Source organism: Peromyscus eremicus, chromosome 6 (genome assembly GCF_949786415.1).
Source record: "Peromyscus eremicus chromosome 6, PerEre_H2_v1, whole genome shotgun sequence".
NCBI classification, from domain to species: domain Eukaryota; kingdom Metazoa; phylum Chordata; class Mammalia; order Rodentia; family Cricetidae; genus Peromyscus; species Peromyscus eremicus.
In genome coordinates, this window is record NC_081421.1 from 87033920 (window position 1) to 87106008 (window position 72089).

At 36.7% G+C, this 72089-nt stretch overlaps 1 protein-coding gene across 3 annotated transcripts; it reads left to right on the forward strand.

Moving 5' to 3' along the window:
* The first annotated feature begins 11802 nt into the window (after window positions 1–11802).
* On the forward strand, window positions 11803–55887 carry Olfm3 (olfactomedin 3). Of its 3 annotated transcripts, XM_059264983.1 has the most exons (7): window positions 11803–11916; window positions 17972–18004; window positions 20508–20648; window positions 29276–29431; window positions 34122–34341; window positions 53898–54004; window positions 55210–55887. In XM_059264983.1, the coding sequence occupies exons 1-7, from the start codon at window positions 11803–11805 to the stop codon at window positions 55885–55887; spliced, it is 1449 nt and encodes a 482-aa protein (XP_059120966.1). The 3 variants fall into 3 exon arrangements, with proteins under 3 accessions (XP_059120966.1, XP_059120965.1, XP_059120967.1); XM_059264982.1 differs by lacking the exon at window positions 17972–18004 and having other exon boundaries at window positions 11803–11973; XM_059264984.1 differs by lacking the exon at window positions 17972–18004 and having other exon boundaries at window positions 11803–11931; window positions 20502–20648.
* The last annotated feature ends 16202 nt before the right edge of the window (window positions 55888–72089 follow it).

Sequence of the window (72089 nt, forward strand, 5' to 3'; positions counted from 1 at the left end):
TCTTCACAGAATCAGATACTTTTAACAATATTGATACCTAAATGAAGATTGTAGAACAGAGAGAAATATAACTCTTAGGTTGTCCACCAAAAAGTGGTTTAGGACAATGAATGGAGGATGAAATCCTCAAGGACACACTTAAGAGTGGAAATGTCCAATAGTCAAGCATTCAATTGCATAGCATTGAGTTTTGCTAACATAGAAAGTATTCAGGTTGAAAATTAATGTATCAGAGATGTCACAAAGAACATTCGGTATAAAATGAGATCTTTACTAAACAGCCTTTAAGCCACAGTCTGACAGAAATTTCTCCTTGTCATTTGGGAACAACAGCTGGTTCCTACAATGTTTCTCCATGCCCCTTTGGGTATAGTAGTGTCCTGAAATTGGGCTGCAATTGAAAACCAGGAGCTTGTGAAAGGCACAATTACATGTTGCACCACAAGCCTATTAACTAGATAACATTTCTGGTGAAATATGGCCAGGAAATCTTTATTATCAAAGGCAAAAGTGATTGAGGTATGGTCAAACCACTGTTCAAAGCGTGGGGCTCCTAAGGTCCATCCCTTTAATGGCCGGTTAGATATTAGAAACTGTGCTTTGAATTATGCAAAGATTGAGCAGTGGCCTTTATAAAACAATTTTATTATATTTTTTAAGTGAAAGAACAGCTAGATAATAAGAACAATAACAACACCTGCCTATGAGATAGGTACGGTGCCCAGCACATTGATACCTTCCCCCATTTAATTTGTACAACTAGCCTATGAGGTTAACCTCTACATACTGCTTTTGTTACTTTATCCGAGGAGGAAGAACCAAAGTACTTTGTTCTCTGAAATCACACACTATTAGAAACTTTGCCTTTTGAAACCAGATCAGTAAAAATGGAATAGCCCACTTTTGCCTGGAGGATTTTAGTCACTTTGACACCAAGAATCAGCCTCAATTTTCCACCCAGGTGCAAAGCTTTAGATAAGGGGTTTTCAGCCACAATATTCAACATTTATCTTAACTTTGTAGTTACCAAGGAAACAGAATCCAGTGTCCACTTTGCAACTCAGACCTGATGTTAAATGCTTCACATAGAGCGTTGCTCATTTTGAGCACTATCAAGCTTCTGTTTTAATCATTGTCTAAATGCATCTTCCTCACTGCCATGTTTTCAGTCTTGTTTCTTCTTTTGTTTGGGAGCAGACTTTCTGGTACCTCTGTTGTGCAATATTAGCTGATGCAATAAGTTCATAACACTTAACTTAGTTCACGTCTTACACATCATCTGTATTTCTCTTAATTCTGAGCCAAGCACTGACACAGCTCCCTAACTGCTTGCTCAGCTGTCATTCTTGCACTTCAGCTAGCCTTCAATATTTACTTTCTTCCTTCCAACTGACCTTTGTCTAGCAAATTTACCTGATATCCCTCTTTGAATTAGTTAGTTTTGTATTGGGGTGATATTTACAAGGCAATAACTTACAACTCATAGTTCCAGAGAATCCAGTCCAATGTGTGCACAACCTTGGAGCTCTAGTAATGATGTAAGACAGCAATGACTGGAAGCTCTTGATAGAACAGATTTATTCACATCGTGATTCAGGAAGCATTAAAGAGACAAGGTGGACCACGTCCTCCCAGGGTCCTCTTCCAGGATATGCTATGCAAGCCTATAGACCTGAGTTTTTATCACCAGAATCCATGTAAAGTATGGCAGAGGCAATAGTGCATCTCTGCAATTACAGCATTCCTACAGCAAGACAGAAGGACGAGAAGGAGAATCCTGGAAGATCATAGGCTAGCTAACTCTAAATGTAGGCAGTCGCAAACAAGACACATTGTCTCAACGAGGTGACAGGTAAAGATAGACACCTGAAGTTGTTCTCTGACCCCCTTCACTAGTGCTGTGGTAAATGCCTTCACCTATGCTCACACATACACACAAAGATAAAACAAAAGACAAATATATTGATATTATGATTTTCAGCATAATAAGTTGATGATCCAAAATATAGCTTAACATGTTTAATGCATTGGTGCCCTTAAAAGAAATTGAAACATAGTTTTACAAATGCTTTTCCGGCAATAGGAAATAATGACAATTAAGCTATAAAATTTGATTATTAAAGTAGTAAGAATAAGACATAAACAGTGAAAACAACTTTTATAAAGAGAGGCAATCTTTGACAAAACTTGCCCCTATTATTCATTGTTCAATTACTTCTCTATGTCACCATCATGCTGTTAGATGAGTATTCACAAAAGGGACTTGTTCTTAAGTCAGGTTACTTTGAAATCCAAGGAGAAACTCAAAGGCAAGCTCACACAGCTGTATCTGTATGGTGTTATGGTAGCTGCCTGGTCTTAACTAGTTTGATGAACTTTTGCGAAACTGTACACCTTGCATGATACTTCCAATGATAGCATGTTTGACTAACTCCAAGTTCAGGTTTTTAGAAGCTCATATTTTACCGTGTTTACCTAACCAGAGCTTTCAAAACACAAAGCAACCTTGACTACACATATTGTTGAGGGGACAATAATGATAAACACTGTAGCTGGAGCCAATACACAAAACCAACTCAGCTGAGCTCCTGCTATTTATGCAAATTTGATAAATGCAACTACGAATGTAATTCCTTTTCTCATTTTGATGTTTGGGGTTGTTTACTAACATCCAACTTTTCGTTCCTACTAAACACACATTTCAAGTATCCATGAGGGAGATAAGCTTTATGGAACAACTTGTAACAACTTTTCAAAAAATTGCACACTTGAAGATCCAATTTTGTTCTTTCACGCTTGCCCTGAAACAGTCCTCTTTCTGATCACCAGGCAATTTCCCAAACTGTTTGAGATTTTTATTCCTAAACAATTTTTTTCAGAGGCGCTTTTGGCAATAATTTAACACTCGAGTCTGCCCTGGTGAGTTGGGTGCATTAGAAAAATTTGAAATTAGAATCCAATGAAAATGAGGCAGAGATGAAACCCTTACCTGAGAGCCAGTGTCTCCCTAGTGAGAGCTTTGCTCTGTCATATTATTCAAACATAAACTAAGAGAAAAAATTGCTGCTTTTAATATACTCTGTGCTCAGCTGAGAGTACGGTGATAACTGAACTACAGTGCTTTACCCCAATGATTTTAATTATTTTCAAAAGGAAAAATTTAAATCTAGAATGGTTTATAATACTGTTATTAAGTTTGCTCATGTCAATAAGATACATTTCTATGAACATATTCTCTAGAATGCAACTACACGTCCTGATTCTGGCTTTGCATTTCCTCGCTGTGTGAACATAGTTAAGGTGATTGCCTCTTGGTGGTTTGTTTCTTATTGATAGCAATCACCATCAATAGGGGTTGCATGTGCAAAGTTCACAGAACAATGCCCAGCAGCATTACTTTGGGAGCCCCTAAAGGAAAGCTTTTTTAATGGGTGTGCTTCCTGTAGTTTCTGGAATAATATCATTAGACACAAACCATACTAAAAACATGAATACTTTGCATTTCCAAATTTAAAATTTCAAACATTTAAAAAAGGTAAATCTTTGTATTGGCCATTTTCTATAAGTAATGGCCTTTGATTCCTTGTCTCACATAAAACAAAATAAAAAAAGATACCTATGTCCTTTCTTCCTCCACAATGAGCTAAAGATGAAACTTAAGAGTTTTGCCTGGAATGCCTCTGAAAAAACTTGATTTATAGCTTATTACATTCTACGTCCTGTGGTAAGTACATTATATGCAGCAGTTTATTTTACCCTCACAAATATCAAAAGGGTTGGAGGCTCTTTGGTATCTCAAGCTGCACATGAGAAAACTGTGAAGAGGGTTAACAATGGGAGCACAAAGTGAAGAAGGTTTTGAATGTGCCACTCTGTTATGAAAGGGGCTTAATTCAGTTGAATGTCCTCATCTCCCAGATGAAGAACCTAAGACCCAGAACAAGGGTCTCTCTGTTATGCCATTCTGCTTTCCCTTTCTTTCTAGCTTAATCTTGGAGTTATATTTTCCCCATTTCTTCAATTCTGTGTACAAAGTCATATTTTTTTTAAAAAGACCAAAATGCATTCCTCCCTCACACACCCATTTTCTCCTCCTTTGAAGTAGCAACAGCAGCTGCCGGAGGAGGATCCCCTGGGCTTATAGAGCATCAGTCAACTCCACAGATGAAGGCAAAGACTCGAAATCAGAAATCCCTTCTCTAAAGAACCACACTAATGTTTCCCGTCTAAATTCCTTCTTTTCTTACTGAGTGGTTTAAAAGAATCCTGAAACTTCACGAAGGGTAATGGGCGACCTTCCAGATGCAAAGCATTTCCTCTGACTGGTTGTCAAGGCATCACTTTCCAGGGGCAAAGAGTGGCCTGCAGTTGATTGTTAAGGATGGCTTTTAGTAAGGAAGTGTGGCCTCCAGTTTTCAAGGACAAATGTGAATGAGACACTGATAATTAAACACATTTCCATTTCCAATTTATTATTCTGTTTTTTAAATATTTTAGCATGCATATTTAAAATACACGTGATGTTGTGACAGACATATAGATGATAAACTGTTTTTGTTTGTTTGTTTTTAGATAATTGACCATTTCTATGACATACAATTCCTTCCATATTCACTATTATAGAGGAAATTTGACAGGCCAAAGGCAAGAGTTAAGAGTAGATTGCTCTTACACTTAGTTATGACTCTGGGAAACGAGGCTTATCAACAGAAAATAGAACAAGAGTTGGAACTAGTACTTTTTGGATTGAAACATTCTAAATATATAAACTGGAAGAAAAAGAAAAAATAGCACTTATAATGGTTCTTTAACCATTATAAACCCACAATATGTACATCATCCATTCAAAAACACATGTAAAGTGCAACACTTAAATATTTTATATTGGTGTGGTTTTGTAATGATAGACTTTACTATCAATTAACTCTAAAAAAATGTTCTCATTTTAAAACAAAATGATAATGTATTAATTTATTTTCACAGCCAATAATATTTTATTCAGAATGAACTATATGCCTGACACTTTGCTGTACATTGAGAATTTCATAAGAATTGTACATTGAGAATTTCACAAGAATTGAAACAAATGTGATGGCATCTCTGTCCTCATGGAGCTTGATTTACAGAGGAGAAAACAGGCAATAAATCATCAGAAGAAATACATAGCACTTAACTAGCCCCTACAGAGAGAGAGGGAAAATTGCAAAGATTGAAGCAAGCAAGCAGGTGGAATAAGACACTATGGCCATAAAGATCTGACCTTTGAACAAAAACCAAAAAGCAAGTGGGACAGTAATATGAAGAATGCATCCCAGCAGAGAAAAAGAAGGGAAAAAACCTTGAGGTAGAAGATGACCTTATATCTCTGTGGACCAGCCAGGGAGCAACTGAAGGAAAGCTTGTAGGAAGCAAAACATCAGCTAATAGATGTAAGAGGTCTTTTTTTTTCATTTTTGGATTTTCGAGACAGGGTTTGTCTATGTAGCTTTGGAGCCTTTTCTGGAACTCACTCTGTAGCCTAGGCTGGCCTCAAACTCACAGAGATCCACCTGCCTCTGCCTCCCAAGTGCGAATACTGGGATTAAAGGTGAGCGCCACCACTGCCCAGCATAAGAGATCATTTTATATATAAAACTTTCCAGTTCAAGTATTTACTATGAGTCCAATGGAAATCTATTGAGTTTTTAAAAAAATAATACAGTCCAAATTATGACTTAATAAGATTATTTTGATTAAGAAGTTATAAGTGAACGAAGTGGTTTCCGGTCAAGGTTGATCTTATAATAACCTCAATGAGAGACCATGTGATTTTGTAAAAGTTTCAATTCTAGGTATGTTTGGAAAATGGAAATTAAGTTGCCAATAAAACTGTCAAGAAATATAGGGGGAAATAGTTACAGTTGAAAACAGAAAAAAAATAATGTCTTCTTAGGCAACTTTATGCATCTATCTATCATATTATGGTCACTCTCATCTCCTCATCCTCTCTTTTCAACATTCCACTTCACTAACCACCTTCCCTCCCCCACCAAATTTTCTTCCCATTTTCACATGTTGTTGCTTGGAGGCTCACTGGGTTTTACCAGGGCTGTGTGCATGGGCAGGATTGGGGAACTATCTACTGAAGCATGAGTAATTCATCACTGGTTACACAACTGTAGAAGATGAGTTCACAGATATGCCAGCTAACTGAAAAGTGAAAGGTTGCAGAAATGGGTGCATAAGTATGACATTGTTGTTTATTTGTGCAAGTTTTGTTTTGTTCTTTTAGTTTTGTTTGTTCAGGGTTGGGGAGCCATATGAAGGCTCATTCATAACATGCTCAATTAAAGATGCCTATTAAACATTGAAAGTGGAGATGTCAAGTAGATAATTGGAAATGCAAGTCTGAATTGATAGGAGAGGTCTTTGAGGAAGAAATGAATTTGGGAGTCATTAGCATATAGATGAGGAAGAATCAGCAAAGGCAATATAAAGAGAGGTCAGGAAGTTGGAGGAAAACTAGGTGAGTTGTATTCTGAAAGCCAAGTGAAGAAATCATTCCAAGTAGAAGAATGTAATACTGATGAAGGTCAAGGAAGTTGAAGTCTGAGAATTGACTGCTATACTTAGGAATGTGGAATCAGAGGCTTGAAATAAGTAGTATTGGTGCTATATTGCATTGGTGCAACAGGAAAAATTGTCAGCAATATGTCTGATTAGGAAGACGGAAATTGAAGCTGATGAATGGAATTAACTATCTCAAAAAGATACACTAGTAAAGATAAGCGAGAAAGGAATTACTGAAGAAAAACTAGGATCAAGAGTTTGTTAAAGTGTTCATGAAGTAGCTCAGTGATAGAGCATTTGTCTTGCTTAGTAGGCCCTAAATTTGATTCCCCTGCACTAAAAAAGTTTGTGTATAAATTAAAAGATGTGAAATCATCCTTGTCTGCCTCTAGAAAAGTCATTAAGGAAGAAAAGTTACTGATATTGGAAAAAGAGGAAAAAATTAAAATGGTTTTCTTTGAACAAAATGAAAGGAATGAGATTTGCAATAGTTACCCAAACAGTGGACCAAGACCAGACCATCAATATTGTACAGGAACTTGTGAGAAATAAAAATTATTTTGCTCTTGCTACAGCTAAGTCAGACTCTGTTGTTAGTACCTAGGAATCTGGACCTTAGCAAGTGGCTGAGAAATTATGACAATAAACTGAAAGGTATTGAACGACTTCACAAATAAGGAGAAGGTCAGTTTAATGTAGAAGCACAGAAATATATCTTTGACACAGGAGAATATGCAGATTGAGCATGTGGAGAAAAATGATGCAGGTGGGAGTTATGGTCCTGCCACTATACAAAGTTCTTTTGTAGCCGGGCAGTGGTGGTGAAAACCTTTAATCCTAGCACTTGGGAGGCAGAGGTAGGCAGATCTCGGGGCTGGAGATCAACCTGGTCTACAGAGTGAGTTCCAGGATGGCTAAGGCTGTTACAGAGAAACTCTGTCTTGAAAAACCAAAAATAATAATAATAATAATAATTCTTTTGTAACTGCTTCAAGTTCTCAGCATTGGAAGAATCACATCATTCAGACCTTCTCTTTAACTTGGTGTAGAGATATTAGGACTGTATCTACAGTGGAACTTGGTGACATGCAAGAAATTTGTATTGCTTTCTTCACCTGTAACAGTGACTGAAATGCATGACTGTGTGTCCTAAACACTCAATTCAGATAGTCTGCAAAGTTGTACAGTTTGGGGTCTTTAAACAGCATTGTCCATTCAGCTGCTCTTTTCAGCCACTCTTTTCAGTCAGCCTCAATTTCATATCCAGCATGAGCTACCATGTATTGCATGCATGACATGTTACAAACACTGCCAAAGGCATTCTTTATTCCAGTCCTTTGAATAGCCATTGCACACAGCCATTCTCCATTCGCAGATGAGAATATGTAGATTCAGAGAGAATAACTGTTAATGTCACCTCACTAGTAAGGGTGCAGTTCAGAGAAAGATCACCTGTGCCTCTCGGTGCTGCAGTAAAAGGAGGGCCGCTTCTAGGCAGATGCCTACAGCCCTTTGTCTTCTCTTTGACGCTATGTCTTTTCATATTCCATTTTATTTGGCTTATTCCTAGCCATTTCTCAAGTCCACTCTAGCTTAGCTGTTATTTTTTATCCAATCAACATGTACTTATAGTATGTGATTAGGCTATATTACCCAGAAACACACACACACACACACACACACACACACACACACACACACGTAAACACACACTCACAGGTACACAAATACACACAGTAGCACACAGTGGCCCCCAAATTAGGAAGCATATATTGAAAATTAAAGCAACACTAAACTTTTACACTACAAATCAAAGGGAAAACTTCCAGTGATAAAGCATGCCAGTGTTTTATGATATTGGCTATAAATCCTTTCACTTAATATACATTTCCTTATTAATTATTTAGTATATGGTTCTCTCATTAAACACTCTCTGAAATAACCAGACAGGCTACCATTAAAAAAAATAATGAATAAACATACTAGTCAATAGGTTTCAGCATTCCATGTGCCATAATTTATTATTCTAGATTTTATAGTTTTATTGATTTGCTATGAGAGTGTAAAAAGAAAGTAAATTTGTAGTCAGGTTGCATTTTCTGTGAGATTGTTGGGTTAGAAATTATACTTATTATTTTTCTTAAATAGAGGGTATTGTGTTTGTTAACTTTTAATAATGTGCATAGGTAATAAATCAAATGATTATCTTTAATTAAAGACAAAATAAACACCAAGTGGTTTTAGGACTGTCATTCATTAACTATTATTTTTTTTAAACTGTGCAGTCTTCACACAATATATAGGTTGCATGACCTTAATAATTAGCTGTTTTCCTGAACTTCCGATGTGGACACATCACCATCCTGTAACTCTTTGTAGCACAGTTGACTCACATTGGGTGTGGGACAAGGAATTCATTCTTATACCTAAAGCCATGATCCTGTCTCGCTCTACTTCTCATCCTGATGAATCGTGCCCATCCTCACATTCAAATCTAAGATTGCTGGTGGACACTGTTCTGTCCCTTCTCACATCTATTATACAGCAAGGGCTGCCACAACTCCATAAAAATCCTTACCAATGCCACCGAGAGTTTCTTCCTCTGGGATCTCACCATCTCTTTCCTAAACTATGGGAATATAACTCTAAGTGAATCTCCTTGTCTCCCATTATTATCGTTCTCTCTGCACTCCTGCATGTCTACCCTGAATCCTAAAAGTGCCAGTTGTATTTCACCACATGAAACTAATGGCATCACACCTTTGCCTTAAGCCATAGCACTGCATACCAGATAAAATTTAGCCATATTTGGGTGGCCCTGGAGCCTTGAATCTGGCCATCGTTCCTGTTTCTAGATGCAGTTTTGGCTATTTATTCTGCTACCACTCGCACTGCGCTGTGGAAATTCTAAAACCAGGGGATTTCTTGTCTTGAACACAAGTTGCTAACTTCTACACGGAAAAATCCAAGCCTCCATCTGGAAACTAAAACTAACTTTTAAAATGGAAATAACGTTAATACATTATGAAAGTACTGAAAACTGTTTAGGTCTTTGTAAATTGAAGTTATTTTTATTTCTTACATTTCAATTAATAATCATTATAATTCGAGCTTTTATACTTCAATGTGGCACTTAAACCTCTTGTAATAACAACACAATTCAGCTTTTATGCTGTTCATAAACATGACGGAATCATACTCTTGGACCATTGTTCTTTTTCAGTATGCAGGTTCACTTATTTGCATCTCTGGGAAATTGAATGCAGCATTCCAGTTGTGTTTCTTTTCATATTTTCCCCTTTCTTTGTAATTTTCAAATAAGAGCCCCATTCTTCTCTGACAGTCAATTCTATATTCTTCGAAAGATGCTATTATTTTGTTGACTGATAGTTCATTAATGAATACAATTACCATCTGCCACATTGCTTCTTAAATTATCCCATAATTGCATGTATATTAATTATCAATTGTGGATATTAAGCTTTGCTAAAGACACTCTCTCCTTTATTAAAACTGGTTGAATTCCAGGTGTATTTTCACAGCATTTAGATTTCTTGAGCTCCTTTGTATTCTTGCATTATAAGACTGTAACACTAATGTAAAATGCCACAGTGTGTCCCTTGACTGCTGTTTCTCGCTACTTTGTACATAGACTGATGTGTTTAATCCTCATTGATCTCTCAGATGGCCTAGTTTTTGAAGGACAAAGAGAAATAGTATCTGGTTTTCTGGGTATGATTTTTAAAACACAAAGACAAAAGGAAGTCATTTGGATGTATTTTAAAGAGAAGTGAATATGGCCTAGATTCCAAGCTAATGGATTCAAGGAACATTTGAAGGCTCTTAGCATCTACCACACTTTAAAGTTCCTTGAGGTTAAAGCATACACACACTATAAAGTAAGTATCTCTTTCAACTTTATTAAATATTTAAGTTGTCCTGTTAACACTGTTAAAATATGTGTACACATGTGTGTACGTGTGTGTGTGTGTGTGTGTATGTGTGTGTGACTAAAAATCTTATATACCATCAATAGAATTACCTAAGGAATAACAATAGTGTTTTTCTTTCCTATGACTCAATTCTTTCCAATTAATCTTAATTCACCCATATTTCCCTGATACATTTTTCTCCATTTTTACTTTAAAATGCATAAGTGGATAAAAAAAATGCTGTGGCCTTAATTTGTTCCATCCAGAATCTGAAATTTAGATGTAGCCTGTTTGTCGTATCTGCAGAAAGAATATAATGAAATCCCACATATTTGAATTTCAGAGCTGGAAAGGGCCTCAGCCGAAAACTTACCCCCCTGTGTTTTATAGGAAAACACTAAAACCAAGGAAGATTATGTCACCAGCCAGCCTGACTGTTGGCAAGTAGGGAACAGCAACCAGATCCTCACAGTTCTTGCACCCACTTTTAATAGATCACACACTCCCGCAAGTCACAGTCTTCAGTACTGCTCCTTGATACCTCACAAAGTGGAAATAGAGTTAACCAAGTCTGATGTAGGACTGAGAATCTCCAAAGGAGAAAGGAAAACCTGGGCTCCCCCAGGGAAAGCCAGAAACAAGGAATTCTCCAACACAAGTTTCTGTTAGGCTGTAAGGGTGTGAGGTGCCTAGACGCGACATTCACACAGGCAGTAGCTGTGAATCTTTGGCTGTGGTTTTAAAGTGATGACACTAATTTTAAGTTGCTGTGTGAACAAGCGATCTCCTGTTCGCACTGCATGATCATCTTGGAAATAACTCACAGACTGTTTTTATGCCCTTCCGAAGGCACTCTGGTCTTGCCCAGAGAAATCTGTATAAATTGAGTTTGGCGTTTGGAATGTGCACTTTGCCAGAACCCCATTTAGAGGCTTTTGACTTTGCTGTGAATGATAGAGAAACTGATTGTACACAAAACCCAGAGGAAACGACTCTGTTCACGGTGGTCACAGTACAGTGGGGCTGGAAAAGCTCCCCATCTCCTGTCCTCCAACCTCTCTCTGCTCTGAGCATTACGAACCAAGCCCTAGCAAGAATATTTTATTTGTCCAGCCAAGTGTCCTAGAAGGGAGGAGAAAGAAGGCAAAGCACTTGCCATGAGGGTGGGAGGAAGGAGCTTTCCAGATCTGCCTGGTGATTAGAGCTGGGCTGTTGATCTCTTTTCATGCTGTAGATGTGGCTGGCTGCAGTCACGCCTCCCGCTGCCAGCCGGGCTCGGGATCCTAATCAGTCACTATGAAAACTCATTAGCTCCACAGCAATGAGTGCTCCACTGCTGAAGCTTGGCGCTGTGCTCAGTACGATGGCAATGATCTCAAACTGGATGTCCCAAACTCTCCCATCCCTGGTAGGACTGAACACCACGAGGCTGTCGGCTCCAGATACCTTAGTAAGTCACTCTGTTGGGTTTGGCCATCTTGGAATGTTGAGAGTGTATTAAAATAGTGGGCGTTGTAAATTTCAAAGGCTGGGAGTCTGCTGCTCTCTTTATTGGTGGATTTCAAAGGTAAAATAGCTGTGTGATAACTTTACTCATGGATATTTATGAAGACTTTAAAGTAACACCTAGAAACGAGGGAGAGGGGACTGCTGGGGAATCAGCTATAAAGAGGAAGGCTGGTCTCATTAAATTCTTAAGAATTATATATTTTAACTAAATTGACTTGAGATCTGGAAGGATTCCTTAATATGCTTTGCTTCTAACTATTATATTTCGTGTAATATCTGAAACCTTTGTAACTTTTCCTACAGAATGAACTATAGAAGATATTCTTCCTAATCTGTTTTTCCCACAGCAGGCTCTTCTTTTGGAATGCAATGCCTATGGCAGTTTGTAATTAATTCTGTCAGAGAAGCCAACACCTTTTAAGCATAAATGAATTATAAAACGACCTCAGCAATTTAAAGCCTGCCAAAAAAGATATTTAAAACAACTAAGGAGTATGAACCACAGAAAACATACCTGATAAAAACTTCTTCTTGTATTGTTTAATAGTTTATACAGAATTTTCCTGGCATAAATCCATATTATGTAGTCTTTATCCATATAAAATTAATAAATCTTAACCTCACTATATTTTAGTAAAGACTTCTCAGGTATTTTGAAATTAGGTATGTTTATCCACAGTCTTAAGTACTTTAAGAAAAATATAAATTAATAGTTTTTCAAATGATAATGTAAAATTTCAAATAAAAGACATACTTAAAAATGTCCTGCTATCAAAGAAGACATTCAGAAAAATATATAATATTTGAAGTTTCTATCTTGTACATCGTTCTAGTGGAATATGTAAAGAAAAGAAGCCCTCCATTTTAATAGTTGTTTGCAGTTTCTAATAATAACTTATAAATCAATGTACAATTAACTGTGTAGTCTGACTAAATTAATTACATAATTTGCCATTTTCTCTCAGTATGGAGACACCAGTGAAACACATGGTAATCAGATATAACCTGCCTTCCCCATCTTACTTTTCTGGAGTCCCACATGGTACCTCGGTGCCCTCTAGGTGGAGAATCTCTCCATAATCTGCATAGTAAAGCTTTGCAGCAGAGTTGTCAAGATTTACAGTCATACAGACAGCATGATATGTAATTAATGCACATTTATACAAGAATTTTTTTAGTTATTTAATACTTACTGAGCCAACTGTTTACAAGGTCCAAGGTTTTTTATTTTTAAAGACACAGTTGTTTAATTAACACTCTTAGAAAGATAATTTTAACAAATAATGAATCATATATCAAGTTTGGCATATTAACTACAGGTGTATACTTTTTTGTATATATAGGCACTAACTTATAATGTTTTCTACTGTTATTAAATGAAGAGAACTAAATTTCTAAGAGTCATACTTTTCACTCTAAGGATTTTAAATATGTTTTTAAGTTCAAAGTGAATGATGACTGGTTGATAATTTGTCAATCAAAATATGAAGCATTGCTATAGACATGGACATATCCAAATACATCAATTCTCACTTTAGCTGTTCCTCCTTGGAAAACAAAAACAAACTTAGAAAAACCTAGAGAATTCTGAATGTCTCATATGGCTCATAATTACACACCAATAAATGGTATGCTGGTATTTTCTGAAGTGAAAAAAATATTAGATTACAAAAAATTATTTTATCTTATTTGATTCTTGAAAGAGAACTAGTGTCTTACCTAATTATTCAAGATGATTGTTCATGGCTTAGAATCTCCATGGTGAAGAACAAGCGAATCATTACATCTTCTGAGAAATATAAAATGTTGATGCTGGAAGGTTATATCAGACCTTTGAAACTGCCTGGTCTGGATGCGTTCACACTGTCATTAGCAATATCATGTATTTATTCACTTGTTTATTGATGTTGCAAATTAAGTCTTAGATAATATGTGAAGAATATTGTTTTCAATTAAAGCTGAAAAGGAAGTACAATGTGTGAAAGAGGTTCCAGGTCAAATAAGTGGCTAGAGGAAACATTTGCTGGGCTTCTACCATCTGCTTGCTTCCCACACAATCAAACCCTTGCCCCAGCAAAGATACTTCACACAAACCTAGAGCTCTGGGGTTTAATTTGTGTTCTGAGTGAGATAATCAATCATCCTCACTCTACAAGCGGGACAGCTGACTCCAAATATGCACGTGGCCAATGGGATTTCTATAGTAACCATCTAGAACCAAAACATAAGACCGCAGTTCTGCCTAGTGTGCCATGTCTACAGGCTCTCATTTGCCAGTCCTTAGCCTTCATGGCTTCAAGTGTCTATTGGCTTCACCCTGCCTTGCTCAGACTGTTTCTCATATTCCTGGACACCTATCTGTCCATCTCCTACACACCTATATCCTCACCTTTTAAAATATATTTCCTCATCTCCTTGACCTCACAGAGTTAGAAAAAAAGCAATGTAACACAACTTGATACCTATCGTTCTCTAAGTTCTTGCAGTAAAGAAGGAAAGAAACACCTAAGTGGCTTTATAGACATCGTGGAAGTAGTAAAGGAGGTTTTCTGACTAAGGGACTTTCCCCCCCAATTTCTTTCATATAATTCCATAAGGAAACACTGCTTCAGTTTCCACAGAGCTTTCTGTCCAGACAATTAATTAGAAGAAGGAGACACACTTCTTTGGTACAGTACGTACAGCTAAATGTAGTGGGTCAGCTGTCTTCATCAATTTTCCCCTCCTATGTTCTACATCTATGTTAATCAATATAAATGAGATTAACCTGCAACTATGTAGAAATTACACACATACACACACACACACATCTCAAATATGTTTCATGTTTGTATGTCATTGTACATCATTGTAACAGGAAGAAAAAACAAAATGCAGTTATGCAAATATTATCATAGTTTCTCTTAAAAAAAAAAAACATTTCAAATGACCTGAAAAAATAAAGCAAGAAAGTCAGGGTTTGAAATGCTAAGAGACAACTAAATCAGTTTAAGCAGGTGCCTATAAAATAGGAAGTGTGCCTTTGTTTTAAGAACTAAGGGGGGTTTCAAATTCACAGGATGCTGTCTACCAGGACCTAATTAAATACAACTCTTTAAGTCATGAAGGCCCTCTTACTTATCTTCAAATGTTGATATCACTCTTAGTTTTCTTGCTTGAGTTTTGTTCTTTTTCTTCTACACACTGGAGTGGGCCCATGGCCTTTGGAGAAGCTGGGGGAGTCTGCTTCAGGTCTCTGCAGGCTCAGGCCCCCTCTGGCACTTCTCTCTGATGAAGAGTCATTTCCCCTGGAGGCTGAGCTTCTGAAAAATCCCTCACGCTGTGGAAACATTACCAAGAATAACCCAGGAAAGAGCAATCAAAAAAAAAAAAAAAAAAAAAAGCAGAGAGTGTTCAGCAGATACTGTTCCCAAACAGCCAGTCCTACTGCTGTGGTAGGAAGAGGCCTTGAAGGGACCTGTGGGCACAAGCCATTTGTTTCGCTCCGTTTTCACACATCTATCTGGCTTCTCCTCATATGCAACTACTCTGATGCATAGTCAGTTTAAAGTTCTGTAATACTATGAAACACAGCCTTGGTAGTCCTCCAAGGATCTTACCCTAAAATAAGAAATGTGGCTTTATAGTTGGAGTGATGATGTCTAATTTTACCAGCTATTATTGATTTGGGTGTTTGGGGTTTGTTTGTTTTGCGGTGGTAAGGAAGGAGCCCAGCATTGTGTATATGCCTCCTTTCCATTATGCTACCTTTTGAAAAAAATTTTTTAATCTGACAGTTTTTCTCTCCCAAACCCTTAGGCCATGTCTGTTATGTGATAGGACAAATAAGAAAGTTAGTGAGAGTTGATTGAAGGCTCAGAATAGCAAATCTTCAGAATAACAGAAAATGTGATAATTGCCTTTTTATAGAAGCATAATCCCAAGGACGGGAGTGGATTTATTCTTGTTTGAGAGTCTGAACCAAGTAAGGACTCACAGGAAAATTTCCAGAGAGAATTTCAAGTGACAACCCTCAGTTTTCCACAGTGGGAGGGCTGCCCACGAAACACTGAGTCTCGTCAGTGAAGTCAAACAAAAGCACAAAAACATGTGCATGACATTTCACTGGATAGAAAGACGTGATGAAATAAAACTTCTATGGCCAACTCCCAACTCATTGGGATTTTCAAGCAATATGGACAGAGATGGCCACCTTAAAGTTGATGATGCTTTTGCTGTTTCTGTTGTGGTTGTTTTTTTTCTCTTTAAAGCCTGAAGGATTCCTTGAATGAAGAATATTTACTTATTTCAGTCCCAAAGATTCTTGTAAGTAATAGCAAGAAAGCTGCTATGGAGTGACATCTTTATTAACACATCCTCCACAGCATAGCTTCTACCATGATCTCTCAACCTCTCTCTAATTCCTGTCCTCACATTTTCCCTTTCTTTTCAACCAAAGCCGTTAATATGCTCCACTCCACTTCACTCTCTGGAAGAAGACCCATCCATCCTTAGATTAAACCACTCTTAAATCTAGGTTTTTAATGAAGGGGATTTTCTAATTATATCTCCTATGTCAGACCCCATTTTTTGTACTTTGATCCGTCATTTCTTTCTTCATTGCTCTTTATTTTGGGGAAATATCTACAAATTGAACATGAAAAGCAAAATTTAATAATGCTCAACCTGCTGACTTGCTTCTATTCAAAGGTGTGGGATCCTTTCCTTGGCCTTCTATGCTGTCTGGGCCCTGGGAAATGACTGCAGTCTGTTCAGTGGGAGCAGTGCATTTGCTGCACCTTTACCTTGCTGTTTCTCTGGGGTCACACTGATCACATGTTTCCACACAAGATAATGTCCCCTGCCTGCTGAGAATCAGCTGCTGGGGGGCTTGTTTCCTCTACAGTCCTGATTAGGACTATCAGTAAAAGGATATAGATGATCTATCTGTAGTGAATGAACATAGAGAACACTGGGTTGAAAGTTATAGAAAACGTACATGTTCGTGCTAAATGGTGTCTTGAAGAAAATTGCTTTAAGTTCGTTACATTGTGGCTTCCTTGTAAGTAACATTAAAAAAAAAAAAAAACATCATCTGTTTCTAAGGGCAATTGGTTCCAAAGAAATGAATCCAATTACAAGAGAAAGGATGCTATAAGGAAACCCTACTGAAATGTAATGTATTTTGATCTTCTTTTTCTGCTTCTGAGGATACATCTTTCCTGTCACAAATCTCTGTGGTTCAGAAAAATTCCCAGGTGGTATCTTTATGTTTGTAAAGCATAGATCTGCAATTAAATTATAATCAAAGAACTCGGACCAGATACAATTGTTAAATGATGGGTTTAATTCTCTTATTTAGTGCACCCTTAAATATTTCATGAGTATTGTAATAATAAAAACTGCTAAATAGTTCATTTAGTTCCTCTAATTAACACAAAGAGTTCAAAAAGAACTGCATCAGTAATGGCTGCTGTGTATGGATGCTTTAGACCATTCATAATCAACTGTATTCACTTCCCGGTTTCAACTACTTTGCTTCACCATAATACAAATAGATGCTGTATTGGGGTGATGGCATCATGTATTAAGGGAGACTGAAATGATTGATAGTTCAATATGGAGTTTAAGCTTCATGTCTTGTGATCAGAATGCACAAGTTCAAACCTCAATCCTACTGATTATTCTCTGTGTGAATGTGGGAAAGTTCCTTTGTGTTGCAAGAATGGTCAGAATGGTATCACCTAGACCTAAAAAATTTCAAGGCATTAAGGGACAATAAGTTACACAATCCTCCCCACAACCCCTAGAGATCCACATATGCTTGATATTCCTGGTATGTGAGTTTTACTGACATTTGAATAATTGTTATTGTAGGTCAGAATTGGAGCAGGTCTTCTGTCCTGGGTATCCAAAAATATCTAAATATGTCCTTCCACCTGAGATCACAGTTGGTTTTATTTTGGTTGTCTTTTCAATGCTAGTTGGGAACCCTAAAAGAGAATGCTAGAAATACTTACAAAGCTTCTCTATTTGTCATTGTCCCCAATACAGGGTTTTGTATCAAAATCTACAGAACTGCTAGGCACTTTGGTTTTCTTAACACAAAGGTGAGATTTTATACTTTAGATCATTCAAAGTAACTGCAGTCCAGAAGGACACGACTCTTCAATAATTCTTAGAAGGTCTAAGGCATGGCTGGAGTCATTACCATTATTAAGAAGGAGGTTCCAGGGAACACTAAATGGACATCAAATCCTGCTCACCTTTCCCACTTGTGTCAGCAACAGAGAGCGACCACCACATGGCCCTGTGTGACAAGCTTCACAGTAGCGCCAAACCACTAAGCAAGGGCACGTCAGTATAAACGCTGACAGCCTTAATAATCAGTGTTTGCACTGCTGTTAAAATATTTTAATATGCTAATTGGGTGGCCTTGCTCCTTTGTCCAAAAGCTAAATTTATTCTAGAGCCAAGCTTTAATTTTATGGCACAGTTGAGACAGGTGTTCAATGTTACAAGAAGCCCGAAGGGCCCATGTCCAGAGAAATTAACCCCAAGCCATTGCTCAGCCTAAGCCTTCAATTAAATCATAGAAACTACTCTGCTAAGTCATTCCTATTTTCATCCTGTGGATAATCTCTGAATTTTCCCCTTATAACTAAAACAGATAACCTACTTCTAGTTAATATCTTATTTAATTTTAGTAACACACGATTCTAAGAACATCTTTTTCTCTGTAACTGAATATGCAGGAACAAGAGCTAGAAAAGATTAGTGGTATATAGAAAGAGGGGTTACATTAAGAATTCAATCCACTCAGGAATAAAAAATAGCATAGGAATTATCTTTAAAAAATCAGTTAGCTGTGAAGAGATTAAAATATTGGTCTGGTGACATATTCTTTTTATTAAAAAGCAAAGACAAGGTTTGTGATATCTTTATGAGATTCTTGAGTTTAGAGTTTATAACTCTTCCAGCATATATTCACAACACACCCTGTGTGTTGTTTTTTTGTATGAGATGACAGAGTCCTATGGCAAGAATTGTAGGACATAAGAATCGAAATCTACACCCCATGCTGTGAAAAGAATAACAGTAGTAGAACTTCCTACTCCTTTGTTGATTCTTTTTATGGTTGTATCAGTAAGTCAGTGGAGGTGAGCTGCCCAGTGGAATTCACCAAGGCATCATTCCTCAGTTAAGGAAATCGTCAAAGAAAAGCTTAATTAGATAAGAAACATTAATGCTCTGAGCAAGTGAGACAATGAGTAGCTAGAAGGTACACCAAGCCATTCTCAAAACTTCTCTTATACAACAGAAAGAAATTAAGGTAGAAAAATGAAGCATCCAAGTTTGTTAACAGAGACACCTCCAGTTTATAGAGTTTCAAGTCTAGTCATGGAAAGACTCTTCCACCAGCGTAGAATAAAGATATCATCTGTGTATATTACTTGAAAATCTACTGAGATTTGTCTTGAAAAAGAAGACAATATTGAGGCAAACTAAGGATGACATGTTTTGCACTTGATAGAATACTTATAAAAAGAAAGTTAGGAAATTTTCACATTCCTATATAGAATAAGCTAGTTGTTATATGAATAGCAATACTGTCAGATTCAGTTCAATGTCTGATGAATACATCAGACATAGAGAAACCAAACTTCTCGGAGTGAAGGCCACTGTTGGATAGTGCAGGAGGTAAAACTGTCAATGTAAATAGAAAGAAGATTTTAACAGTGCTGGGATGCTACCTTAAAGCTAGGAGTACAATGATTAAGAGTGTTAGATGCTCATTTTTTTAGAAGACCATTTTCGGCTTAATTTCAGAATATCAGACATGCATAATGATAAGGAAAGGTACATACTGTTAATTACATTCCTCTTGTGAAGGAAAAACTAGCATGTCTAATGTAGAAAGACCAGTAAGATGTGAGGAAGTGACTAGTAGAAGAGTCTAAACATGGAGTTCAAATCTGAAAGTGCACAAAGCACGAGAAGTGATGTGAGATCCACAGACAGTAAATAGTGGAGAATCTGAGACCACAAAACTCCTTTGTAACGTTTGTGAAGCAGGTAAAACAGAATGAAGCTGCAACCAATGGAAATTTGATTTTTTTCTCTTCTAATTTCAAAGAATCAAAAGGTGTGGAAGTAGCTGAGTAGATTAACTGAATGCTGTACAGTCATGATAACCTGAATTTGATCTTCAGTACTAACATAGAAAGCAACTAGTGAAGAGCCTGAGATTAACAGATCCCTGTGGATTGCTGGCCAGCCAGCTTTGAGACATTCCATACCAGTGAGAAAACCTATCTCAAACACAAGGTATAAATATCCTGAGGACACAAGAAGTTGTCAGAATTGCACACGTGTATACATACACACTCACAAAACAACAACAAAATAAAACCCCACAGACAAACGTACTTTGAAAAACCTAATAAAAGCTTTCCTTATGGTACTACAAATCTATCTTCTCATTACCCTATAGTGAAAGTCCGTTTTGTGTTTGCTGTTGCTTCTCCCCAGACTCAGATTAGCCCCAAAGAAGGGTGGCAAGTGTACAGCTCAGCGCAGGACCCCGACGGGCGATGCATTTGTACAGTGGTGGCTCCAGAACAAAACCTGTGTTCCCGGGATGCCAAAAGCAGGCAGCTCCGGCAGCTGTTGGAAAAGGTATGTGCCTTGTGTTCCCGGTGCATATTTTTTATTGAAATCTATCATTCTTTAGAAAGGAACTCTGGTGAATATCACGTAGTTGCTCTGGTCTTAGCTCTCTTTTAACATGAGCCTTTCCTATTCTTTCAAAAGGGTATCTCAAGTTTCTGGCTATATTATTCCATTTCTATGGCTTTTTTTGCCTTTTGTAATTATTCTTTCTTAAGACAGACTCTCTACCATACATCTTAATACCCAGCCAATTTCTCTCTTACAGGGTTCAGGAAGCACGGAGTGTTCTTCGGATGCTAACAATTCAGTCTTAGCTCTAAGGATCACACAAAGCTCTTTGAGCTCATACATTAGACTCTTACTAACCATCTTGCTAGGAAGTTAAAATAATGACATGAAATATGCAAGCTATTGGGACAGATAATGAATAATTCTGAGTGTTTATCATCATTTTCTAAATCATTCCTTTGAACATTAAGCTCTTCAGTTCCATTCAATGGCATTCTTTCCATAATTTACTTAAGCTGGATCCATAACAATCAAATGCAGAATGCCCTTGATTTGTTCTCTTTTACAGATGAGAGTCAGCTCAAGAAAGGTTGTTTATGTGTATTTAGGAGGGGGAAAGCCAATGAGTGCTTCTTTCAATGGTCGCCATTCAGACTCGCACTGTGCAGGGTTCTGAATACAGTAGGACAGCTGGGGTGGTCAGAGCGATGCAAGGATGACAACATGTTTGAATTTTAAGTATCATGCGAAGAAAGAGATGAATTAGAAAGTGTGTGCTGTAGAGGACACCACGCTCTCCACTTGACTCTGTGTCGTATCATTTTTGTGATTACGTACTCCAGACACTAGATGGGAAGTTTCCCACCTGAAATTGAGATATCCAGGAGAAGGAAAGAACCTAGAGTGCTAAAATAAACAAATGTTCCTTATCTTAAGGCAAGCTACCACTTTCTCCTCAGTGTCATAAGCTTTCCTCTATGCGCATCATTTAGGAATCCTTCAATAAACAAGTCTGTTTCTCTTCTCCCTCTCCTTGGCGCCATCATCTTCCTCTCTCTCTCTCCTCAAGCCTCCTCGGATATGGTAAGAGTCCATTCTCCCTGCCCCCAGCTAGAGCAGGTGCCATTTTCATTAAAATCTCGGACTGTTAGAAATTATTATAGGCATATTTTGATTACTTTTGTGATACTGATTTCTAGTCTTCTCTTTTTAAGAAAAATTAAAATATATTTTTTAGTTACCAGGGAAATTAATTTTGGTAGAAAAGGGTTTAACCTTTCTTTTTTTTTTTTAAGATTTATTTATTTATTATATATACAGTGTTCTTCCTGCACGCATCCCTGCAGGCCAGAAGAGGGCACCAGATCTCATTACAGACGGGTGTGAGCCACCATGTGGTTGCTGGGAATTGAACTCAGGACCGTTGGAAGAAAAAAGAACTTGGAAGAGCAGCCAGTGCTCTTAACCTCTGAGCCATCTCTCCAGCCCAAGAGTTTAACCTTTTAAACACACTTTTCTCTTCTATAAAATTGTATTTCTACTCAGATTACCGACAGTCTGAACCATCCTTTTACTTCTACATAAAATACATAAGAAAGATTTTCTTGAATGTTATAACTTCATATAATGTATTAGTATTGTTCGGTAGCATGTGGTGATATATTGTGTTCCCCAATATTGTGCACCCTAATAAAGTTTATCTGAGGACCAGAGGGAAAAGCCAGCCACTATATTAAACATAGAAGTCAGGCAATGGTAGCACATGCCTTTAATCCCAGCACTAACCATAGAGGTCTGGAGGTATGTACAGACAGACAGGAAATGATGTAGCTGGGCAGAGAGAGAAAATAAGATGGCAGAATAGGAAGGCATATAGGCGTGGGTATACAGGAAGTAGGTCTCTTTGGAGACTGAGGTGTCGGTGAGGTGAGGTTCTCTGTGGCTTTTCTTATCCCTCTGATCTCTCAGGTTTTTACCCCAATATCTGGCTCTGGGCTTTTATTAGTAAGACTTTTTAGCAATTCATGTTAAATTTGGTGGCTGAACATTTGTGGCAAGAATTCACTTGTGGCCTTATGGTTCCCCGGCTCAGGCCCAAGCTGCATTCGGCCTGAGTCTCTTTGGCTTTTTCTCTCCTGGTGGTTGGTGGGCTCTCTCTGGATTCCTATCTTGGACTGCTACCACGCTAGGTAGCTGCTTTGAATTCCCTCAGATATTGGGGCATCCGTCTTAGGCCTAAAGGCCTAGATACCTGACAGTCTTTTCCCATGGGTATCAGCAAAGCATGGCATATCAAGTTGCTGTAGGACTAAGCTCTGCCCCTTGGATTTAGACTGGACAAAGCAACCCAGGATGAGGAATAGGTATCCAAGAGCCAGACAAAGCATTAGGAACAGACTTTTCTCCCACTGCTAGGAGTCCTACAAGTACACCAAGCTACATAGCTGTCACAGATACATTGAGGGCCTAAGTCAGTCCCATGCAGGCTCCCTAACTATTGATTGTCTCTCTTAGCTCCTATGAGCTCAGGTTAGTTGTTTCTGCCGGTTCCCTTGTGATGACCTTGATCCCCGGGCTCATTGGATCCTTCCTCTCTCTCTTCAGCAGGACTCCCCCAGCTCAGCCAATGCTTAGTTGTGGGTCTCTGCAACTGTTTCCATCAGAAGGTTCTCTGATGACAATTGGGATTGTCACCAATCTATGAGTATAGCAGAACGTCTACATTTTTTTCTGCAATAGTGTTTGGTTCTATCCTATGTCTCTGGGCCATCCAGCCTCTTGGTCTTAGCACTCCAGGCAGTGTCAGGAGTGGGCTCACTCTCACGGGATGTTTCTGAGGCTGAACTAGTCATTGGTTGGCCCCTCCCACAATCTCCAAGCCACCCTTAGCCTCCTTCAGGATAAGGACAGGCAGGACAGCCTATAGGTCAAAGATTGTGTGGCTGGGCCAGGCTCCCAATCCCTCCTCTGGAAATCCTGCCAGGTCAGAGTAGATGGCCAGTTCAGTCTACACATCTATCATTGCTAGGAGTCTTAGCTGAGGTCATACTTATGGATTCCTGGGAGTTTCCCTTGCACCAGGATCCTACCTGACCCCTAAACCTGATCTCTCAAGTTCCCATCCCCATCCACCCCCAGTCCACTAGGAACTCTCTTCTATTTCCCTTTCCCAGGGAATTCCATGCCTCCCTCCTTGGGCCCTCCTTGTTACCTAACCTCTCTGGATCTGTGGATTGTAGCCTGGTTATCCTTTACTATACACCTAATATCCACTTATGAGTGAGTACATACCATGTTTGTCTTTCTGGGTCTAGGTTACTTCACTCAGGACAATTTTTTTTCAAGTTCAATCCATTTGTCTTCAAATTTCCCGATATTATTGTTTTTAACAGCTGAGTGATACTCCATTATGTAAACACACCACATTTTCTTTAATCCATTTTTTGGTTGAGAGGCATCTGGGCTCTTTTCAGGTTCTGGCTATTACAAATAAAGCTGCTATGAACATAGTTGAGCAAGTATCCTTGTTGTATGCTTGAGCATCATTTGGGCATATGCCCAAAAGTGGTATAGCTGGGTCTTGAGGTAGAGCAATTCCCAATTTTCTGAGAAACTGCCATATTGATTTCCAAAGTGGCTTTTCAAGTTTACACTCTCACCAACAGTAGAGGGGTGTTCCTCTTGCTCTACATCCTCCTCAGCATAAGCTGTCATTTATGTTTTTGATCTTAGCTATTCTGACAGGTGTAAGATGGAATCTCAGAGTTGTTTTGATTTGCATTTCCCTGATGGCTAAGCATATTGAACATTCCTTTATCTTGTGATTTGAGATTCTTCTGTTGATAATTCTCTGTTTATATTTGTACCCCATTTTTTAATCGGATTATTTGGGTTTTTTGATCCCTAGTTTCTTAAGTCCTTCATATCCATTCAATCCTTACAAAAGACATGGTTCATTTTCCAAATTTAAGCAAAAGTAATCTTTTCCTTTCTGAGTCTTTCAATGTTACTTAGCTTACTAGCTGTAGTGTTATATCAGATTGCTTTTACAGAGTTTTTATGTCATTTACCATATCACTAGTGGTCTTGACACTATTAAGAGGTGCTATCTCTGTCCTATGTATTAACAAATATATATGTTAATTAATAGATTGGGTCTTAGTGCACCAGAAATAAAATTGTTGGCCTAAAAGTTTGCTTATTAGCTACATAGTTTTTGTGTATTACTACAGGTATTCTTCATTGCCTAGGTCAATATTTCCTAAAATATGATTTTGGACTAGGAAGTGGGTAACATTTTTACCAATAAAATCAATTCAAGGACACTATACACAGTAATTCACCTTGAAGATTTCAAAAGCAGTGTAAAAACCATACTTCCTGTAAAGTCCCACAGTCAAGAAACTGCTGTTCTTATTGTTAAGCCAAAGCTAGACAAACATATTGAGCCATAGTTTTTTTTTTATTATAAAGTAGTATGAGTAACAGTTCTAACTGAGAGTAAAAATACATTCATGTTCATTCAGAAAGACCTCATACATTTTATTCATAAAAAACAAATAGGACAGAGTTCAAAAAAGGAGTATCTGAGATGGGAGACAAGGACTTGGCCAAACATTGCTGAAGTCTGTTAGGTAGATTTTCATAGTTGTGACAAATATCTAGCAAAAACAAGCTTACAGGGGGAAGAATTATTTTGGCTCATGATTTTAGAGGTTTTATTTTGTGGTCACTTGGTCCTGTTGCTCCTTGGCTGTGATAAGGCTGAACATTGTAAACAGAACCACAGAACTATGTAATAGAGTGAGTCAGCAGACCGGCAGCAGGGAGAGAGGTCAATGGAACAATGTAGACATGATACATTCCTTGATGACATACATCTAAAAACTTAACTTCTTCCTGCTGGGCCCCACCTCTTAGGTTTCCAGACTGTCTCAAAATAATGCTATCAAGTGAAAACCAAACCTCTTAGGTGCCGCCTAGTGTTCAAAACATAACAGAATCCCAAACAAATATGAAAAGCTGAACTGCAGAACAGCTTCAGAGAGAAGCAGAGTGCATGAAGAAACACAGATGACAGGTCTCCCTATGAGTCATACAATGGAGAGTCAGTGTTCTGTATCATCAGGAAGCTTGCTCAAGTGAGTCTCCACCAACAGGAGTAAGCTCTTCCTAGGAAGAGCTAAAGGCAACTCAGAGTCAAATCCTGCCCATTCCAACACTTTGAATGCTGTCCTATACCTCAGACATAGTCCTACAATTATTCAAGGCTGTATAAAAATTCTCATCAAAAATTCTCTCAAAGTATTTTCCCATACCACAAATTAAGGTGAAAATTTAAATGAGAAGTGAGAGTAGCACATAAAATAAGGGACACTACTCTAACTCTATTCAGAATATTTCCTCTTGCCCCTAATCTTCTAATTGTGTAGAATATGACTAGGTACAGAAAATTCTTAGGAGGATATCACCCATGCTAATGACAGGTATCTTTACAGTCTGTTACATTTTAAATAGGTAGCCAGCTACTTTAATGCAAATGCTTTTCTTTATTCATGCTTAACTCTAATGAGGTTAGAAAATTACTTGAAAGCAATGATTTTATCTATGATGAAGTGTCCATGAGTTTAATGTCATCTCTAATTTTGTATTGCACTAAAAATTTTTATATGAAGCACTGCAAATATAATAATAATTTCAAATTTAAAAATATTTATAGTTATATACTACAGTCTCTGACAGTTATAGGAAGAGAAAAACTCTCCCTAAAATAGCAAGATCCTAATTGCCATTATACTATTTGAAACCCAAGATGATTTTACTTAGGAAATACTTATTGAGTGCTTATTCTGTGTCTGGTTCTGAGTAACATCTTGAAAGTAAAAGATGTAAGATGCAGCCTCTGAGGAGGATCACAGACCAAGGGCCCTCTGCTGACATTGTCCAAGCACACATTGCAAAATTACTTTTAATGTAAGCCGAACTGTGACATGCTGGAAACAGGATGGACATGGGGAGAATTAGGGATCAAGACAAAAGAGAAAAGGAAAAAAAGAAAATTGACTTGTCTTACAAGAGGTAAAGAACGGAGGCAAGCCAGGGCACGAGAACTCACTGGCTTTTCTAAAAACGACAGCTATGAGCAATGCATCAACTAGGGTCTCTTTATAGCTAACTGGTATGTACATTAAACTTTGTAACTTTACCCGATGAAAGAAGTCTACCTCTGAACAAACCATAGTTCACTATTTTTTCAGTGAAACTAGCCTTTACTAATTATTAAGCAATACACATTTACTTAAAAACAAATGGAAACATTCACATCTCTAAAACAAAGAAATAATTGCAATCATATCACCTTTTTGTGCTTATTCCTTGGTGCATTAACTTACGCAACCAAAAATATCATTTAATCAAAATGGATTTATACATATACACCATATACATACATGTGTGTTCATAGAGCTTTCCTCTTTCAGAAATTTAATATTAACATCTAATTATTTTTCTAATTCTTCTATGTGCATTTCTTCATGATTTTCTCTTAATAGATTATATTATCTTTTGCATGTGTGGCTGTATCTGATTTATGATAAAAGATTGAATTCTGAACCCATGTTACATTTATCTCTTTTAGAAACCCTGCCTAGATGAACAGTGATTCTCAAGCTTTAAAAGTCAGCTGTAGGACTCACTTGGGAATTTTGATAAATATGCAGACTAATTGAGTGTCTTTGGAATAGTTCTGGAATGCTGATTTCTGACAAAATTGTTGCTTTGAAAAGAGTACTGAGATACCAGAGGTGTAGAGATCCATCTTAGTCTAGAATAATTTATCCTCATACTATTCTTCATTCAAATTCTTCCCTCTATTAGAGGCTTCCCTTTGTTTTCAGGTTTTTGTTATCACAGAAATTAGAGCAGTTTTTCTTTCTTTTTTTTTTTGCACTCTTTCTAGGTCACCTATTTTCTACTTCTAAATAGCCTGGGGCTCAATGAACCTGGGCCAGTGCCATCAGCTTAACATGTGTTTCTGCCTATCTATGAGGCATGTTATGTTTTTGCCATTTCCCAAGTCCCTCAAACATATGCTATGCAACTTAGTAGGTGTTCTAACACTGCCAGCATTTGTCCTGGCTAACTCAGTGTTACCCTTCAGAATACTTTAAACAACCATCATGATGTAACTGCAGTGAAATCAGTATGAGTTGATATCAGTGTTCAGTGAGCTCTTCTGGAGGGAATCCAGGTTCCTGTGTTCTACAATTAAAGAAAAAAAAAAACTGAGGAGGGGCACAGAGATACAGTGGTGGCAGAACATAGTTAGGTAAAGATGTGTTTTCAAGGGAGGATGTGGGTTGGAGGAAAGAGAGGGAGTTATGTAGCTCTGTGTCTCAATGAACAAAGGATACAGGCTTTTATGTCACACACCCTGGGCTTTTTGGAGTCGTTTGCATTTGGGGCTCATTTGCACCTGTATAGGATTTCTTACACATATTCTGTTGCTCTCAGCTCTGCAAAATAGTTCATGCATTGTGTGGCCTTAGCATTTTAAAGCTCCACCCTGAGATGTATGCTAGCATTATAATAAACAATAGACCAGCTTCAGACAGTCTGAGGATGCACTGTACCTGCTGGGATGGTGGAATTGAGTGGTGAAGAATGAGGACTCCTAGCCTTTCTCTCTGCCAAGTGGTTTCTTTTATATACTTTTGTTCGTCCTTTATGAAGTCTCCATCTCACTCTCTTCCTTATTCTTCTGCTTCAAAATGGTTAAACTCTAACTCTGTTGGAGATGTCACTACCATACTGTATAGCCAGAAGCTTCCTCTGTAGGAGGTGTCACTACCATACTGTAGCCAGAAGTTTTCTCCGGTCTCGCCCGTCCCCAAAGTCCAACAGCTGCTTATAAAATAATCATTCAGAGGCTTAATATTAATTACCAATTGCATGACCTATGGTATGCTTCTTGCTAGCTAGCTCTTATAATTTGACCCATTTCTATTAATCTATAAGTTGCCACGTAACCATGACTTACTGGTACTTTTACATCTTGCTTCTCCTGGCAGCAGCTGGCATCTCTCCTGTCTCTCCTTTCTCTTTTCACTATCTCTCTTGGGTCTTCCTGCCTATCTCCATCCTGCCCTGCCATAGGACAATGCAACTTATTTATCAACCAATCAGAGCAACACGTATTCACAACACACAGAAAAACATCCCACAGCACCATACACTGTTGCTAAATCCCTCTGACATTTCAGATGTAAGAAACAGCATTTACAAACACATTTTATCTCAACATGCATCACCTTGGGGCATTATAACCTTATGAGGCCTTGGAATGAAATTAATTTTATTTTATTTTTTCTAATCTATTATCTTCTTGCTTTTGTGGCCATTTCTAATGATGGATGTCCAATTTTTATAACATGCATAGGTATAACTTCCTTTAGCTGGATTCTTTGAATGCCTATTGAAAGTAACCTTGAAAATGTGACAAGCAGACATGCATTCATAGATTTGGTACTTCTGTTCTTCATGCTAATAACATTGTGATACTTTAGTAGAGATTGCATGTATCCATAAACAGAGAATAATATACAACCAATGGCTTCATTTGACAGGTACAGAATATGTCCCAGTCTATAGAAGTCTTAAACTTGAGAACTCAGAGAGATTTTCAATATGTCTTAAAAATGGAAACCCAAATGAAAGGGCTGAAGGCCAAGTTTCGGCAGATTGAAGATGATCGGAAGACACTAATGACCAAGCATTTTCAGGTAGGTGTGAGTCCTGCAGTCTTGTCAACTCAGCGCAGTAGGCAGCTAGCATGTCACTCAGCTAGAAATTGCTATGCCTTAGCCCATGCATGCATACAAAGTTAAGGACTCACTGGGGAGTCAACAGTCTTGTCAGTAAAAAGTGACCATTAGTAGCCAGGAACACATAGAAAACTACTATTAAAAGAAAAAGAAGGTGCCTCCCAACCCTGAGGTATGTGGAGTTTTTGAGTGTATATTTACAGGCAATTTACCATCTAGGACAAAGGGATATCCCCAGGAATATTAATAATTAAGTCATCAAAGCTTTTTCAAATTGTAAACTTTTAAAGGGAGCAATGATGCCATTGATAAAAGGATGTTTAAAACGATGGTTTTCTAAGTTTACACAAACAAGTTCCTTTTTTAAGATTGCAATGGTTTAATGCCAACTGTCTAGAAACTAAAAATGGAAAAAAATATGTTAAGCATGCTATGCAGACTTTATTAATGATATAGCACAAAGTCACTTATTTAAAAAACTTCTGAAAATGACACTTGAGCCTCTATTAAAATAATTTATCTGTCTTAAAAAAGCATAGTACAGAGTTTTCAAAATGATCAAGGTTATTCATATGTAGCATCTTTTCCCCCTTCTGTCAAATAGACAGTGAGGTTTAATCCTAGTGTAAAAAGAATGACTTGTATTCAAGCTGTGGTCAAGGACTTTGAGCATACTGGAGACATAAAGAGTTAGTTACAAACAGGATCCTTGCCAGGTATATTTTAAAGTGGTAAAAATCATCATGTTTTGGAATTTTCCCTGTAGCCTCGGGAAATTAAGCACAGAGGTTTAGGTGACAGACATCAATACATAATCAGTTTCAAACAAAGAAAAAGAAGATATGAAAGGTGAGGATATTGAAAAGAGAGAAGGTTGAAGTGGTTAAATTATGTAATTTGAGCTGAAGTGAGACTTAAACAAAACCAGAAAAGGAGGGACGGGGGGGGGGGGGGGGGGGGGGGGGGATTAGAGCAAGTCCTAGAAGACACACTTGAAGATTATAGGAACTAAAACTTTGAGGTGGAATAACAGCAAAAAATGTGAGAAAATGGTAAACAGAGAGAAAGACAAGGTTTGAGATCAGGAATCCAGGTCAACCAGAATTCACTGGGCACATACACTCTGTGAGGCAGGGCCAGGCCTTTCTTGGAGGAATGAAGCGCAAGCTCCTCCCATGAAAGACAGGTAATAGGGAACTAGAATGGGCTCCAATGATGACTGAGCATCATTTGAGAGCACAAAGAGAAGAGCTGCTCATTTGTTCACTGAAGATCTACTGAAGCTTTAGAGATTTGACAGTGTTCAAGAAAACCGTGCTGGATGTGACCTCCTTTCCCCAGATACTAAATTCCAGAGAAGATCTAGAAACTCAGGGTTCCAGTATCCACTTTCAATGCTCAGAATTAGAGAGCAGATGGACAAGTAACAATGTGAACCTGGAGCTGTGCTGTTAACAAAGTACTGAGGTGGAAGAGAGAAATGATTCCAGAAAGGACAGCAGCAACAGGGCAGGAGCTCATGCTGCATGTCAGGATACAAAGTACTGAAGACTTGGTAGAACCAAGGAACCATGTAATCTTCCCTGGGTCAGCAGGACCAGGGATGTAGATGCAGGAAACAAAGAAAGAAAGCTGAGTGAAACCAAAAATATTTGTCCTAGTATATAGGTTTTTTGCTTAGCAAAAGCCATGATGTTATTGAATTTTCAGGAAGTACCATGTGATTATGGTTTTGGTTTTCACAGTTCACGTAATCCAAGGATATGCTGGAAATGCCGAAATCTAAATATCAGTAATCACAATAATCATTTTTCTGAACACACATATTCACAGCAAAGTTCAGAGCACTTTAGTGTACTTACTGATTCAATCATACCAATCCTGTGAGGAAAGCATTGTTTTGCTATTTTTAACCCTAGCGGATGAATTAAAACACAAACTATGAGTAAATTTTCTAGCATCTGACTGAAGATTCAAGTTGACAAAGCCTAGCTCCAGATCTATAGATCTGAACTGATAAAGTAGTTCTATGAATTAAAATTAGAGTAATAGGGACTGCAGACTAGGCTCAGTTGGTGAATTACTTGCAATATGAGAATAAGGACTTGATTTCAGATCCCTAGCATATGTGAAAAAGTGGCAGAGTTAGGGGGATGCACACCTGTCTCCTCAGCATTGGAAATTAAAAATAGACATATCTTAAAGCTTGTTAGCTAGCTAATTTAACCTAGTAGGTGAGCTCCTGGATCCATTGAGAGAACCTATCTTAAAAAAAAAACAAAAAAAAACAAAAAACAAAAAACAAAACATAAGCAGAGTATGACTGAGGAAGACACTTGACACCAACATGTGGCCTCCAAAGTGATGTGTACACACACACACACACACACACACACACACACATATGTATACACATGCACAGTTACAAACATGCATACCCACACATGCCTACACACATACATATATACACATACAATATGCACACCAATACTCATGCCCACATCCCCACATTTATGAGCACATCCCACTGCACTCAAATCCGAGGAATAATTAGAGGTTCAACACATGCTTGTGAAACTCATTTCTTCACTGAGTTTCATCATGCATCACATTTCCCTCTAGGTACAGAGATAACATAGGCTAGAAGTAGAACATTCTAAAACCAAGTTTAAGCTGAAAATTACTATATAAAAATCTCTCTTCTGCTGCAAAATTTTCATCTCATGACAAACACTGTCAACTTTTTCTTCTGTGATCTTTCAAGAGGAAAGCTAAGCTAGCCATCATAGTAAGATCAATTGTTGTTGGTAAGATATTATTGCCAGAGCTACACAGTGGAAAATAAAATTCCAGAAGGTATTAGCAAAGCCAGATCTATGATAGTATAATTTTATTTTATAAATATATATATCCCTCTAATAAATGTCCAAAGTTTCAAAATTGATTGCCCAAAGTCTAACAATTTTTGAAAAAATAAAAAATTTGTAATTCATCACTGAAAAGATACTTCCAAAACTTTGATATCAGATTGCTCCTTTGAATACACCCACTGGTAGAATGAAAAAGCTTTCACTGTGGCTGTTGTTATAATTTGCAGCAAATGGTATGAGCAGAGCTCTTATCGTTAAAATTCTAATGAAACAATTGTGTCTCCCTTTAGGGGTACCAAAAGATGCTTAAACTAATAGGCTTATTTCAAAATGAGCCCTAAAATGAGCAACAATCTGCAGTTCTGCCTTTTGACTGCAATAGTTATGAATCTTCCTCATTACTAAGATTCTTTATCCCTCCGATTCAACATGTACATGGAGACACATTCAAAGATTCCCAGATTTATAGGATACGTAAAAATCTCCCCACAAGAAACACAAACCCATGAATCAGGGCAACAACATGAGCTTCTGCTACTCGAATGTATTTATAGTAATAAAGTTTCCTAAGTTTAATTTAAAAATGCAATTTTCTGTTCCTTAAATAATTGTACAGTATGGCTTCTGACAGCACCTATGGGTTATTCTTAAATGATCATAAGCTTGGAACTCCTTCAACAGATGATATCATCTGCAATAAATTCAGAGTTGAGTCAAGCTCCTGCAATACTTTTGTTGTCCACAGCTACCACGTTAAAGGGGAAGAAGTATGGGTGGCAAGTGCGGAAGTTGCAGGTAAAGGTGCAGTTGTGACCCAGTCCTGTGATGACTAGGAATGGAGGACACTGATTGACAACATACACTGCTTGATCTCTTGACAAAAATTAGTGTTTAAGTGTTGAACAGCTCTGTGTAGCTGGCCCAACTGTTAAATATTATCTGTGTACCTTCTTCCCTGAAGGAGTTAATTCACTACATAGGTGGCTAAGCAATTCTGCCTTCTGTAATGACACCTAAATTATCTATGCTATACGACAAATGGAGACAGAAGGTGGCTAATAATTCAAAATGGAAACAGCAGTATTTATCTCCTCAACCTTTGGGAAGTTTAGTATGATTTATCATGTTGTTGAACTTACTGTCTGATGAAGTTGTCCTAAGATGGATATTCTAAAGGGTAAGGAACACCTGAGCACAAATAAAGACAAAGAAGTACATGACCATAGCTAGAAACAGTCTTAAGTTCAAGGAAAAGGCTGATCTAGAATTGAATTTTTTTCATTATGCAATTCTATGGCATGAATATTCAATGGTTGGGTAATTCATTTTCACTAGCTTCTTGTAGGATGTTTGATCTCTTTCCATTACCACCATTCAATACATCATTGGAAAAAGGAATCATGTCTCTGTTTCCAAAATAGATGATGTATTACTCACTTCATAAAAACTAGCAGAAAGTAAGATAATACAAAAGGCCATAATTGCTATGACAGGAAGGTTTTTCTAATTATGATAAGGATCGATTTATTTTATATTGAAGCATGTATCTTCTTAAAGAGAGGTCACTGTGTTAATAAGCTGAGATAGGCAAATTTATTACTAACGACCACATGGCCAGTTGCATTATCAAAGCCTACCTAACTTCAACCAAAAAAAAAAAAATCAATGAAGAAATCTGAAGCTGTTTCAATGAACTCCTTTACATGTCATATGCAATGAACGTAGATGCTTTTTCCTGTTTTAAATGACTCTTGGAAACATTCTGCTGCTTTCCACAGGAACTGAAAGAGAAAATGGATGAGCTACTGCCCCTGATCCCAGTTTTGGAGCAGTACAAAACAGATGCAAAGCTCATCACACAGTTCAAGGAGGAAATTCGGAACCTGTCCTCAGTCCTCACTGGGATTCAGGAGGAAATCGGTGCCTATGACTACGAAGAGCTCCACCAACGGGTTCTCAGTTTGGAAACCAGGCTGCGAGACTGCATGAAAAAGCTAAGTGAGTAGAGGTCATTCAGTTGCTAAAGTCATGAGACTCAGTTTCCAGGAAGACTGAGTCCTCACACTGAAGGAATTCAGAGTGATACTGAGTCAGGCCAGAGTTACTGGACCAAGTGTCCCTTAGTCAATTAAGCATGACTGAGAACTCTTGTTTAGGGTTCTGCAATGTCAAGGCTCTGTGCCTTCAGATAACTACTCTGCTGAATATAAGCAGCTGTGTTAGCTACAGTACTGGATAGAAGGTTCCTTTTTCTAAACATGAGATGGCCATATTTGCTTGGCTGGGGGAGGAAAAGCTTTCTTCCATTTTTTCTTGTTCTGTTTTGTTTTTCTGGGTTTGGGGTGTTTGTTTGTTTGTTTGTTTGTTTTAGTTGTTGACAGTGTGTGAAATGATTAGGATGTAAATTCAAAGACAAGTGTTCTCAAAACTACAAAATAAAAATCTATTCTGGAATAGTCAAAAGGCAAGAGGGGTAGCATGCTTTAAATAGATTATTTGTAGCAAAGCACTCTTCAGTGCATCCATAAATGTTTAAATAAAATCTGAATTGTTACAAAAACCATTTGGACACCATTTAAAATGTAATTCAAATGATTAAAAAAAGAACAAAAATGCAAAATGTTGCATTATGTGAAAGTTACCACAATCACCAAAATTAGAAACAATTAAGAGAGGAATTCCAGGTAGGTCCAGTCCCCTCCTCCCAGGCCGAGCCAAGGGACCCTGCATAGGGCCCAGGTTTCAAACAGCCGACTCATGCAATGAGCACAGCACCCGGTGCCACTGCCTGGATGCCTCCCAAACAGATCAGGCCAATCAACTGTCTCACCCACTCAGAGGGCCTGATCTCAGTCTGTGGGGAAGGCTTTGCCCTGGAGGAGATTGGAATGGGGGGCGGGCTGGGGGGAAGGTGAGGGGGGCGGGAGGGGGAGAACAAAGGAATCTGTGGCTGATATGTAGAACTGAATTGTATTGCAAAATAAAAATTTTTTTTTAAAAAAAGAGAGGAATTCCCACATCAGAGGCCCCACTATAGTTATACCAATTTCCAAAGAAAATCGCACAAGATTAATTCACAAGAAATAAAGTGAATTCAAAGGCTACACAAAAATGCATGGAAATCTTCATTTCTTCTTTTAGTTGAATATTATGTTTGCTACATATTGTGAACACACTTTTCTCGTCTCTCAACTCCTCCCTGATCCTCTCATCCTCCCTGCTCATCCAACCATATGCCATTTCTTTCTCTCTCACACAATTTCATCCATTCCCCCAAGAAGAATAGTCTGGGTGACACATTGAGTTAATAAAGCTTTGCATCTTGAAGTATGTCAATTGTGTTTTTGAGCAATTAACACAGAAATCATGATTCACTCAATTTTAGGAATTAGTTTACTGAGCACTCTCTGATATTACTGAAATAGGTAGGTAGATAAAAATAGCCTACTACAAGTGAGTAATTCCGGATTCTATTTTTAAAAATCAATCCATATATAGCTCACTACACTTGTCTTCTTCCAATACTGGCAATTATACTTAAGTGAAATAATGTTAATCTATATGGTCAAAAGTTCCCCCTTATTGCATTATTTTTGAAATATGTACACTTTTTCGTGGTGTCCTTAGACATAAAAACTTGATATAATATATTAATTATATCTGATATATATACATATGATTACATATATAACCATATATCATATATATGTTATTTACTATCATGAATCATTTTATTCATTTCCTTCATAGACCACAAGGTCTGAAAGAATGCAACAAATAAGTTTCACTAACTAATGTTTCTTATCTTTCATTTGTGTTCATTTATTTAGTTTTCAGTCCTGGGACTCAAACCCAGAACAATTTATATGTTGAATTTAACTATTCTGATACACGTACTCTAACAGTCAATAGATTAAAAGTATCAAACAATAACATCTGTACTCATTTCTCTTAATAAGATAGTTGCTCATTGCTTTAACTGAGATGTAGCTATAAAACATAGAAAACTCAGCAGTGCCTTAGTAGCTGTGAGGAACTGGTTCAGAGCCTCACAAATACCCAAATTTACAGTTGTTAAGTCCCTTTGTATAAAGCAGTATGGTACTTAACAATACCTATGAATGCCATCTCATATGTTTTATGTAATTTCTAGATTCCTTATAAAACCCAATCCAGTCCAAATATCGAGTAAACATGGTTTAGGTAGAAATGACAAGAAAATTAGTCTGTACATGCTTACTACAGATGAAATCATTTTCCAAATACTTTTTATTCCTGGTTGGTTGAACTTAAAAATATGAAATCCATGAAAATAAAGAGTAAGCTGTAGTTGTACTATTTCATGAACTCTTTTCAATTGTCAGGAATCATTGTCTCCTAGTCACTTAGCATAATGACTAGTGGGTTTTGTCTAAAAAAAAAAAATGTGATTTTTGTCCTTCCCACTATTTAGATCAATTAGCCACTTAGTAAGCATCACTGAACAGAGAAGAAGTTTTAAATAGAGAATCTAAATTGTAGATGGAAGGTGAATATACATGACAGATGATACATGATGGATGGATAGATGATAGATAGATAATAAATAAATAGATAATAGATAGATAGTAGATAGATAGATAGATACATACATACATACATACATACATACATAGATACATAGATACATCGATATATAGATAGATACATAGATACATAGATAGATAGAGACACAGAGATAGAGAAATAGAGATATAGATACATGGTAGATGCATACATGGGTGGATGATAGATGGATAAAAATGGGTATCATATTGTGTGTGTGTGTGTGTGTGTGTTGTGTGTCTGTGTATGTGTGTGTACAGAGAAACAGAAACTAAAGCATGAAATTTCAAGGTGTCACTGGGCTAGGGTTTGATTAAAATACATTTGACTTAGTATCTACATTTCTTGGTATTGGTACAAGTTGGATGAACTCATCTCTGAGAATCCTTTCAACTCCATAATCATTGTTACCTTCCAAGCACCAGAATATCAAAGCATCAGACCATACAATCTTGGGAGGGAGGAAAGACAGTACTTAATTAACAACAGGACCATTATCACAAAGAATAGAGGAGAACATATCATGGGGTCAACATTTCAAAGAATCGAAAAATCAACTTGCTACAATGCTCAGAAAGACACACACACACACACTCACACACACACACATACACACAGAGAGAGACAGAGACAGACACAGACACAGAGACAGAGATGGCAAGAGGGGGATTGCAATCTAGTCTAATGAGTAAGAAGGCTCATTCATGACGAGCATCTTCACTCTTGACAGAAGCCTCTCAGCACACAGCTGATTAGCAGAGGGTAGAAATGAACTGGGAAGTGAGAATAAAACTGCAACAATTGTGAGTGCATTTCCCTCAATTTTCTTCCCCAGTGGAGTTAGTTTTAAGTAAAATGTCAGAGGGCACAGCACATAAATCTGAAGATTGAAAATTAAACCAGCTTCCCTGTCTTCAAGGACCCTCCCAAACAGTAAACAAGGCCCCCAGGGAATCACAAGTCCTGCAGGCTACAAAGGCAATATTCTGTTTATTTCAATGAAAAAATTAAAGGTTTGCAGTGAGTAGAAACCAGACAAAACTCCCACAGCAATGCACCCTCGTGGCCTGAGTGAAGTACAATGATGCTTTTTCAAAAGTATTCCACTTTCTCCTCTGAGAGACTGAATAGAATAAAGTCCCCTGCGCTTAATTAAATCGTATCAGATTTCACGACATGCAGAATATAATTATATGCTTGTGAAAACTTGCCTGAGAAAGCGTGGTTAAAACCTCTTACACACCCCCTGAGATCACCAACAGATATTTGATGGAGATAATAACCAGGCTTGCCCCCATCCCTACCCTACTCCACTCTATTCCCTCTTGCTTCTTCTATTTTTAGGGCAATGATTTGGTGCCCTCTAGTGAAACAGGGGGATACATCTTTTTACTAAAACAGCCATTTGAGGTCAAGGTGATGAGACCTCTCTTACTATATTTTATGGAGAATTTGTTTCTTACAATGGAAACCAAATTTTCTATGTGCCTGTAGATATGTTTGTATATTCAACAAATATTTTTGACACCATGATATGTGCTGGCACTTTGTTGGGTATTTGAGGAGCCAAGAAGTGTAAAAGACCATCTCCCTGAGGTAAACAAGCTCATCTTTCAGCAAGAACAGCAAGCACATAAATAGGTAATTGCCACAAGATTGGGTGCCTACTGCTTGAAAGGCAGTATGCCAGCTGCTTTACATATTTGTTTTAATCCCTCAAAGAACTCTGTGCTACACATTAGCACTGATGACTTAAGGAAACTCACAAAAAAAAAATAAACTTCCATAGATTATAAAGGTTATAACAACTTTAAGCCTAAATCCTTCTTATTTTAAAATCAGATTTCTTTCCCACATATGATATCTTTTTTTACCCTAAAACAACTTTACTATTTAATGTTAACATAAATTACAGGAGAAAGAACATCTCGTTCAAGGAAGTAATGGTGTTTTCCACATATCACATAATGAAACCGTCATTGAAAGGATAAATTTTATAACTGTGTATATACATTTAAATATATGCCCAAGGCAGATACTTATTTATATTTACTCCTTTTGTAAAATTACTTTTCACATTAGAGACATTGTTTAGGTAGCTCAGGAAATATAATTTAATAATTGTAACTACCATCCATCCATCCTATTGTTGTGGCCCAGAAGGAAGTGTGAGAGACAGTCATTTGTTCATTAGCCCCTGAAGCTCACGTCTCCCACACAGTCAGCACATCTTCTTACTCCTCCTTTACACTTTTCTCCAAACTGTTATTCTCTGCATCCTCATTTTCACCCCCCAAGTCTAGAACTTCATTCACCATGTTTCAATTGGAAACTGCAATGAGTACCCCCTTTACCACTTGGATTAACTGAAGAAAGACCTTCTCCATTGCTCTCTGTATTTATTCTAATTTTTTCTAAGCACAAATTGGGGCATGTTACAGTTATATGTGAGGCATTTACCTTAAAAACTGAATCCAGACACTTCTGCATGTTGTATGTCAGTGACATGGATACTACACGATTCCCCTCCTCTTCTAAGACCTCAGCATGCACCCTTCTTCTGTCCCAAGCTTTGAACATTCTCATCTTTCATTTCCCCTCTATTGTATATTTTAACCTTCCCGGGCATTGAATGTCTTTATTTTCCCCTGAAACACTCTTCCTACTTAACTGCTGAAACCCTAACACTCTTAATTGTGCACACAGACACCAGCTCTTCTGAGCAGCCTTACTTACTTGCGCCTGCAAGAGTGTGCATTCCCATGGCATGGTTCCCTCAACCATTTCTTCACTCCCCCAGGGCACTAAGCTTATCCATACATTTAAAAGAAAAAATTCATTGATTTGTGGTGTGTGTGTGTGTGTGTGTGTGTGTGTGTGTGTGTGTGTGTGTGTGTGTGTTTGTACCTTTATCTGGCAGGGGGCTGGAGGGACGCTGTTCCTGCATTGAAAGGACTGCCCTTGGCTTGCTTTGTATTGTGTTTAGACTTGGAGACATTCACGACATATCTCAAACACAGTAGGAAATCTAGTTTCTACAAATGCTTGAAGAGAGAATTTTATTTTTAAAATAATTTGCTTTTCACTCATGTAACAAATGTGTGTGTATAATGTATATACATGAGTGTATGTGTCGTGTGTGTGTGCATACATGTGTGCAGTGTGTGTGTGTGTGTGTGTGTGTGTGTGTGTGTGTGTTATGTATGTGTCTTTCCCAAGCCAGAAAGCTTTTGAAGAGAGGCAGATACAAAAGCATAGCATTAGTTCTCACCTGTTTTTGTATTGTGTTGTTATGTTCTTTCCACAACAGAAAGTTCAGTATTTCATTGGAAAATATGTGATAGTATAGGTCTATAGACACCAAAAATCTCATAGAATATGATTGAGGGAACCAGATGAAGAGATCTACGGCCAGGCCCCAGGTGGAGCTCCAGGAGTCAAATTGGCGAGAAAGAGGAGGGTTTGTATGAGCGAGAATTGTTGAGACCAAGATTGGAAAAAGCACAGGGACAAATAGCAAAACGAATGGAAACACATGAACTATGAACCAAAAGCTGAGGAGTCCCCAACTGGATAGGCCTTCTGGATAAGTGAGACAGTTGATTAGCTTGACCTGTTTGGGAGGCATCCAGGCAGTGGGACCGGGACCTGTCCTCAGTGCATGAGCTGGCTGTTTGGAACCTGGGTCCAATGCAGGGACACTTAGCTCAGCCTGGGAAGAGGGGAATGGACCTGCCTAGACTGAATCTACCAGGTTGAGCTTAATCCCCAGGGAAGTCCTTGCCCTTGAGGAGATGGGAATGTGGGGTGGGCTGGGGAGAAGGGGGGACAGGAGGGGGGGAGGACAAGGGAATCCATGGCTGATATGTAAAATTAAATTAAATTATAAAATTTAAAAAAATATAAAAAAAGAATATGTAATTAAAGAAGAGAAGTTAAACTCTGGCTCCCTGGTGTGGAAAATTGAGATTTTAATCAGAAATCTGTGGACTATTTTTGAGAATATGTCTCTAGATTAAATTAAAATAATCCCTAGTAAGTCATTTGAAGTCATTTGCTAGACTATGACACACACATACCTAAAGTTTTAAGGTATATCATAAAATGGTACAGTCTCCTCACTCCATACATTTGAGGCTATTTCTTCTAGAACTTTTGGACTGAAATTACTTTAGCCATGGTTTTCTCTAATCAATCAACTTTACTATAAATTGATTATCATTAATCTTCAATATGTTTATATGCTCTTAAAGTATATCTATATCTAAATCTCTTAAGGAAACAACTATATTCCCAGAAGAAAACACAAATTTCTAAATTATTAGGGATTTCATTACAGTACTGTCCATTTAGTTTTAAGTTTAAATAGCTTTCTCCTTTAAGTTATATTCCTAATTCAAGTTTATATTAGAAAATGTAAATGGAAGAGTTGAGGTAATTTCTTATATGACTAAGAAAGTAAAATTGTGTTTCCTGAGAAAATATGAGTTATTAGACGCACATGTAATTGATGTTATACCCAACAAAAGCTCAGAGTTGATATCTCAATCTTGTCCCCTAGCAGCATAGTTGACAGGACTAGACATAAAGATAAAATTTAAATAATATAAATAGACTTTATCGGGCTCCCAAAGTATGGTAGATATAAATTTTATAGGAGTTTTAATAGACTGTAAAAATCAAATCATACATATTTCTTTTTACAGGAGTTCTCCATTGGCCTTAATAAGAAAGACATAATTTTCTGTCTGTAGATATATTCCATGCCCTATCTAAATTATATGAATGAGTTTGGCCTAAGGATTCAAAGCTAGAAGCTATTAGACAAAGCTTAGTAAGCAGTTTCATATGCTAAAGAAATAAGAAAAGAGGACAGATGTGTGTTATGCATCAATGATCCAAACAACTTCTTCATGCTGCATCCTAAATGGTACCTTTTCCTCAACAAATGATTGTTAATGATGGGTGGTAACTGACAATAGAAAAGGAATGCATAAAAGTCATCAGAGAAATATAATGGCCACTTTCCTCAATAACCTAATCAGTATATTTTCTGAATATGCAGAATGTTATCAATGCTGATACTTTCATGGGTCTCGCTGAAGACAGAGGAGAGTAGCAGGGAAAATCAGTGAGGCAAGACTTCACCCCTCTTTTGTGGCCATGCACCTTTGTGGGAACATTTGTCTCACTGGCATTTGGGGAAATTATCTTTCCTGACTAGCTTCCTTTTTCCTCCGGAAAGTGAGAGTAAAATAAGAAAGACGGTGATTCATTTGAACAAAAGCTAGTTTGCAGAAGTCACGAAACAAAGATGAGTGTTATTGTTTGTTTGGTTTTTTAATGTTTCTGCTCCTTTAGAATGTGAAGATGCCTATGTTTTCTTGATACCAAAGCCCCCAAAATTTAACTGGGAAAGCAGCCGGTTTCATAAATATGTGCTGATTAAATTCTACTGATTTCATTTGACAAGATAAATTTTCACTTAGGAAAACAATGACCAATTTAAAGGAAATTTCTCCTGGAAAGAAATCAACACAAAGAGTTTTTCATTGTTGTTAGCTTCCTGGGGATATCTATCTGATGCTAACAGCATGATGGGGACTATAGCATGGCCACAGTGGTAACTTATTTACTTATTTTTTTGTTTGTTGGATGATTCATGACCACAGATACCACATTCTCCTCATCAATATATAAAAGCTTCTTGATCCTCAATAAATTCAATGCCCTCTTGACCCCTAAAATAACAAAACCTCAAACATTAGAACTCAAATTTTATAATGAAGAAAGTCCATTCCAGAAAGTAAGTGCACTATCTGCCATTATACAATGATTTAAGCATGTGACCTGTATAAGAGACCAGACTTGATACTGTGTGCCTTGGTGTCCTAAGTACATAGGGAGAGGCTTTATGTCTTTATTTGGTTTTAATTAATGCATGTATACATTAAAGGTAAGTGAAGACATGTTTACTCATAAATACTAAGTAAATTTGATTATCTACTTGTGGACTTCTTTTATTTCATTATAATCTTTTACAACATCCGTTACTCCCTATCTGCCACATGGCCCCTAGATATACATCTGACTTTCCTAAATGACAACAGAAACATAATTCTTGTGACTTCATGTTTTCTTGCCACTCTATCCCTCCCTCTTTTTCCTAAAAAGGAACATCTATTGCTGCCATTTGGTTTATAGTGTTTTTCACTATAAACTCCCATCCAAGTTATGATTCATCACTTTCTATGTAAGTTTTATGATCATTAATGATTTCTTTCCACTAATTACTTTTGATATTTTTTCGAAAGTGTCTTGTTAACCATCAGGATGGTATTTTCCACAGAATAGTTCCAGTATTCTGAAGAACTTTTTGCTTGGTCTAGTGGTGCCTTGTTAAAGAAAAAGATTCATCCTCTTGGGATAATTTAGACCAACAGTGAACCCAACTTTGAATTCTTCTCGTCTTTCCATTGGTCTTCCATCTGTCCCAAACAAGGGGGCTTTGCCCTATACTGAATGAACAGTATAGAAAGTATGGTATAGGAATGGGATGAGAAATCTCTTGTTTGAATTATTTTTAGCGACGTTTATAGGGAAAATCTTTACTTTACTGACCCAAAAAAAGCACTCAAAACTGCAAGTAGGTGTTACCAAACCATATCCATATGCATTTTAAGCATTTATAGTTGGTATTTCTTTTCTAGGTTGCTTTCAACTTCATGGCTGCTTTCAGCAAATGAATAGCACAGCACATACACAGACACACAGACGCACGCGCGCGCGCGCGCACACACACACACACACACACACACACACACACACACACAATTCTGGGCCAGGGCATGGAAGAGTTCATAATATAAGACTTCAGCTATACATTTAGCTTAGCTTGAAAACTTATGAATGGGAAGTCCAAGACATAGTAAGTTTGTTTATATGAATTATTTAAAGACAATTTAAACAGTCTAAATACACACTAGGAAAACAAATTGACTACACAGTTTTAAAAGTCTCAAAGCATATTATTAACTCAGTTGCAAGATTGGGCCAAAGTTCAGTTTCTGAAGGCAAGAAGTTTGTAAGAAAAAGCTACTCCCATAACTGGGAGTTCATAACACTATACATTTTTTCCATCTTATTGACAGGCTCTTCCAGAACTCCTCTGCTGGGCACCCTAGATGCTTACTTATAGAGTTCTACTGAGCATAGTTTTCATTGTGTATGTCCCCCATGAAGCAAATACATCTTCAGACATTCACTATTATCACCATACTCAGAAATGCCAAAACTATTTCTCACAGGGGCATCTGCTTCCTTCATGTATATACTTTCTCCACAGATACTATGTCAAATCATGCACAGCTTGAAATTACCTTCACTGGAATCCTGATGTTCTTTTTTTTTCCTCTTCTTCATCTCCCTCCCTGTCACTTTATCTGAGTAGATGGTACTAAAGTCAGCTCAACTGAGCAAGTCACATATTTTCATGTTACACATGAAAACATTCTTAATTTATTTTGGTTTTTCATCTTCACATCTAAACTAAAGTTTGTTTCTATCAACTTTACCCTTAAAATCAGACATCCACATAAAGCCAATTTCCTTTGTCTCAATCGTTGCTTTATACCCCTCACCGAAACAATGTGGTAACTTATAGGGAATATTTCTCCCTACTCTTCATGCTCTCTGCAATTTATTATCCATAAAGTAGATAGAGTTATCTTTTTAAATTGTAGTTCATAGCTATTTTGATTTTCTAATGATCTATTTTAAATTTCTGTGATTTTTAGATCATATCTATAAAAAAATAAAACAAAATACTCACATTGGTTTTACAACTTTAATGATATGGACTCTTTTTCTATCAGTATTAGATCTGTAGCAGGAACACATACAATAGTTAATACATCTAAAGTATCTATCTGTGTACTGAGTAGTATTCTAAATATCCAGCATGTGTTTCTTAAAAGAGTAAGGATACAATCCAGATCCAAATCCTGTTGGTATCCTTAACTTATAGCCCCCTACATACCATTTTAAAACACCATCTTTCCCCAGCTAGCCTTCTACATGTTTAAACCACTTAATGGCTAATATGCTAATTAAACTAAAACCTTAAGTAAATTTCCCTTCAATTTAAGAGCCAGGAGGTTGCTTCTTGTCAATTACATCTCAGATTTTAAGCTAGAAGTCTTCCCTACCTACCTACCTAGGTGGAGTCTAAATTTTTAAATGCATGCACTTATTTAAGATTAACAGAGTTAAAGACACATGAACATTCAGCTATACTTTACTTCAAGTGTGCCTCATAGATTATTATTAAGAAACTAGGTTACTCAAGAAACATATCTCCAGATGAAAAATTCTGATGGATTGAGGTCAAGAAAGGGAAGACAATGTCAAACATTGCACATTGTGAGTCACTAGAAAGATAGGAAAAAGTGAGTAGATGCTGAACTTGGAGGTCGATGATAGAGAAACAATAACCCAGTGAGGAACCAGAAGGCAAAGCACAAGTTTCATGAGTGTCCATGGGATCTTCCATGGTCAAAGAATAGATTTAAAATATCTTTGTTTGAAGGCATAGCTCCACACTATCATCTGCACATACTGAAAATAATATGATTATAACCAAAATGTCTAAGAAAATTTAAAGTTATAAAATTTTCAAAATCAATTAAATTTCCTTATGTAACGTCAAATGAATATTCCTCAAACAATTTATTAAAATGATGAACAGATTCTACATTTTCTCTTAGCAAAAGGCCAAGAAGTGATCAAACAGACAACATAATTTTTCTTAAAAGATATGTTCAGGAGTAGAGAGTGAGAACTTTGAGAAACACATTTCTAAAGAACCATGTGCTGGACTACATTGTAATAATTCATTAGAAATATAACTCTAATCAACTTATCTTCTTTATGATTTTTAAATGTTAATTAAAATATAATTCTGTCATTTCTCCCTTTCTCTTTCCTTTCTATAAACCTTCTAATGTCCCATCCCTCCCAGCTCTCTCATGTTACCCCTGCTTACTTCCTTTCAAATTCATGACTTATTTTATATATATATGTGTGTGTGTGTGTGTGTGTGTGTGTTCATAAATATATAAATGCAACCAGCTGAGTCCATTTAGTGTTGCTTGTATGCATGCGATTTCAGGACAGACCGTCTGACATTGCATATCCCATCAGGGTACTCATTCTGGGAAAGACTAATTGTCCCTTTCTCAGGAGCCTTTAGTTGTCTGAGTTATTTGTGGAGTCCCATGAGATTTCTCCTTCCACATCAGTTTGTGTTTTCATTGTTTAAGTCTTGCTTAGGCAGCCATGTTGATGATGTTAACATGGACGTAATTTCTTTATTCTTTCTAGAAAACACAATCTCACAGCAGACTTTCTGATCCTCTGGCTCTTACATCTTTCCATGCTGTCTCATGATGCTCCTTGAGCCCTAGGTGCAGAAATTTTATTATAGACGTATTGGGGTTGTGGACCCCACAATCAGTTGTTCTTTGGATTTTAACCAGTTGTAGTTTTCTGTAATGGTCTCTGTATGCTGCCAAAAGATGCTGCCTTGATGAAGGGTAAAAGGGGCACTTACCTGTGGGTGTAAGAAGAAGTATTTTTGAAAGCAACTAGCAATTAAAGTTGTCTAGTAAAGCGGCACTAATAAGTTCTACTCTAAAATCTATAACCTCACACACCCCCAGTATTGACTATGTTTCTAGTATCAGGCATGATTTCCTTCCTGTTGAGTAGGCCCTGAATTGAATTAGAGAGTTGTTGGTTACCAACAAGTTATACATATTTAGGAATATCTTACCATTCTAGTCATTGTTGTGATTCGTGGGTATCAGCTTGGTAGGATAACTGATTGCTTCTCTCTATCAGCAGTTTGCATAGCACTTCTGATACTATAAAAAGTAGTCCTCTGGGAAGACGTTTTTGGGTCATATTCAGCCCAAATATTCCTAATCGTGTGGTCAAATTACATGGTACCTGGAGCAATAGGAACTTATCTTAAAGCTATAAAAGGCAACCAAGAAAAATAACAATATGCTGCATTCTTTGGGGAGACTCTTGGTCACTCCTCACCAGCATCTCCAATTGTGGGTTCCACACCTGGTGCTGAGTTTTTGTTAGATGTGGCATAGCTTTATTTATGCTATTTGTGTGTATACACACATACACTTTGGTATATTGTATGTAAATGTAGTTAATATAAAATAATATGAATCCTTAAAGCCTTTTTTAGTTATGAACATTTATTAAACTGTTATTAGTTATCACAAACATAAACCAATAGGAATAACAATATATATTGCAGACAACACAATCACTGGAGAAAAAATAAGACACAATGTTCATGGAGTACTGATACAGTTTAATGCCAGTCTTTGAAAGAACAAAATAGGGAAATATTTAATATTTGAATAAACTGAAGTGTTTGAGATTGTGAAAATAAACATAATCGAATATATATACGCAAATATAGTAAATCAATATAATTCCAAATTAATAGTTAACATATTTCAGAAAGATAATATATAAATGTACAATTCATATCTATATAGTTACAAGAGATTAACAAAGTTAAAGTCTAAGAGAGTGGTACTATATTTTCTAAAACAATGCTTAAATAAAAGATATATTAAACAGAAATAATTACATTTATATATAATTCTAATAATAAATTTAATAGTCTATCTGAAAATGTTTATGACTTGCAATGAAATATAAATTTGTTGACAATATGCCTTAGAATGTTTCTTTTCCTTTTTATTTTATTTATTTATTTGTTTGTTTATTTTCTTTTATTTATTTGAATTTTTTTTTTAATTTTACATACCAACCAGTTTTCCCTCCCTCCCCTTCTCCTGCTCTCCCCCAAACCCTCCCATCCTTTCCTCATAGAGAATAAAGCCTCCCTTGGGGAGTCAACATAGGCTGGCATACCAAGTTGGGGGAGGACCAAGACCCTCCCCCTTGCATCAAGGCTGAGCAAGGAATCCCACCATAGGGAATGGTCTCTAAGAAGCCAGCTCATGTGCTCAGGATAAGTCCAGGTCCCATTGCCAGGGACCACACAAACAGATCAAGCCACACAACTGTTAATCACATTTGGAGGGCCTAGTTCAGTCCCACACAGGCTCCCCAGCTGTTAGTCTGTGAGCTCCCACTAGCTCTGGTCAACTCTCTGTAGTTCCCCCATTATGATCTTGATACCCCCTTGCTCCTATAATCTCTCCTCCCTCTCTTCATCTGAACTCCAGGAGCATGGCTAAGTGCTTCACTGTGGGTCTCTGCATCTGCCTCCATCAGTCACTGGAAATAGGTTCTATAATGACAATTAGGGTAGTCACCAATCTGACTACAGAAGGCCAGTTCAGACACCATCTCCTCCTTAAGGTTTTGAAACAACCTCAGTGTCATTTAGCTTCTCCCTCTCCTTCGGAATATCAGCCATTTTCTTCTGTGGCCCTCCCTCTCCTTCTGTATCTTCTCCCTCCCCATTTTTCATATTTTAAAAATGATTACATTTGTTGTTGTAGAAAATATATGAATAAATGTTATAATCATAGTATTCCCATATTTTGAAGTTTAAAGAGGTAAAGACACAGAACTTGCTAAGTAAACTGTAAAATGGAACTGGAAGTTTAAAACATTCAATTTTGGTCTAAGCCTCACACTCAAAATAATAAGATGCAGGCTATTCACAAGTTTCATTTCTTCTGTCTGTGACACTCTCATTTCTGTCCAATTCCTATCTATGTATGGCATGTAAAACCTGGAAATCATATTTCAACAGGCAATATATAAATGCAAATTTTTTAGCTTTTCAAATTTAGTGGCTATGAGGCTTTTACACCCCCTTTAACATTTTAAACCATAATTTAAATATTACACACATATGGCAAAAATAGTATGCTTAAAATTTTTAAAGGGCTTGGAATGGAAACCAACAGTCACTTTTAGTTCCTTTCCCCAGAGTTTAACCCATTTAACAGCTTAGTTTTAGAACATAGTATTGGTTAAATCGGTGCTTTGAATAATACATTTATTTTCTACTTTCAAAAATCAACCATAGATATTATTGAATGATTTCCTACTCTGTTAGCTGAAAATTTAGATAACATCTCCTACTTGAGTTACTTTTGTTCATGTTTCTACCTTGTATGCTTTTATGACAACTCATGAATATTGACCAAAATCAAACTACTTGTGGCTTCAAAACACAGATTTTTCATCTTCAATGAGGAAATATTTTATAATTATAGCTTTTTAAAACAGACAGTCACTCTTCTATACTCCTTCTAGTCTCACAACTGTATTTCTTAACAATATGAACTTTATCTTTTTCTGCTATCTCTAGATAAATTTTGTCTTTTCTATAATCAGAGAGCAGAGTACCAGTCAAGTTTTTGGTAATTTGATTATGAGCTGATTAGTTTTAGGTTAAATGTAAATGTTAACAGTACTATGATAATGTTACACTGTTTCCTGGAAGCTAAGTGATGGACTTAGACATAATTTCTTCCTCTATGAATCTAGTATCATAATATCTGTGCCACTCAATGAAATATCCTTTAATATGTATCAGTAAAACAGATGGGATAGTGTATACCTTTAATCCCAGTATTGGGGAGAAAGAGGATATGGGAATCTCTGCATGCTCAAGGCTAGCCTGATCTACATAGTGAATTCCAGGCCAAACTGAGCTACATAGTATGACAGTCTCAAAAAGTTAAAAATTAAGTCATTGTCTTCACTTATTCAGATTTTCTTCAAAGGTCTCAGTCTTACACTGGAGAGAAGCCTCAACATTTTGAAATACTTATCACTGTTACAGAGGACAGAGATTCAGTTCTCAACCCTCAACGCTGGCTCATAACCAACTGTAACTCCAGTTCTTGGGGATCCAATGTCCTGATCTGGCTTCTGTGGATACTTCACATGTGGTGCACACATACATGCAGACAAACACCCACAGACATAAAACTAATAAATCTTTTTTTTAAATCCAAGTCTATGTAAAGATCAAATCTGCTTATCCTTATTTTTAAAAAAAAATAGTTTAACTGGTATTAAAATCTTCAAATTGAGCATGGTGGTAACATAATGTGTCCCTATACATACATATAGATACATATAAGGATATATATATGTATATATATGCATATATGTGATATTTAAATCAGGTTAAGCATACTTATATCTGTATCATTTCCATTATGGCTGTATTAATTTATATTTCCACAAAGATATTGCAAGTCCTTCTCTTACAGCTGTCTATTCTGGAAGATTTCTCAACGTCTCCTGCACAGTTCTCATCATGCAAGAAGTCATTGTTTTCCTATCTCACTTCTTCCTCTGTTGAGTTTATAACTTGTTCACTGTAACATATCTTCAAGTAAATTCTTCAGAAAATGCTACAGAACATAAAGTTCTGGAATGTTGCACATCTGAAAAGATCCTCCATTGTCTTCCTTGGATTTTTCTTCTTCAATACAAAGGCCTGGGTCCATATTGCATTTCAGTATCTATGGTGCTAAAAAGCTCAATTCCAATCTAATTCTCACTTGTTTACATGTAAGCATCTTAAATGCCTTGAAAGGTTTAAACTTTACTTTGTTCTTAACTATATTACATTTCACAGTAATTTTGTTACAGGTACTGTACAAAAATTGAATAAGTTCCCGTGTTCTTTTTGTGTCTCTTATTCTAGAAATCTTATTTAAATACTGGAACCAATATGTTATGTCTCATTCCTCCTCGCCCTTTTTCAGTGTTATCATTTTTCAGTTTGGGGAAAATATTCTTAATCTTCTACCTGTTTTTTTTTTTTTTTTTGGTTTTTTGAGACAGGGTTTTTCTGTGTAGCTTTGCGCCTTTCCTGGAACTCACTTGGTAGCCCAGGCTGGCCTCAAACTCACAGAGATCCGCCTGGCTCTGCCTCCCAAGTGCTGGGATTAAAGGCGTGCACCACCACCACCCGGCCTTCTACCTGTTTTTATAACATGTAATCATAGTTTTCATTTCCTAATGGATTTCTTATGTTTTTCTCTCACTGTCCAAATGCTCAGTATAAACATGTCTAAAGAGGAAAGGGTCTTATCTACTCTCTGCATTCTCTTTTATCAGAACACCGTCTTTAATTGCTTATTGTTTTTTATTGCAATTTTAAAACTATCAGTATTATCTAGTAACTTTAAAATTTGGAGTAACAATTCCCTTGGCCATTTAGAGTATTTACACAGAGCTTGGTACTTTTTCCATGCTTAATAGGCAAGGAGACTGTATCATTAAGCAGGCGGCGCCTGTGCTGAGCCTCCAAAATTTACATCATCCACTTTAAATATTTTAGGGAAACTAACACACGGTTTTGCAGTTGTGTTGACCTGTTTTGGAGCCCTACATCTAGGGGAGGAAATGCGATCAATTGCTTCTAACCTTCTTTCAGTAGTGCCCACGCTTTCAGTTCACTGGAACACTCCAAATGTTCTCTCTCCATATTTTTTGAGTCCATACTTCATTTTTTCAAGGTAATGGTAATGCACCTCCTTCTTCAGCCATTACCTACTCTGCCCCAGCTGACACATCTCATTCCAAATCTTCCATAACCACTCTCCATCATCTGTTCCTTTGAGGAACTTATTGAAAGATATCTACAAGTACTTCTTTGAACTATTTCCCTTGTCTTTGGGATTTAAAAAAATATTTTTATTGTTATACTCCACTGTAATTTTATTGAAATCAGGAAATAGAACAGATAAAAGCATATATTAGTCCATTGTTTTAAGCCATTATTTTTCATCTTTCAGGGGAAAAAACATATACATTGTTCTATGGTTTAATTGGAGAGGGGGATATATTTTTATTTCAATCTATGCACACTGGAATTTTTCATGGTCTTTTCATCTGTTAACTTGTAAATGTTTATGTGGGCCATCATTAAACATCATTTTCACATAACATATAGTCATATCATCTACTCAACTAGGTTCATTCAAAATATTTTAACATCTCTAATTTAAATGGAGACTACTTTGCTCATATGTTTTCATGTGTTGATAACAATTTGAACTGCCATATTCCAAGTAGGCTTAACCCAAGCTATATATAGATATAGCTAGATACAGATATGTAGATAGAAGATAGATAGAAGATAGATAGATAGATAGATAGATAGATAGATAGATAGATAGATAGATACAGGTATATGGCATGCATATACCTATATATTGATTCTCATGAATCACTTGCCCAGTCTTGATAAACTGGGGCTTAAGAATTTGTAAAATGATAAACTAAAAAAAGGTGAGATCACATGTAATTCCTTTCGAAGAAAGTGGAACATGATTCCAGTTCAGGTATCCTAAAAAGTTAGGGATTACAGAATGTGTAGTTAGTGTTGCAATAACAAAGCAAAACATGTCCCCATGCTTCATCTTCCTAATTAGGCAGCTTGGTGTCCTACCTACCAATTACAAATTATTCTTATGAGGAACATATATAGAGAAATATGAATCAAAATAAGATCCAAGCCAGATTGCTTTTGTCCGTGATTTGCCTTAAGCATTTCTTCTTTTTTGCTCAAGACAGAGGCACCAGCAGCAATGAACTAGACATTTATCAATTTTTACACTAGCCAGAGGAATATAGAAAAAATATGAATTAAGACTTCAAAAAATAAAAGGAAAAAATTAATAAATAGGAAAGTTATTTCTTTGTTCAGACCAAAGGTAAATATTTATAGGCAGATTGTTTATGAAAATGTATAAGATAAATTACTTCTAAATTCTGCTATTTAAAAATCCACAAAAAATATTTGCCCTTGGTTTTTGTCCTGGCATTTATGAAACAACAGCTGTTTTTAAGACCTATCCACAGTCAAAATGACTACATATATCAATACAAATATTAGTATGTATATTTAGTACATATATATTTTTTTTTTCATGAAATTCATGTTGTTTGTTACACATTGGGTTACTGAAACTTTCATTACATGTTCTCTTAGAGTCTGAAAACATGAGATTTTTAAGGTTTTGTTCTTTGCATGTTTATGGTTGCTCTATCAAGCCCTTTTATCTTTATATTGGGTCTTTCAATACTCTATACCTTTCAAGGAGTCTGTGATCAAATTTTCACTATTGTGTTGTATAAGGATGTATTTCAATGGAAAAATGAACTTAAAAATCAACTTTAGAGTTCTGTCTAGCTTATGTACTGTCAAGAACCATAAGATATAAGAAAGGGGGAGAGATCCCGGTGGTTGAAAATCAAGCTAACATGACTTCTAACAGGAGCAGGTACATCTCTGACAGTTTTGCCTGCTCTTAGGACTCTTTTCCTCCTATTAGGTTGCCTTGTCTAGCCTCCATATGAGGACTTTCAACTTGTCTTATTGCAGCTTGTTTTGTCCTATTTGACTTGGAGGGCTGACGTTTTCTGAAGGGAAATAGAGAGGGAATGGATCTGAAGAAGGGAGCTGGAGGGAACTGGGAAAAGTGAGGGCAGGGAAACTGTGGTTGGGATGTATTGTATGAGAGAAAAATCTACTCCCTATTAAAAAAAGAATGTCATTCAATGAAAACAAAGTCTTGAAATTTTTAAAAAAAAAAAGAAAAGAAAGTAACCATGCTTCCAACATTTTTATTTAGAGTAAGCAGGGACTGATTGATATAATGATATGACTTTTCTCCTTTATTTCTTTTCAGTTCATATAAACCATTTTTCTATAGTATTATATTTACATTTAGAGCATCAAAATAACAAGCCATGGCTCCTTTGAGGGGTTAAATACATTATAGTCAACATGATGCTCATTCACTCCGAACATGTGACATTCATTTCATGGATTTACTTTGTCTTATATACCCCCCTTTGTTTTCTTCTGAGTTTTGTATTGGATTCATTGACTTTGTTCAACCAACGTGTTTATGTTCCTCTAATTTCAGCATGTGGCAAATTGATGAAAATCACAGGCCCCATCACAGTCAAGACATCTGGAACTCGATTTGGTGCTTGGATGACGGATCCCTTAGCATCTGAAAAACATAACAGAGTATGTTACTTCTATAAATGCTTTTGCTTATAATTCAATTTCTCTTATACTATTTTCTTCCAGGCTATTCCTTTTCATCATGATATGGGTTCTGGTGTAAGGAGTATTATTTCTGATATTTTCCAATTACAACTGCTGATATATCTAATGTGTGGAGCAAACCTATTTTAGTAATATGTTCCTCTTACAGTTCTTCAGTACAGTCTAGTCTAATCGTCAGTGAATTTAGTCTTGGTTTGTGCTTGAAATGTATAAATCATACACATATAAAATTCTCTCATTATTCTATAAGAAATATGATCTTTATATTAAAAAACTAAGCACTGAGTAGTGAACCAATTTTTATGTAAATCAGTATATTGCTAGAGATAATTGTAAAAGAAATACAACTGAAACTAGTTAGCATGTTTTTACAAGTTGACAATGTCTGTGTTATACAATTAAATATAGTAGTAACTTTACTATAGTTCTGCTTATTAATGAATTTATTATGAATTAAGATTCTTAATAGTCCTATCCAAATGATATTTGTTATTAAATTAATGCAATAGTCTCACTAAAACCTACAAGATAATCCACTGAATAACAGTTCCTAGAAGGTTCTGTGGTAACTACAAAGAAACCATAGGTTTGTCATGTAAAATAAAATAGATATATTTTTAGGGCAAAGTGCAGGATAAAGATAAAGTCTTTCAGTTGTCTTTGATCATGTCGTTAAATCAGGAGATGTGCTTTGGAATAACATGTGATGGTTTTAGTCAGCAATAGGCATTAACTAGCCAGAAATAAAAAAGAAAAAGCAAATTAATTTGAAGGTAGTAAATTCAGCTGTTTCTTTTCCATACAGATATTCTTTTCTGAAAGATAATGTATCTGTGTGTGTTTGCATGTTCACATATAGAGAGAGGTCTGAGAACCGCGGTGATTCTTGATTCCCACCATTCAGGTCTGGGGGATGGAACTCAGCTTGTTCGTCTTGACAGCATCTTTACCTACTGAGCCATTTTGAGCCATTTTGCTGACCCTCCATACAACATCTTTACAAGGGCTGGCAGTGGTATCACATTTCAATGGGTTAGAACTAAGAACATTTGGCACCAAAAATTTGAAACTTTGACTGTTACTGTCTTTGTTTTGGAATTGTTGTAAAAGTCCAGAATGTAATCACTCCATTTGTTTCTCTTGTTTTTTCCCCTTATTTTCAGGTCTGGTATATGGACAGTTACACTAACAATAAAATAGTTCGTGAATACAAGTCCATTGCAGACTTTGTCAGTGGAGCTGAATCAAGGACATACAATCTTCCTTTCAAGTGGGCAGGAACTAACCATGTTGTCTACAATGGCTCACTCTATTTTAACAAGTATCAGAGTAATATCATCATCAAGTACAGCTTTGATTTAGGGAGAGTGCTAGCCCAAAGAAGCCTGGAGTATGCTGGCTTTCACAATGTATATCCCTACACATGGGGTGGATTCTCTGACATCGACCTAATGGCTGATGAAATTGGGCTGTGGGCTGTGTACGCAACTAACCAAAATGCAGGCAATATTGTCATCAGCCAGCTTAATCAAGATACCTTGGAGGTGATGAAGAGCTGGAGCACCGGCTATCCCAAGAGAAGTGCAGGGGAATCCTTCATGATCTGTGGGACTCTGTATGTCACAAACTCCCACTTAACTGGAGCCAAAGTGTATTATTCCTATTCCACAAAAACTTCCACATATGAGTACACGGACATCCCCTTCCATAACCAATACTTTCACATATCCATGCTTGACTACAATGCAAGAGATAGAGCTCTTTATGCCTGGAACAATGGCCATCAGGTCCTGTTCAATGTCACCCTGTTCCACATCATTAAGACTGAAGATGACACATAGGCAAATGTCATTTGTTTTTATCTGTCTTCACTGTCATTTATGATAGTCTCCATAGGAACCTGTCTGTGTTCATTTTTTTTTCTCCTTGATTGACTTGTCATCATTTCTCCAAAGTGAAGTATTTTATTGTATATTTGGAGTTTCAAAAAGTATTTGTCTAAGTTAATGTGTTGTTGGAAACACATGTTAACTACTAAATTCACAGGGCCTATCATGCCCTTGTCATGCAAAGCACTAAAAAGAGTTTAAGTGGCTAGAGTCTTAGTTTTGCAAAAGATTAATGATCTGCCTTGTCTTAGAACCAGACTAATGGTGGCTTAAATGCATGAATGTCTTCTTTTTTGAACTGTCATTTTTTTACTGTCTCTTGCTCTACATTAAGAAATATTTTCATAGGAATTAAGGTAAAAGAAAAGCACTTTCTCCCATTTATTTCTACAAAAAAAGATTTAAAGATTTTATTTATATGGAAAATACTATCAATCATGTTGCTGTTACCACATTCTCTGATGCGGTGCTGTGCAGTCATTTCGAAATCTCTTGCTGACATTTTCTTGGCAATATATATTTTTATCATTGTAACCACCATCGTACAATTGTATTTCTTCACTTCTGTGAAAGTCGTATTTTTTATAAAGTGCACTAAAATTTAATCTCAGTAATTATTCAAGTCAGTTTGCAACTGTGGTCGAGAAAGATCTTCTTGGCTAACCCCTTCACATAAGCACTATAAACTTAAAAAAAAAATCAAACCAGGGATCCTATACAGTATCTTTGTTTTGTCCTAAGTTCGTTCCACCATTGGCTCTGAATTTGAACACCAATTCAATGTCATAATACCCTGTTTCCTGGAACTATCCCACATAATTGTTGATAAAATACGTAGCTGTGTTATAAAGTCTATATTTGATTCTATTCATTTATCATAGTAGTGTTATTATGAACATACATATTAGTATTTTAACATATTTTACATGTAACTTTCAATAATGCCATTTCTTATATAATATGAAGCACATGAAGAGTATTAAGGAAAGAAAAAATGTGTAATTTTTTCTAATTAAAATTATGAACCATGAAGAGTTAATGGCAAGCTTGTACAAAAGAAAATGATGAAAAGAATTAGGAGTTGTCTTGGTAATCAAATGTATTAATCACCAATTCAGAAAATGAAATAATAAGGCAATCTCCAGATACCTTGCCTCACAGTGGGTTCAAAATTAAGGAATATAAAAAAACAAAACTTTGATATTTATGTTACTAACTCTACAGAACCTAAAATCAAATGTTGAACATGCCAATGAGTTTAGAAGTACTTTCCATATGTTAAAAAGAATTCCCCAAGGCAGCTTTATTAAAATTAATGAAGTTGTATTTTAGATTTTTAAAAATATATACTAAAATAAATAATATATAACTAAAGTATAAATTTTTATGTCATACATATATAATACCACATTTTTAAAACAAGCATATGATAATGCAGACAAAGCACTCTATAAATAGATATTGATATTTAGAGTAATTCATTTTAAATCCTGCAAGTGAAGAGTTATCCTCAAATATCCCATCAAAATTGGAGAATCTAATTACTTAATCTTGAAACTCAAGGTTGAATGAGTAGTTACTTTTTGTTAACAAAACGTAAGTATGATCTCATGGGCACCCTGTGGTTTTTTTTAATACTAGTGACTTCTCTTCCCAAACTTTTATGTAAGTTCCCATCTACAAATGAGAGTTGGAAAATTTAGGAGATTCATTTGTCATACTACACATATCACAAAAATAAGCAGTTCATACTTTATATAGCAATTTGTATAAGATTAAAAAAATCATGTCAGTTTTAGAAATGAATCAATTTTTAGGTAGACAGACTCTAATAGGAACCATTCTTTTTACGTTATATGGTATCACATACATTTAAAATATGGATGATCATGGCTTATTTGTGAGGTGTGCATCTTGTACAGAGCCTTGTTGTTTTCTATGTATGATGTCATCATCTATCCAATATATAGTGTATGTGCTGCTAGAGTAAGCTAAGATTTTATTGTTACTAGAAGTGGGGTAACATGAGCTTAAAATATGACTTGCATTAAATATTTACAGTTTATGAGCATTTCCTTAATAAATTATGTTCAGTTTTGTGCCTGAAATAAATAAGAACTTAATCACTGTTTCCTTTTTAATCTACAGCAAATAAAGTAATTTTATGAGGAAAATAATCGGTATTTTAAAATCATCCATAGAATGAACCCAAGCAGTGCAGAAATCTAAAGTCAGAAAATCTTCATCTGAAGTGAGCAATGTAACTGGTATTTTCTAAATTAATCAGATCATTAAAGTACTCGGTGTTATTCAAATAATATGTCTGTGTTCGGGTTGTGTTGGTGTGTTATTTGTATTTGTGAACCTTGAATCACGAGGCTTATTACTTGCATCTAAATTTATCTCTACAAGTTCAGATAATGATAATCTTCCATTGCATTAACAATGTTTGAAATAAAAGAGAAATAGCAGATACAGTCTATGCAGAGAAGATGGGTGATTAGTCATGCTTTATTACAAATCCTGTAGCCCTGGTTGCCATCCCCATTGTGGTTTCATTTATTTATAATTGTAAGCACTTTTTGTGATGAATATTTAAGAAAATATTAACTTCCTATTGGTGTTTACTTGTAATTAAAGAAAAAAAACACAACTATATCCTCAGATTTGAAAGTCACTGCCAAATTTCTGAGAACTTTTCCAATCAGAGTGATGACTCCCGAAGTATAATCATATAAAATTATGAATGTCTTCCCATCAAAATGAAAACAGTTTTCACCTAGTAAGATGAGTTTTACATGTACTAGTTCTGAAGTTTGAATCTCCTAAAAGAAAAGCTTTTGATTTTAAAGCAGCTCTCAGATCAACAACTGCTTGTTTTGGGAATGTTATATAAGAATACATTTTGGAGAAAAACAGAAAGCATACCTTCAAGTTAGAGCAACTACAAAAAAATACAACCATTGCAGAGCTTCAAAAGACCAAGCCTTACAGAAATAGAATAGTTTAAAGAGCACAATCAAAGATTGCATCTTGCTACCTTAAAGAAGTATAACACCATATTCCTTATCACCCCTACAAATAAGTTTCTGTGGCATTATCCAGCAACATTTGATGTTAAAGTCATCTTCTCCATCATCTCAGACATGGACCATATAAGAAAGGCTGTATAGTAGAGCAGTCTGCCTAGTACTACAAGTGGGGCACTTGAATTAAGCAAAGATTCTATGAACCTCAATTACTGACCTCTTACAGATAGAAATGGTAACTTCTAAAACACTCAGATGCACCCCACATCATGCAGTTCAGTAAACTATATCTTTACTGAAATCAAGGTCCTGGAATGTTTCCATTTTCTAAATTAACTTAATGTATCATAAATCTTAATAATTTGTTATTAACGTGGTCTACAGAGAATATCTGGGATTGAATAAAATCTGACCTTTTCAATGGTTATACTAGAAAAGCAGAATGGAAATATAAATATCTAGAGGAGTGACAGCTCAACAGTTCAGCAGTTAAGAGCACTTACTTCTCTTGTAGAATACCTAGTTCTGTGCAAGAGGACTGAAGGTCGGTGACTCACAATCTCCTATAACTCAATCTCTAGGGAATCTATCACCTTTAGCCTCCATGTGCATCTGACCTCACATGCACATACTCATACACAGATATACACATAAATTTTAAAAATCAGTTTCTAGAAGAAAAAAATGATTTCATTACAGCCTTTACATTATTTTTCAAAGGAATTGTAAATTTGGTTCATGAAAAAACTCTTAAATAACAAATAGAATATTATAAGTTATGCAACTTAGCCAACTGAAAATTTCTCCTTCAAACTTAACACACCCAGATGATTTACCTACCACACATGCTGAAAAAAAGCTCAGGGAAATGCTAGCCATTTTAGGTTAAGTGCTATAGAAGTCCTCTATAGTGCAATAATACATAGCCATTCAGGTTTTTGTTTTGTTTTGTTTTTTTGAGAGAGGGTTTCTCTGTGTAGCTTTGCGCCTTTCCTGGAACTCACTCTGTAGTCCAGGCTGGCCTTGAACTCACAGAGATCTGCCTGCCTCTGCCTCCCGAGTGCTAGGATTAAAGGCGTGAGCCACCACCGCCCAGCTGCCATTTAGGTTTTTATTACACAATCCTTGATTTTTTTTATAAGAACCCTGAATTCATACATGTATCATACATATATATGAAATGAATGAGTTGCTGACATGTATTAAAATGACCAAATGAATTACTTATTTACAAGCTAATAATAGATGCTCTAGAACCAAGACATATAGCTCTCAACACATACATAAGTCTTCATGTGTTAATTCTGGTAAGAATAGCCTGTAATAAAAATATGAAAATTATGTTCTCATTATGTCAACAACTATGAAAAAATTTTTAAATTATCATGATAAAGAGGTCTTGGAGTCTTCCAGGGATAGACTTCAATAATGTTTAGAGAGATACACTTTGAAAACCTTCCATGTAAAGTCATTCAAAGAATGGACTGTCACCCTGAGATATAAATGAGGTACATGACTTCTTTCTTCCTGTCTCTACAGCTCTGTCAAACAATATTTGTAATACTTCTAGTTTGGAGTTTGCATCTTGGAGTTAAAGATCTCACATCAGAGATCACAGAATCCTCTGAAAATATATAGCAAGCTTAATGTTCATCTGTGGTTGTAAGGTCATTCTGGTAGGTTTAAATTTTCATCAGATTCTCAAGGAAAGACATGATCCAAAAGGCTACTACTCTGCTAGTTTACAATCTCCTTCAATCCCAAATTCATCAAATATCTGTATATTAAGCACTGACTAAGTGCTTATTACTAAGCTATCTATGATCATTCTTTCAGCCTTTAAGAATCTCAATCAGCTCTCTATTAAAAACAAATCAACATTGTAATGTTGCCATTAAGTTATTTTCTTCATAAAAACTCAATATAAAACTAGACAGGAATTTTGTTGTATTTGAGCTAAATCCAACTATGCTTCTGTGATCCAGTCTTTGGGTCAGATTCTTGCCAAATTTGGTGACTCAAGAATTTGTATTATGAAGCCTATCCTATATCTCTGTGACAATATTTTCTTACAATTCCAAAACAGCCTTTTGGCAAGAGAGTTCAACTCTGATTGAAATTGAACAGATGCGGTGAGCTCAGTCAGATTTAAATACAAAATATTTTTCTCAATTAGCTGCTAAAGCAATAGAAACAGCAAAAGAAAAGGTTTGAATATTCACCATGGATTAGAAACTATTTTCATTGACAGAAAATTTTCAGAAAACTTCAAAAAGAAATAACATGTTTGATGAACACTATACTTGCATAAAAATTTAAAAATGAAATAATGTCATTTAAAAGTAACAGTACAATAAAAACAAAGCAGAGCACTGAAGCTTGTTAAATTTGCTTTGTGTTTTCTCTCCCAAAGGACTTGAAAAGATATACCCATTAGCTTTTATTCCAGTATCATCAAAAATAAGTATTTCTGCCGGGCGGTGGTGGCGCATGCCTTTAATCCCAGCACTCGGGAGGCAGAGCCAGGCGGATCTCTGTGAGTTCAAGGCCAGCCTGGTCTCCAAAGCGAGTTCCAGGAAAGGCGCAAAGCTACACAGAGAAACCCTGTCTCAAAAAACAAAAACAAAACAACAACAACAAAAAAAACCCATAAGTATTTCCTTCCTTTCTTTACTTTGTCATTTTGAATTTTAGAGATAGGGTTCCACCATATAACTCAAGCTGCCTATAACTTGTGATCTCACTACTACATCAGCTCTGAATACTACAGAAAAATAATATTCTTAGATTCTCTTTCTCTGTATCTATTAACTCTCTTAGAAGTTATTCTTAGTAGATGAATTTTTATATCAAAATTGAATTTTTTATAGAAAGATAAAATGAAATTATGTCAATCATTGCTGGTTCTAGATATTAATCTGAATAATTACTTCCCATTTTTTTTGGTTTATCCACTACTTTCAAATCTCATTGAGTCAACCCTATAGCTGACTACACAACCCTCAAATCTATATATCTACACTGAGTCATTTACTTTGAGGAATGTGTCTTTTGTTTGCTAACCTTTATTCTTCCCCTCTATTATCAGTTTTACTCATCTGTGTGGCTAAAAACCAGTTGCATCTACTGAAGTGAATACCTGTTCTGTCTATGACCTTGAAGTACCATGCTGGCTAGTTCAGTCGGTAGAGCATGGGAATCTTAATTCCAGGGTCATGTGTTTGTGCCCCATGTTTGGTACCAGATATTGCTGAATAATCCACAGATATTGATAAAGGAATTATTAATTTAGAAATTATTTTGGGGAGAACACCCACTTAACTCCATGCCCTCTCTTTTTCTCTATCTCTCTTTAGAAAACAAATAAACAAAAAAGCAAAAATAGTATAATAAAAAAGAAAAACAAAACAAAACACACACACACACATACACACACACACACACACACACACACAAACCCCACATCCATAAAAACACAAAATCAGAAGTAATAATAGTAGCCATTTTTAAAGTAAAATTGCAGCTTGCTCTACACTCAGTTTTTGTTTCCCTGTTTCCCGTTTCTCCCTCTGTGAGGAAGATCTTCTTAGAAACACACTTTGTTTTCAGAAGAACAGACAGAACTTTATAAAGGGTGTCTGTACTACCGGACCAAGAGAAGAAGCCACATTGGCCAGTCGCATTTTATGGCCTCCTTTCAAAGGCTGCTGCTTAAGAAACCCAGTGGTCACTAGGCAGTCAATCATTCCAAAGTGGAGCACCTTCCAATGCCTTGTAAGAGAAATCATAAAGGACATCCCTTTATATATTACAAAAAAAAAAAAAAACCTATTGAAGAAGTTAGAATACTTGTTCAAAAACTAAATCTAATGCCATGTCTTTGACAACATTGCTATTATCTGTAAACAACAGTATCTGATTCCATCAGTAGGCTTCAAATGCTGTCCTTTCGAGCTGGAGTTTGCAAGTGATTCGATTCCTGTGGCCCTGTCATGAAAGGATAGGTGAACTTCATTTGACAGAGATAATAAATCACAAACACTCTTCCCAACTCCAGTGAAAGCAACCTTATTCTTCAACACTTTTTAAGAGTCTCTATTTTAAGCCCTTATTCTCAAGAAGCACTTTGTTGTTTAAAACAAAGTATGGAAACCACTTAACTATATGGTCCCCAAGGTTTCTTGCAGCTCTGACTTTCAAGTGCTGAGTATTTCTAAAAGATCAATAAAGGCTGTGCATGAACTGGGATTCCGAGGCTTGTGTAGCTCAGCCTGTAGGGAAAACACCAGAGGGCAGAAAGAAATGAAAAGGAAAGTATGCTTACACTGTTTCCAAAAGTTTCCAATCAGTTTCTAAGGAGCAACTTCTATTATGTTAAAACAAAGGCAAACATTTTAAATTATTCTACTATTTACCTAAAATGTACCAGTGGATCTTCTCCCCATAACACAGAAACTTAAGTTTCCTTTTGGGGCTCTGTGGTTAAGAATACTTGATGCTGGGTGGGACTGGACTGGGCCCTCTGCATGGGTGAGACAGTTGTGTAGCTTGGTCTGTTTGAGGGACCCCTGACAGTGGGAATAAGATCTACCCCTGGTGCACAAACTGGCTTTTTGGAGCCCATTGCCTATGAGGGGGACACCTTGCACAGCCTTAATGCAGAGGGAGGGGCTTGGACCTGCCTCAGCTGAATGTGCTTTGCTGATTCCCCATGGGAGGCCACACCTTTTCAGAGGAGGAGATGGAGGGGTGGGCTGGGGGAGAAAGCTGGGGCGGGGGAGCAGAAGGAGGGGTGAGGGAGGGATCTGTGGTTGGTATGTGGAATGAATAAAAATTTCTTAATAATAAATAAATAAATAAAAATAATATTTTAAAAAAGAGTACTTGGTGCTCTAGAGCACCAAGGATTGATTCCCAGCACTCACAAGACATTCATACATGGCTCTAATTCTAGTTTCAGGGGATCAAGCTGCTCTGGTCTCTGTTGGCACCAGGCACATACATGGTACACATACTCACTCAGACAGAGGCAAAACATTCATGAATGTACAATAAAACAAAGTAAAGACTTCCACCTTACATTGCATTTATGAAGTCAACTTCTCTTATCATTTCAACTGTTATTGAATGTCTAAGAAATCCATTTACATCCCCAGCTTTAGAACTAATGTCTATCTAAGTGATGCCTCATACAAATGCTCATGTAAATTAAAGGCAGCTTATCTAGAGATGAACTGATGTCTCTTCTCCTAGATTCCCTAGGGGATAAAGTTCTAATCCTCTTCAGAGTTTATGTAGCTCTTCAGCATCCTCAGCACACATAAAGTCAGGTTTCATTATCCCCCAAAGATCCTTTTCACCTGTGGTATACTGTTCACATCTTTGTCTATTTGATCACACTGTGCTTATGTCCTAAAGGGAAGTTTTGGTTTTGCTACTTATAGAGAGCTTTAATAACTGTCCCCTTAGCTATGTAATTTGCTCCTTCTTTGTGTCTGTGGGGTCACATTACCTTGTAACTTCCTTCCTTCACAGTATTGTTACAATAACTATTTGTTTATTATCTCTCTTCCACCCTACACCATGAGTTTCCTATTGTTGAAAATAACATCCACATTAGCATATTATTATTCCCTAGTAAACTAAAGATTCTGTATGTTGATCCCTTGAGCAGGCAAACCATATTTTACCCAAAACACCAGCATTCAAAAGTGAAGTACAACAGGAGTCAGACAAGCTTACAAGGAAACAATGCGTTTGTCTCTGCTGGGGTCCAGAGTGATTTTGGTGAACTGAAGTCAACAAAGGACCAGTTCACAAGAGCGTAAAACAGACAAAAAAATCCTGTCCTTTCCCTGCATAGTTCAAATTATTAACATTCCAAATTACTGTGAGCTGTTTTGTTAGACCAAAATCTGTCAGAGGTGGCTAATGGTGCTGTAAAATCTTAGGACATAAACTGCATGTTTAAACTGGTATTTCACTCTATAGGTTCACAGAGGGTATGCTGATCTGAAGGAATAATACAATGTCCTTAGGTTTTAAGAAACAAAAAGCAAATCTCCTTTACAGAATCCCCAAATAGAGTTTTTGTTACCATATCAATAACTTTGACGCTGTTATTTCTGCTTGGAGCTTCTAACTTTCCCACAGCTTTCTTGGACCTGACTTTGAATAGACCCAGTGCAAACATCCGGAAGTCTTAATAATGCAGTGTCACCAAAACAAGGGGGAATTCCCAAAAATAGGTGAGATCAGAATGATTAAATAGGAAGTGAAGAAACCTAACATGACAAAATTAAGCTTTCAAATAAGGATTTAAAAATAAGACACGTCCTGGTTATTATACACAGTCAGTGGCTAGCTGAAAGAATCCATTCCTTTGGTCAGAATATATTTATGGGTGTGGTCAGGAAATGCCAATAGTTACCCAACAACTTAACTTTTAGTTAATCATGAAAACACAATGAGTAATTAAACTTTTCTGAGTTTTGCAGTTGCTGATGAGTGACTATGTGTGTTGTGAATTTTGGTAGAGCAAGATGTAGTCATGCTCACTGGTGAGAAACATATTTTTCTCGTTCTTCAGTATCTAACATGTAGCTTTTTTTTTTTCTTGACCAGTCACTTTGACAAAAAGCCATTCAACTAGATTTGACAATGGAATTTAGTTCCACATCCCTGAATCTGATTATTTTGGATAGTTTTCATACTGCTAAATGATACTGCTGAATGCACCATCCTATCATAGATCACAACTGTCTTACAATTTTTAATTGTCCTTAATGTAGTGTTTTTCCATAGCAAATATCTATGGGATTAACTCAGTATATAAATGAATGCATGAGGTAATCTACTGTTGACAAAATATATTTATCTTAAAGTCAGAACTTAATGCTCAATGTTTATTGCCCCCTTTAAATTCGATATGGCTTAGATAGTCTAGATTTATGCCCACAATAGGTTTGAATATTTGTTTAAATGAGGTGATCCCATAGCAAAGTAAAAGAAATGGCAAATGTTATTCCATATGTCAAATGGCTGAGCTCTATTACCTGGGAAAGGATAACAATGGGGCATTGTGCTCATCATAATGCTTGCCAAAAGCACTGCCACCCCCTGGCTAGAATTGATACCAATGTCAGCAGCACTAAGCTAATGACAGGAGGAAAGCACATCGCATCTACTTTCTCTTCTGTTGTCATCATAATTATTTTCTTTACACAGATAGCAGAGATTAGTGTTTTCAAAACCCTGGCTGAACTTTTCTTCCTTTCCTATAATTGTGCCTGTGGAACCATAACAGGAGGATAAACCACTGAGAGACTGATTTGCCTCCCCTCTAATCAGAACTAGCATGAGTATTTCCTGTCATTTCTTTTCTCCCCCTTGTCAGAATTTTAGTGCTCTACTTTTATCGCCAGGCTGTTTAGCCCTTCTGTTCTTATGGCTAGCAGGCAATTGGAAATTCCTTATTTTTCCCTGAGAGAGATAAAGATTCACAATATAGAGTCAGCGTTTCCCTAAAAATCATCCACATCTGTTGCAGTAATAAGTAACTCTCCTTTAGAGCGTTCCCCAGGCAATCTGCAGAGCAATGCCTACACCCAATGCTTCAGCCAGGAAAATAAAACAAATGCCTTCCAGGAGTGATGGAATGATGGAAAGTACCAGAGCACAGTTGGGTGGAAAGTGCATAAAGTCTGCAGTGCCGTAAACAACATTGGCTTTGATTCTGATTAAGTGAGATGGATTGGGCCATTTGCCCACAGTGCTACTGCATTTCAGTACTGTTTTCTCTAAATGCCACAAAAGTGCCATAGCTTTCAAAGAATATAGGAAAAGTGAGGTCCTGCAGGTTATCTTCTATCCTAAATAGTATGTTCCCTTTATTGACTTGCTAAATTCTTAAGACATATCAAGTCTTCAATATGTGTTGACATTGCGAGAGTTTTTTTTGTTTTTTCTATTACTTGACTCAGAACCACAGAAGTTGTAAAATCTCATTTTACCCACAACCTGAAGACAGCCAAGTGGCCATGAAATGTAACCTTCTGGAGAGCCTTGGTGAGTTGAAGTCCATAGCAGGGAGAGGGATGCTTTTCCCTTTCTGGTCCTTAACAGAACGCTGTGTTGAGATGGTTTCACTCTTACAGAATACAATCTACAAACTGATTGGCACCAAGTCCTTCAGTTGTCAAAATCTATGAGTCCCTCTGACTGAGATGCAGATTTTTGTAAGCGTGAGAAAAAAACAACAGCAATGATAAAAACAACAAAACAGAATTCACAGGTCTTTACAGGTATATTCACCAAAGCTACTCCTTAATGACAAGAATCAAGATGAGATCCTGGATGCTAAATATAGTTTTCTCTACTCTTCTCTGTGTCTCATGTTAAAAGGAGGCAAGAAGACTCTGTATGTTCCTGGCAGGGATGTTTGACTCTGCTTGCCCAGCTTGCACAGGCTGAGGTCATCTGGTTTAACTTAATTCACTCCAACACCCTGTGTAGTTAAACTTCCACTTCCAGACTTCTGACCCTGCAAGAAAGTGCTCTGGAGGAAAAAACTGATCATCAATATGTCCTATCCTCCTAAACACAGTTCTCAGGGTTTTTCACTACTTACCCTAACTGAAACCTCTGTGTAGTACTAGATCTAAAACATAATTTACTAGAGAGCTGTTTGGCAGACATTTGCTCACTGTTTTATGAAAAGAAAACAGGACAGAGAACACTAAAGAGACAAGGCCCTCTAAATCAACATGACAAAGCTCATATGAACTCATAGAGAATGTACAGGTCTACACCAGGTCATCTGTGTATATTATATGACTTTCAGTCTAGTGTTTTTGTGGGATTCCTGAATGTGCAAATGAATGGGTCTCTAATTCTTGTGGTTCTCTTGAGCTTTTTCCCCTCTGTTTGTTTTGTACAAATCTAGTGAGATAGTTTTGTTTTATCTTATATTTTATTTATTATATGTCATCATTATCCCTTAGAAGCCTGTTTGTTCCCCAATGAGAGTCAGAAAAGGAGTGGATCCAGATGGGAGAAGAGGTAGGGAGGATCCAAGAGGAGTAGAGGGAGAGAAAATGTTTAGCAAGATAGAACGAAACATTTAGCAGGACACCTCAAATAGAAACTCTATGCCCTCTTCTCTCCCCATGTAAGTAGCCAGCTTCTCCCCGTTATGAATATCCTGATTAGGCTGGTCTATGTTTTGCAACTGGTAAACCAACATTGACACATCATCATCATCCAAAGTTATGTTAACAGTGGTTTCACTCTTGGTGTTGAACACTCTACAAAGGTAGGCAAGCGTGCAATGGCATGCATCCATCACTATACTACCTTAGAGAGAAATGTCGCCGCCATGTAAATGTCCTTGCTCCTTTCCTTTTCCCAGACCTGGCTTACACAGTGGCTATAGTTCTGTTTTCTACGTCAAATAGCTGGAATAGAGTGGTATCTAACCTTTCAAATTGGATCCCTTCACTTAGTAATATGCATGTAAAGCCCCTGCACTTCTTATGGTTTCTTTAATAGTTCATTTCATTTCAGTGCTGAAGGATAGTCCCTTACTAAATGTACCTGTGTCTTTATCTGTTTATCTATCCTCTCACTCACTAAAGTATGTTGCACTCACTATCCAGTTTTGCAGTTATAGACAAAGTTCTGTAAACTTGTGTTCAGATATTTTTGTGTGTGGGCATATGTTTTCAGTTCCTTCAAATTAACAGCAAGGAGCAAAATTGCTAAACTGTTTGATAGGAATGTTGAGATTTGTGAGAAACTGACACTGTGCATTCTGAATTCCCACCAGAACTGGGTTAGAGTTCTGATGTTCCGAATCCTCACCAGCATGGCTTGTAGTCAGTGCTCTGAATTTGGGCCAGTGTATTAATTTGATAATGACTCATTGTTGTTTTTGGTTTTCTGTTTGGTTCTGAAATTACTATATAGCCCTAGCTGTCATCAGAGTCACCGCACAGGTGAGGTAAGCCTCAAATTTGGAGCATCCCTCATACCTCTGCTTCCTTGACTCCACTGTTGCTTCAATTTGATTTCTCTAGTGAAGATATGGATCATGTTTATATGCTTGCTTACTATACATACCTTCTTTGGTGATGTGCTTCTTCAAAATCTCTGGATCATTTTTAATTTGTTTACTAATGTTGTTGATGTTAGTTTTTGACATTTCTTTGTATATTTGGATTGGGTCCTTTCTCTAGATATGCCCTACACAAATATTTATTTTCAGACTTAGAGTGGTTTTTTTTCTATTATATTGCTTCTTTTTCATTATCTTGACAATGTCCTACACAACGCAGAAGAATTTTAATTTGTTGAACTCTACCTCACTAATGATTCCTTGTTGAATTGTACCTTTGCTATTAAACCAAATATCATTGCCAATCCCAAAGTCATATTGATTTCCTCCTAGATTTTCTTCTGGGAGTTTTGTAGTTCTGCATTTTACTTTTGGATCTATAATCCACTGAGAGTTTGGGTTGGTGAAGCAGGAAAGCCTGCGGCTACATTAATTTTCCCATGCGATGGCCAGCTGTCTCAGCCCAACTAACTTGTTGAAAGCCCCTGCTATTTCATAGCACTGCCTTGCTCCTTTGTCCAAAAGTAGCTAACAATATTTACATATTTTGCTGGGTTTGTTCATTCTGTTCTCAAGAGCCCCTCACCATGCATCCTGATTTCTTTGCTCCACTCTGAGGATTACAGAAGCATTGTTTTTACAATTTTTAAGGAGATTGTAGAGAGCAATTGAAGCTTAGAATCTTTGCTGAATCCCAGGGAAACCTGACTCTCCCTGAACGGTGCAAAATCCCTTTCATAAAATAACTGTTTTCTCTCCAAATTGCCCTATAACACGTGAGTCTAGAGATGTGTTTCTGTCCTCTTGGCTAATCCACCATTTCCCAAAGTCTGTTGACTGAAAATCAACACCAGTTCGTTCATTTCCACTGTTAGGCATCCATATTCACTCCACTTCTATAAAGAATCATTTGTATCATCCTTCAGGAACTCTAGTCTGACAGCTGTGGGGCCTGTATGGGCCCTCTGCATGTGGCAGACAGTTGTATAGCTTGGTCTGTTTGAGGGGCTCCTGGCAATGGGACCAGGATCTATCTCTGGTGCATGATCTGGCTTTTTTGAGCCCATTCCCTACGGTGAAATGCCTTACACAGCCTTGACAGGAGTGAGGTGGGGCTTTGTTCTGCCTCATATGAATGCACCAGGCTTTGTTGACTCCTCATGGGAGGCCTTACCCTTTTGGAGGAGTGGATGACAACAGGTGTGGGGGGGGGGAGGAGTGTGGTTGGTAAGTAAAATAAATAATTTTTTTTAAATGAATCATTTGTAGACCCGTCGCTATCCCTGTTTCATAAACAGAAATTTACAATCTGTCTCATCATCTCTCTCCCTAAAATTATTGTAGATTATAATCTACTATTGGGGCTCATTGATTTCTTTACCTCATGCTTCTCAGCAACTGTCTTGGCTTCTTTGTGTAAGACTCCTGGAGGATCATTCTTTGGATTGAATTATTTTGTATTATTTATGATATTTTTAATTATGTTTCTTTGTGTTCATGTATGTGTGTATGTCTGGAAGATAGGGATAGTGAGAAGAAAAGGAGGGAGGGAGAGAGAGAGAGAGAGAGAGAGAGAGAGAGAGAGAGAGAGAGAGAGAGAGAGAGAGAAACTTGTGTATAGGAGTACAGAGCTCTCAGGGGACTGAGGAAGGTATCAGATCTCCCGGGGTTACCTGACATAGGTGAATTGAATTAGTTGAATTTGGATGCTTTGCAAGAGCAATATATGCTCTTAACTGTGAGCCATCTCTCCAGACCATGGTAGGAGCTATAACTTTTTGTTCTCAGAGACATGTTAACCTCCTTGCTGGCTACTGAAAACTTCCCAGAGAACACTTATCTTCTTTAATCATGGCATTGGAAATGTTGTTGTTATTTATGTTTATTTCTTTTGTTTGTATTTTAACAAAAAGCAAACCAGACATTTCACCAGGAAAGTGATCATAGAATTAAATCAGTTATGTGGTAATGATATAAGAAAACTCAATATTTCTGATACAGATTATAAGCTAAATACCATTGCTTTTGTCTCTAAGTATTAGTATTTTTATATGACTTGAAGCAACTAAATCTTTTTGCACAGGTTAAATTATTTATTGTTACCAAATAATTAGATTATGTCCCAATTAATTGTAAAGAGCTTTGACCTGTTGCCCCATGTATCACACAACATGAGGAAGGATTTCTTAGGTAATTAGTCACTTTTCCAATTAACATAAATGTGTTTCAATCATCATATTGCATACAGGATAAGGAGAAATGACTTCAATAATTGTACTTTGCATTTCTATAGCAACTTTCATTTGAGAACTTCAAAGCACTAATTTAATTAAACCTCTGAATGTTCCCCATGAAGTAGGTGTTATTATTTCCATTTGACAAAGACATAAATGAAGTCACAGAAAGATTAACTCACTTGCCTTTGGCCACAGAGTAAGTGAGTAGGGGAGGTCAGAATAAACCCTACAATTTCAGAGACATACACTCTATATTTTGGACCAACAGCCTCTTCTGACTGTTCCCTTTCTTGATGTCACATGAACTTGATAGTGACCTAGATTTGGAATGATGGGTATTTTAATTCTTTATAAACTGAGAGAGTTTGGAATGTAGATTATTCAAAGGCACTTTCTGAATTTCACTCTTTTGTATCATTTTTCTGGTATGGTATTCATTTGGGACAAATTCTTGGTGATAAATAAATTCTACCATTTTTATTTAAACATTTTTTATCAACATATTCTCTCATTTTGTAAACTTGGCTAGCCTAATCCCAGAAAGCAAGGCTGTTTGTTTTTAATTAAGGGATGAACTGTACATCAAAATTTCATGGGAAATTTTCAGAATCTCTACCTAATCTTTTCTTAATGAAATGGATCTGATGGCTGCTCTGTTTGCATTAGTCACAGTACATGTTGTACACGAATTTGAGAAGTGTATTGAGCAAACAAAGTTAAAATATACCAACAAGTGTTCCTTAACCATGGTCTGAATACTTGGAGCTTTTTCAA

Coding starts and splice junctions, on each gene's coding strand:
- Olfm3 (XM_059264982.1), top strand. CDS start 11,803: ATGAGTGCTCCACTGCTGAAGCTTGGCGCTGTGCTCAGTACGATGGCA. Junction 11,974..20,507: donor GCCATCTTGGAATGTTGAGA/GTGTATTAAAAT, acceptor CCCCAGACTCAG/ATTAGCCCCAAAGAAGGGTG. Junction 54,005..55,209: donor CATCTGAAAAACATAACAGA/GTATGTTACTTC, acceptor CCTTATTTTCAG/GTCTGGTATATGGACAGTTA.